Source organism: Apium graveolens, chromosome 11 (genome assembly GCF_009905375.1).
Source record: "Apium graveolens cultivar Ventura chromosome 11, ASM990537v1, whole genome shotgun sequence".
NCBI classification, from domain to species: Eukaryota; Viridiplantae; Streptophyta; class Magnoliopsida; order Apiales; family Apiaceae; genus Apium; species Apium graveolens.
Window position 1 is genome coordinate 79,419,502 of NC_133657.1, and position 72,089 is coordinate 79,491,590.

Below are 72,089 nucleotides of genomic sequence, written 5' to 3' on the forward strand. Positions count from 1 at the left end.
GATTTACCAGAGGAACTATAGACAAAACACTGTTCTACCTCAACCATGGAAAGGACTTACTTCTGGTCCAGATTTATGTTGATGATATCATTTTTGGGTCTACAAATGACAGACTGTGCAAGAAGTTTGCCAAACTGATGCAGTCAAGGTATCAGATGAGTATGATGGGGGAACTTAGCTATTTTCTGGGCCTTCAAGTCAAGCAGAATGAAGAAGGCACTTTTATTTGTCAAACTAAGTACACCAGAAACTTGCTGAAGAAATTTGGAATGCAAGATTGTTCAAGTGCATCCACTCTCATGGCCACTGCAACAAAACTGGACAAGGATACTGGTAAATCAGTAGATATTACTGATTACAGAGGTATGATTGGCTCTCTACTCTACCTAACTGCTAGTAGACCTGATATCATGTATGCTACCTGTCTTTGTGCAAGATTTCAAGCAGATCCAAGAGAACCTCATTTAACAGCTGTAAAAAGAATATTCAAGTATCTTAAGGGAACAGCTGATCTGGGATTGTGGTATCCCGGAGAATCAGATTTTAAACTAATAGGTTACTCATATGCAGATTTTGCAGGTTGCAAAATTGACAGGAAAAGCACAAGTGGAAGCTGCCAATTTCTTGAAGGCAGATTGGTTTCTTGGTTTAGCAAGAAACAAAAGTCAATTTCCACATCAACTGCAGAAGCAGAGTACATTACTGCAGGAAGCTGTTGTGCACAGATTCTTTGGATGAAGAATCAGTTACTGGATTATGGGTTAACATATTTCAAAATCCCTATTTACTATGATAATCAAAGTGCTATTGCTATGACAGGTAATCCAGTTCAACACTCAATGACAAAGCACATCAGCATCAGGTACCACTTCATAAGGGAACATGTGGATGAAGGTACAGTGGAATTGCACTTTGTTCCAACAGATCAACAACTAGCAGATATCTTCACCAAACCATTGTGTGAAGCTACTTTTACAAGATTGGTAAATGAACTTGGAATGGTTTTAGGTTCTTTTTCTAAATCTGCTTAGTTTTGTTCTGATGCATCAGACTTTATGATCAGTATTTACAGAAATTACTCTCTTTGTGTAATCTGTGCTTAATTGTAAACTTGCTTAAGTACTGACTGTTTTCTGATGTAACTTTCTAAACTCTGATAGTGATATGTCTGTTTAGGTAACTATTCAATCCTATGAGGTACCTGTGCTAGATGTTGACCTAGTAATCTTCAATATACTAATGATCCCATGTTAGAAGTAATTATTTCTGTGGAAATCTATTGACACCAGCAAATTCTGATATTAAGCTTAGTTGAATTTACTTTGTCTATCTTATTACTAAGTCACAAACTAGAATAATGCTACTCATCTGTTGAGTTCTGATGCTAGTAAATCTGTTTGGATGTACTAAGTGCTGATAAACCTCACTTATCAAAAGAAATAGAAAAAGAAACAAGGATTAAAATTCAGGTACTCCTTTGAGATCTAGAGAAAAAATGTGGAAGGGAAGACCCGAGTGCATTGCTGGTATTAAGTAATATACATCAGAAAAGCAAATAAAATATTTTCTTGGTGACTTTTCACACTCTATGATTACTGGAGAAATACTCTGATAATAGCATAAATTCTGATAAGCAGTCGTGACTCACTTACACTGAGAAGCCACTGTAAAATGGAATTTAAAAAGATGCACAAAATTAGCACAAAATAGTTGAGGTGGACTCAAGCATGAATTCATTCAATAATAGGTTTCAGAATAATGACAGGTTTTTAGTAAAATTTTAGTTATGCCTTATTTCTAAGATGTACTGAAGTGAATTAGACTTTACTCTTTGTCTGATATTTAGCTTAATGCACACATTAAACACTCCATATGAATGATAAAAATAACTGTGGTGATCTATGTTATTTTAGATGAACAGTTTCTGTGTCACATTGCACAAATTCTGAGGACAAGTTCTGATTGCATGTTCTGATGATTAAGTTCTGAAGAATCTAAATCAGAATTTGTGTGAGGACTTACTAATATAGGCATTCATTTTTCGAGTTAAGAAATTATGTTCTGATGACCGTTAAGTTCTGATATAAGTCTAAGTTCTGATATTAAATTCTGATTCTTTACTTGACTTATTTGTGGATAAAATTTAAAAATAGTCTCAGTTTAAACCAGAATATGTTGAAGTGGAAGATTAACAGTCACTATATTTAGGGATAGTGGTACTCGTACATGCACGGTCAATTTTTTGCTACTTGTGCGCATTAAACAATGTTTTACCTTTCCAATGACTGTTTTTCTTTTTCCAAGTCTAGGGAGACGAGGTAGGATTAATTCTACCTGTCAGCATTAAATTTCTTTGCGTCTCCTGGCATTCTCTTGCCTATATAAATCACCACTTCACATCAGCCTTCACATCAAATCTTTTATCACAAACTCACCTTCATAATCTTTATATCAAATACACCATGGTCAATTACAATATGTTTTTGAACTATGAAACATTTAACATGGAGCTAAGTTGTGAAGCCTGGCAGCAGGAATGACACGTCACTGCCATTCCTGATGAGATATGGGACTCAGTTCCCCAGGAGGTACTCACCCACCTCCTGTTCTTCTACATGGACTACCATCGCCATCTGGAGCGATTGGAGGAGGAAAGGCTGGAAGCTCTCCGCCAGCAAGAGCGAATCATACGACTCGCTATTCTATTTGTCGAGAGTAGGAAGAAGAAATGATTTATTTTCTTCTTTCTATTTTTCTTCATCGTCAGCCTTGCCCTGCTTCTTGAGCTAGGACAAAGGCTGTTAACGTTAGGTTTAGCAGCTTAGGACAATCTTGTAAAAGTTCTGATGTACTTTAAATTTCATGAATGTATTCTCTCAATATATTAATGAATTTTTTTTTTTTGCAAGTTCTTGTCTCTGAGATGTTCTGAAATGTATTAATAAATCCTGATAAATATTCATATTCTGATGACCATTATAATCTAAATTTAACTTAAGTTCTGATTTTACATTATCAGTACTTGTTCCCTTGATTCATTTTGGTCATTCTCACTCGAATTTTATTTTCAGAATATTGGTGTTGCAGTGTAAAATAATTGAATAAGAGGAAACAATTTCAATTTTGAATTAAACCTGACTTGCCTTGATTAATGGAATTACTGGGTCAGTGGAACGGTTTTTCCTTGAAAAACTGCAAGTGGGTAAGTAATGATTACTTTTTTCCCGTGCCCATTAATTATTCGTTATTACTGCATGTCTGACAGGTGTCCAAAGGTTACATTTTTTTTTTCAAAGTATAAGTAAGACGGAGAGAGGATTTTTCAATCTTTTATTCACTTTTATACTTTATCTCTCTATACGCTTTTACTATCTTTCTTCTTCTAACGTTGGTTTTTCATATAGACATTCTATCAAACACCTAACAGGCACTTATAAATCTCGATTACTTTCATGGCACCTAAGGATTTAATCATTGATGAAGCTAAATTTATTCCAAACAACTATGCTGCAATTCTTGATAATGATGAAGCTCCGTCTGAGTTGCATTTTGTGCAAGATCTTCTTGCACACAGTGAAATCGGGTATGCATTGACCCAACCTTCAGTCTTCTCAAGCCAACAAGTTCTGACATTTTGGAGGACTGGAAACTTTGATAATGGTGGTCAAAATGGTACTCCTAGTATTGTTTTCGAAGTGGGTGATTCTACATATGTAGTCACTCCTGGTACAATACGCAAGGCTCTACATCTACCAGAAGGATGTACTTTTTCAACTCCAGAGGAATCAGCTCTTCAGGAGTTAATGGCCAGTTTGGGGTATGAGTAGAGTTTGGCAAAGCTTGGGCAGTTGAAACGGGCTCATATCAGGAGGGAATGGAGTTTCTTCTTCGACTGTATCACTAAAGCTTTTGGGAACAAGTGTTCAAATTTTGATGTCATCCCTATAATGAGTCAGCACATCGGGTATGCTATCATTAACCAAACTCATTTTGATTTTGCAACTGCTGTGATAGGTTTTATTGGGGATAGGATGACAGAGGATAGGAATGTTGTCTACTTTGCTAGATTCTGTCAGCTTATATATACTTTTTGTACTGATGATCCTCAGTTAGCCAGTACCTTAACTCCATCTTTCAAAGTTGCAAAACGTTACTTTAATGACCTGGTAAATGCTGACACTAAGAAACAAGTGGTTAGACCTTTACAGATTCCTCAGTCTGTAAAACAGATCTTGGTAAATGCTGATCCTGAATCCTATAGATCTGTTTATCCCAATGTCCAACCAACCACCACATCTCAAACACCACAACAACCATCAGAACATGCCACTCATACTACTCAACCTACCCTCAGGCAATATCTCAAATCATATCTCACCACTTCACAAAAAGTTCAGTCTTCATCCTCAGGACCTACTGTGAAGCCCTCAACCTCTAAGCCAAAGAGGACAAAGACTGTTCCTCAAACACCTCAGAAGAGAAGGAGGATTGCTTTGAGAGACGAGTCAGACAGTGAGGAACAGGTTTCTACATCAGAACCTGTTATCAAAGAAGCTGAGAAAGTTTCTTCTCAGAAGGATTCTGGAATTGGGGGATCTAAGCTTCTCAAACGGCTTAGAAAAATGACTGTTGCTGCAACTCCCAAGGAATCCATATCTTCAAAGAGATACAAGAAACAGAGAGCAAAAAGGCCAGTTTCAGATGATGAAGAAGCAGCAGCTAAGGAAGGAGATCAGGAATCTCCGATCTCACAAAAAAAGGAATCTGCTACAGTCACTACTTCTCCATCAATTCCAACTCAGGAAGCTGTTACTGAAACGGCCAACACACCATCTGTGTCTCCTATTCAAAAGACTGTATCTCCTGTTAATACAGGCACAAGTGCTGATACTGATATCCAGACCTTGGTTGTGCCTGAAGTAATTTGCTTAGAAACTCTAACAGCAACTAATCCATCAACAACACCTATTACTGATGCTGCTCAAACTCCAGAATTATCTACTACACCTTCTCTGCATCTAGATGCTGATGATCAGAATATAGGTGAGCATCAGGACATGGCTGTTGATCAGAACTTGGAACCAGATCAGCAATTAGAGGATGCTGCTGAAGCCTCCATTGCCACTCATACTGTTGTTTTATCAGAAGATACTGATTCTGTAAGTTCTGATGCTGCAAATGCTGGAGATACTGGTGATGCTGCTCCAAATGCAGATGCTGCTGAAGCAGGTCCTTCAGGACATGCCCCTCAACAAACTATTCTTAAATCTGAACTTGTTAAGAAGTTTGTTACAAGAGAAGCACCAGTGCCTTGGAGTGAAACTCCTGCAGGACAGGAGTGGACTAAGGAATGGAACTCAGTCACCTGTGCTCCATCTGCACAGAATCTGGCTGAGCACTTGACAAAAGCTGATGAACTGTTAAATACTGATAATTTCAAAACACAGCTTAGAGTCACTGCATTGAGTACTAAACATTTACAAGGTCTCCATTCAACTACTCATGCAGAGTTACATCTCTTAAGGGAAGAACTCATGAAGCAAGAACAAGTTCAAAAGATTGATAAGAAAAAGTTCTTCCAACCTACCTTTGACAGGGTTGCTTATATTGAGAAGACCCAAGAGACCCAACAAGCTCAGATTGATGATATTCTGAAAAATCAAGCTTCTCAGCAATCTCAACTTGATGAAATCCAAGCCACAGTGGAATTGCTTGTCTCTCTTCTATTACCTGCTGATGCCAAAAAGGGGGAGAAAGTAATTAAGTCTAAATGCAAAACTGATAAGACACTGAAAGGGAAGGATGATGCAAATGATGATCAAGGAAACTCTGGAATGGGTAGAGGTCATAGTCAAGGTAGAGGTTTCTCATCAAGAAAAACTGAAATCACAAGTCACAGGACAAGTTCTGATACTGGGAAAAGAATTAGTTCTACTACTGGTAAAAGGAAAAGTTCTGATGAACTTTTAGATCTTGATGAAGAAATGTCAAGACAGTTATTTCTTCAGGAAAATCCAGGAATGGACTTGGAGAGTTTAATGGAAGAAGAAGCCAGACTTAAATCAGAGAAAGTCACATCTAAATCTGAAGCTTCTGGTAAAAAGACACTTCCAAAACTCAAAGGTATTGTGATAAAAGAAAGGACAAATACTGAAGCAACATTGGCTAAATCACAACCGCAGATAGATCTAAGATCCAAGGGTAAAGAAAAGGTTGGTGAACCTATCAAGGTTTATGTGCCTCCTGAGAATGAAGAAATCACTGATGAAAAGGATGATCTTGCTCTGACTTCAAGAAAAGTTCTTAAGACAACCTCTGACATGGCTCAAGTTGTTCAGAGTCAAGAGACAGTAAGTTCTGATATTTCAAAGAAACAAGTAACCTCTGACATAGCTCAAGTTAACTTGATATCAGAAGATAGATCAAAGACACTCCTACCAGGATTCACTAAAGCAAAACAGACTCAACCTTTGAAGACTGCTGCAAGTGGTTTTGAAGCAAGAGTAGTAACTGGAAAGGAAGCAAGAGATAAAACTGGATTGGGAAGTTCTGATGAAAGAAGAATACAGAACACTACCAATGATCCAACTTCCTTGAGTGAACCAGGTATTGGAGCAACTCTTGAGAGATTGAATCAACCGGAATCTGTACAAATGGTTTACCATACCTACTTGAAAGAACACATCTTGTTGTACTTCATGACATATGGTAGGGTTTATCATATAAGGCAAAATGCCATTCTATTGAAGTATTTTGAAGAATTGGTGCATGTACTATTCTTACTTCAAGTGAATGACAGATTGACAGGAAGTGCTGCAAACTATTTGAAGGATCAGATTCAGAGACAGAAAAGGCTTTATTCTGTTAAGTCTGACAGCATATATGTTCCAAAGTACAGAGATCACAAGGGTGATATAGTTGAAATGAAACCCAACACTGCTAAGATTATAACTACATTTCTGGGTTACAGGGCTGTGGAATTCAATCTTGAGTCTGATAAGGCATATTTGATCAGACTGGATCAGGATATAAGAAAAGCTAAGATTAATGATCTCAGGGCTGCAATCTTTCAAATTGGTGAAGATACTGCAGAGCTTAAAGATGCTAAAAGGAGGATGATTGATGAACTTAGATATGCTGAGAAATGTTTGTTAAAGAACTATCTCAGAACAACTCCTGACATCAGAGAGATCAGAAGATGAAGCCAAGTCAAGATCTACAACTGATTAAATTTTGATATTTGTACAGACTGAAGCTGTTATCAGAAGTTAAATATTGGTAAAGCTTTAAGGACTGTAAGTTGTAGTTATCTAGTCTAATTCTCATGCATTTGTACTTAATATTTTTGACATCATCAAATATCTATTAAACTTGTATATTATGCTAATTTACAAGTTGGGGGAGATTGTTAGATATATTTGATAATGTCATGGCTAATATGATTTATGTTTAGTTTTCAGATCTTACTTAAACAGGATAAATCAGTACTTACTGGAAGTCAGGACTTAAGGATATCAGTACTTATATTATCAGGAGATAATCATCAGAAGATGGATATCAGAACTTAAGTACTGAAGGATGTTCAGAAAAGGACCGCAGCTGATTAAAGGAAAGAAGATCGAGATAAATATAAGAAGAGATATGCAAGAAGAAGGAGTTCTATGAAGAATAGAATGCTTGGAAGAAAAGATATCTGATTGATATATTTTAAGAAACAGAATTATATTCCATATCAATTAGTGATTATCTTGTAACTGTGTAGTATATAAACACAGACATAGGGTTTACACTATAAGTGTTAATATATTCGAGAAGATTATTCATATAACTCTAGCAGCTCTCGTGATATTTGTTCATCACTGAGAGGTAACAGTTCCATACTGTAACAGAGTTCATTGTTTCAATAAAGTTTGTTTCCTGTTACTTGAGTTATTAGAGTTCGATTTGATTGTACTTTACATTGTATTCACCCCCTCTACAGTGTGTGTGACCTAACAACATAAGCTACTCTTTCAACGGATGACAACGTAAGAATATCCGTTGAAAGCTACAAATACACTTAATTTAATCTACTAAGGTGTTTTGGTAAAATATCATCAAGCCTATAACATATTTCTAACAATCTCCCCTAATTTATGTCTATTAGAATTTTAGGCATAAATTTAGGAGGACTTGATGATAACAAAAGACCTTATAGAAAATGATCATTCAATAGTAGATAAAAATGATAAGTGCTGTAAATTTTATTGAAAATTGATAGAAGAAAGTTCACAGAAATCTTACAAGCCTTGTTCAAGGTGCTCCTCTAAACGGAGCAAATTAATTCTTTTTCCATGAGTATCTAGTCTTCTTTCCCAGTTTTTCATTGTTCTATTCTATTTGGTGTTGGAGTTGTCTGTTGAACTCAGATTTATCTTCATTAGATAGATCCAGTATCTCCTGCATTTCCTTAAGAGTCTCATTGCTTGATATATTTAGCTGATCTTCTAGTATGAAAAATTTTCTGGTATTTCTTTCATCCTTGAACTCCATCAACCAATATGGTCCCAAGTGCACTCTACTTACAGTATAAGGAATAGTTAGGATTCTTGGTAGTGCACTTGGGTCTCTCCAACTTTGTCTTATTTGTTGAATTTTGTTGAGTATCTCTGTTTTGGCCACCTTGGTGAATCCAAAATCCTTTTTGATTGTAGAAAATACTTTAACTAGGATAGTGTAACCTTCATTGAGAATCTTATGAAGAGGTCATGTGAATTCCTTTCCACCACTGTACCTGAACACTAATCTTTCTGGAAGTCTGTTGCGAGCATCAATTGCTCTCACTTCATCTAGCTCATCCAAGTAAATATTAATGTCTCCTTTATGTCACAGATAAAGAGTTGATCTCCTTTTTTGAATGTTGGCTTGGGTTTGGATAAGGTTTTGGATTGAAATGGGATAGATTTGACTAGATTTCTTACTGTATTCTTTCTTCTTTTTGAAGTAGTTTCAGAAAGAAAGGGCAAGTGGGCCAACAAATTATCAATAAAATGATGCTCACTTGCTTTAGCTTTTGGCTCCTCCATGAGTTTTAAAGATGGAGAATCAGGAATTGATGTGTTTATCATATCCACATCCAGTGAGTTTATGGGAGAATTATGTGTGTGAGGTGTTTCAGTTGTGAGAGAATTTGGTTATTATTCCATATTGATTGGATCCACATCAACCTGAGTTTGAAATGGTGCAGTAACTTAGTCTTTAACTGCAGTTGGCACTGTGTGTGTATACCGACTCGTGTATTTTTGTATTATTTAAATGCATAATTATGGAACTATTAAATAAATAAAATATGTGTATGGGTCTTGTCAGCAGTGTGTTGTTTTATTATTAGTTATGTGTGGTTAGTGGTTTACGAGGATTATTTGTATAATTGTTGTTGAGCAGTATTGTCTCATTATTACTTTTAAAAGTTGTTTTATGGCAGATTTATTTGCATAAATATTTGGATTGTCCCTAAAATTGTTTTTATGATTTTATAATTTCACTAATTATTTTTGTGATTTTATAAAATTTAGAAATCAATATTTCATCAATTATGATTTTCTGATTGTATTTATTTGAAAAATCCGTATTTAATTCCAAAAAATTCTTCAAAAATTACGAAACTCATATTTATGGAAGTTTGGAATATTCCGAGAATTTTAAAATTATTTTGGGAATTTTGGGGAATTATTTCACCCGCGCATTGATTCGTTTAATTGTTAAATGCGGGTATAAGTTGCGCTCCAAAAATGGTTTGAAAATTATGGAATTTGTGTTTTATAAGTTTCGGGATATTTAGAAAATTTTAAGACTATTTTGATATTATTTCAATTAAAAATGATTCGCAGCTATGTACCGTTAACTAGATTAAAACCGATACAAAATTAGGCTTGCCGTCAATGAGGGATACGTGTCCTGTTTTCGTGAATTGGCAGACACGTGGTTTAGTTATGCAATTCTGAGTTTTTCTTTTTTTCCCAGTAAAGTCAATCCCTCACAGTTTCAATCTCCTATTTCTCGGTTAATCTTTAATCTCCTTCTCTCTCTACTCTCTTCCTCGTTTTAATCTCCAATCTCTCTTGTCTCTCCCTCTCCCTCTTTTCTTCTTCATTTTTTTTCTTCTTCCCCGGTTCCGTCGGTTTTCAGTAAGTGCGTCGGCTCTTCTCCTCTTTTCCGGCCATGATTCCTCTTCTCAGTTTGGATATGTGGGTTCTGCGATGTTCGATTGTTACTGATTATATACATATACACTCGTATGTGCATATATCTACTTCAGCTTTGTTGATTATGTGTTGTCGCCTCTCGGATTTTTTCGAGAGGTATGGCGGCATTTACAGCGCGTGTGACGCGTGGGTTTTGCATTCTGTGTAGCTCATATTCGGTTACGTGGGTCTGTGATTTTTGGGTGTAATTCTAATTACTTATTTATTAATTTATTCATTTAGTTTCTGCGAGAAATTATTTGAGTAAATTATAAAAATAAATATTTTCCGTGCAGTAAATTAAATCGGTAAAATCTCATGTGGAAACTCAAATTTTATCGTATACCGATGAATTTTTTCCGCCGTCGGCGATGAGCCTCGGGGAGCCGATGGTGGACCGTGATGACATATTCTGAGTCCTAAATTGATATAAATAATAATTAGTTTATAAAATTATTTTTCAGTACAACGAATAGTTATTTTAAATTGAAGTAGGGCTCATAATTTGGATTGTGAATGGTGACTGTTGAATTGATTGCCAAGTTGATTGGGTGGATTGTAGTTGTTAATTTATTTGGGTTGTCGTCGAATTGTTTCGACGGGTAGGCCGATAAACAAAGGAGTTGCTGCCCGAATTTTTGAGGAATTAAATTCAAAAATATGAGAACATGTCCTGTGATTATCGAGATTACTAGTTGAATATATATATACGTATATAATTATAAATAAGTATTTTGCAGGACCTACTGGTATGTTGTGATAGAATATTTTGCAAAGTATATGACAACCCTATTTTTGAACGTTGGTCATATGTATTTTCTGAAAATGATCGTTGAACCAAGTTTTGAATATAGAACCGAATCTTGAATGCGTGAATCCTAATTGTTGCGTGTATTATTATAATACAAATAATTACGAGTCGGGATTGTTATCGTTTGGGTAGGATTGGTATCGAGGATATGTCAAGCATAACTGGGTGTCTAACATAGAGTAGTTCGACTCTGTAGGTGCTAGTCGAAAGATTCGAGAATTGACGATGGACTAAAGCTAACCTAGTGATCAGTCGACAAACTCAGTAAGGTTCCAAGCGAAGGACCTGAGCGTAAAAGTCGGATCCAGGATAGTCTGATAGTCTGAATCGATCCAAAATCAGTCAATAATAGTTATATGCTCTGCAAGGAAAGTACCCCTGAACAATCTTTTACAGTTCAGTATATATGAATAATTGTTGATTTAATTTACGTACTGGAACAGAACTTTTTAAGTTATGTATCCCCCGTGTTTAAATATGTTTTATTAACTTACGTTTTGGGGGAAAAGTGACTTCTAAAAATGCCTATCTCTAGATTGTGATTAAAACTAGAAAGATTTTAGAAAGTGTGTTATGGTGTAACTATTTAAAAGAGATAGGTATAATTGATTTTGGAAACTGGATAAAAACGGATCAGATATTGGTTGGTTGCGTAAGAGGCCCGTAACGGCCCACCGGGTTTGCGTAAGTGTCTAAGTCGGTTGCGCACCCTATTTAAACCGCTTAGTCCAGCGTGACAGAGACCTAGCTAGTCTCTAAGTTTTGGAACAGGTTTGTGGTGGGATGGACTGATCAGCTGTCCCTAGGATTTGTCCAATTACATATCTAATTTTGGTTTAATAGTTCCCGTAACGGAACAAATGGTTTTGTGGTCCCCGTAACGGGACAGATGATTTATGGTTCCTGTAATGGGATAGTGGTTTTGGAAAGTAAAATAGCATGCTAAAATTGGACTATGGTATTTATGCACAGTACACAAATGATGATATTATTTTATAGAGCATGCTAGTTTTGACATCCAGTTTATACATGTTTTACTTATTTTCTAACAAGTTATGAATTATGTTCATATAACTGTTTTATTGTAAATCGTTTTACTTGTTATTCATATAGTGGTACTGCTGAGCAATTGATTGCTCACCGTTGCAGAATGTTTTATATATGTATTGCAGATGCATAGGAGATTCTTCCGTGGTAGTCAGGGCAGCGTTCCAGTTCCTTCCGTGTCAGGCTCCTCTGAGGTAGTTGTGTCAGACCAATGATGGTCTGTTGAGTTGCTGTAATAAGATAGTATTGTCAGGAATGTTCATGATAGGTTGGTTTATAGTAATTGTAACCTAAATTATACTTAAACCTGGAAAAGATCTTGGTAAAGGGGTCGTGGTTATGTATAATTAATGATTTGAATTATATTATGTTTATTATTATTGTTGTTGGTGACGCCAACTCCTGACCCCGGGGTTGAGGCCGTCACAGTTGGTATCAGAGCTACAGGTTTGAGTCCCTGATTTAGGTTAGGAGTAGGGTCAAAAGAGTACAGGAAGGTATATATATATATGTGAGTCAGCAAATCTATCAGAGGAGCGAGTCTATGAGTTTAGTCAAGGGTTTCGGAGGCGTAACCCTGACGTCTATTGAGGATTGGCTGGAACTGCCCTAACCTAGAGTATTTTTCCTTTGTATATGTATTATTAGTAATGTCTTATAGAGATTTCTAGTTTTCCTCTCGAGAATACGAGTCTGATTGAGAGAATTCAGCTTCTGAGCGGACCCTTGATGTGTCAGCTGAAGAGACACCAACGTTATTCCTAAATATCACATTTTTTATGTTAAGGAATGTTGCTGGAACAAGTGTGCAATCTCGGTGAGTTCAGATGGAATGATAATAGTCAGTGGCTGCTATGACAGCCAAGTTTCATAATGAATGTGGATCAGTATTGTGGGTTGTATCTTTGAACCCTTATATTTCTTTCTTGAGACGTATTTTGTTTCCAGAATAATTGTTACTATCTCATAAGTTGCTTATTTTTCCTGTGAGAAAGTGAAGAATGTGAAGTAAGCAACTTATGGTCCCGTTGATCTCATTATAAATCAGATTCTTCCCTCCTTATTTGTGAATTTTCTACCTAAACATTGTTTCTCTCCTCAGTGATTCTTTCGGTTGATTGGGGCAAACAATGCATATAATTTGACTATTTGTCTGTGTGACAAAGGGTATGGTGGGACGCCACTGAATTATGTGTTGTAAGCTATGCGATACTAAGACTGGCCATCTTATGTACTTGTATGGTCGCTCTCAGTCATACCTACATTTTCTTCATTGTTCCTTCTTACTTGATTTCTTTGATTTCAAAATTTCATGACAATGAATTCGTCGGTAATCTTTGTAGTAGACAGTCGTGATTATTGGGAGTAAATGAAAGTTGACTATCAGGAAGAATAAAAGTCCTATATCAGGATATTATTTAAAAGTAATTGTAACAGCGAGGGTTCTGGATCTGATGAGGGAGTTATAGCCTCACGGAAAAGCAATTCAGTGGTTGGTGGTTCACGTGTAAGTGATAAGAAATCATCTTTAAAGGGATTGTTAGTTGAAATATGGACTACGGTGCTTAGTAGAGTCTGTGTTCCTTAAGTTGACTTGATTTACCAGTTTGTTCTATGTAATTGGGAGTTGATATAGCCAGCCAAGTCTCGTAGTATATCAGATTGGTGTTGATGTGGTAATTGAGTAGTGATGGGAAGTTAGTCAGTTACTGTTGTAGTAAGGAGCCATGCTACGGTGATTAGTTTCTTTATAATTCAGTTTTCCTTTACTGTTATTGATTCTGCTACTATCGTCGTTGCTATTATTGCTAGTGCTGTTAATCTAGATCTCTTTATAAATGGACCCCGATATTAAAGACATGGGTATTGTGATTGGGCAGCATTTTCCTGATACAGGTACACCGTTTAAACGGTGATATCTTCTGTCAATCATTCTTGTTATGTTTTGAATAAACTCATCTCTGTATTTCAAGAAGATGCCACCCAAGAAAGCTACCCAGTCTAAAGAAAATAGTAGTAGTTTTGCGGAGGTTCCAGCTATAAATGAAATTCTAGACTTGTTATGCCAGCAGCAGCAACAATTGTTGCAGCTAATCCAACAGGTTCATCAGCAGCAACTACTGTTGCAGCAACAACAACAAGGAGTGAACCAAAGTGTTAATTTCAAATCCTTTCAGAATGTTAACCCTCCTGAATTTAAGAGTGAACCTAATCCAGTAGCTGTTGCAGCATGGTTAAAAGAGATGGAGAAAGCTTTCAACCTTGTCCAAGTAAGTGATGATCTTAAGACTGATTATGCAAGTTATTTCTTGAAAAATGAAGCAAATTACTGGTGGGAGTCAACCAGAGCGTTAGAAGGAGAAGGCCATGTTCTATGGGCTAGGTTTACTGAGTTGTTTTTGGAAAAGTATTTCCCTGACTGTGTGCGGAATCAAATGGAAATTGAGTTCCTAGAGTTGAAGCAAGGTGAAAGAAGTGTAGCTGAGTATGAGGATAAGTTCACAGAGTTGGCTAGGTTTGTACCAGATTATGTGTGCTCTGAAGCTCAGATTGTAATGAGGTTTCAATAAGGATTAAAGCCTGAAATTTGCAGTGGAGTGGTGGCATTGCAACTCAAGACGTATCCTTCCGTAGTTCAGGCCGCCTTAGTAATTGATATTGATCTGAAGTTAGCCGCTAGGGAAAAAGAAGATAATAAGTGAAAGATAGATGATGCGGAAGAAATATCAGGTCAAGACGGATCTAGACAAAAGTCTCAGAAAAAGGGTGGAAGGAATAAGAATAAAGAATTTGGAGGGCAGAGTTTTTCTTTAAATAGGATTAATAACACCTCAGTCAACTCCAATCAAGCCAAGTTGGTTAAGTCACCTATATCGAAGTGTAAGCAATGTGGGAAGCGGCACAGTGGAGTGTGTAAAGCAAATACTGAATGTTTCAGGTATGGACAGAAAGGACATTATGCGTCTGAGTGTAAAGTAAAGAATCCGGGAGTTATATGTTGCAATTGTGGCAAGGTGGGCCATATTGTCAAGAACTGTAGAAGTGCTTCCCGAGATAGCATGGTAGGTAGTGCATCAAAAGGTCTGACATCCAGTACACCCAAGGCTAAGACTTATAATATGATTAAAAGATCAGCTGATCAAAACCCTGATAAAGAACCAAGGCAATGATTGATTACCAGAAGAAGTAAATAGTAATATTTACGGAAGCTAATATTAGGATGAGTATCTGAGGGCATAAGCAAGAGTGTAAGGAATAACTAGTGCACACCGTGGATATCAAGAAGGAAGCACCTAAGTTGGAAGAGGTGCAGATAGAAAGTGAAGCCCTAAAGGATTTTACTGGATGACTTACCAGGATTACCTCGGAGCATGAGATAGGATCTCTCATCGGTTACTGTACAGAGTCGGGCTGGTGTCAAAAGCCCTGAATCGTATGGCCCAGTAGGAATCAAGTAATTAGTTAATGAAACTTCAGGATTATGGGATGAAAGAATAATGAGATAAGGTGTATTCCGTTTTGTTCACTGATGTGGTTTATAATAAAGAAGAATGGATGTATGAAGTACGTGCTGATTATCAGAAGTTGAAAAATTGATAAACATGAATAAGTAACCCTTGCATGGAACAGATTATTTATATGACTCAAATAGAAGAGCGTGTTGGTTCTTGAAGGTTGACGCAGAGCAGATTACCGTCAGTTGAAGGTTAAGCCCGAGGTCATACTAAAGACCCTGTTTAGAACAAGATATAGATATTACAAGTTTTTGGTGATGTTAATTGGATTGATAAATGCACCAGTCACCTATAAAGATTAAATGGACACGGTGTATGAGGAGTGCACCGGTAAGTTGTAATTGTATTTATTGATAACATCCTCGTCCCTTCAGGACTAGGGAAGATCAAATTAAACACCTGAAGATTTCCCTACAAAAAGGTTGGAAAAGAAGCAATGGTATGTTGAGTTCCAAGGTATGAATTCTAAATTGAAAATTGATGAAGGATTACAATTGTTCTATTAATTACATCCAGGAAAAGCCAATATAATGTCAGATGCTTTCAGTAGAAAAGAAAATTGAATATTATTAAGATTATTGAAGAGTTAGCAGAAGAATGGGAGAAGTTAGAAATTGAAAATTAAGTACCTGGAGGTAATAAGGAGTAATTGTGTGAGATCACTTTTCAGTCAGAACGAATGGGAGGAATCAAGAAGTGTTAAGAAGAAGTTATGAATCAAGAATTGGATAGTTTAAATGGAAAGGAAAGTTACACCCAAAAGGACAGTAGAAGTATGTTTGGATTTTTTCGCTAGAGCATAAATTTTAATGTGACTAAGTTGAAGAGTAAAATATAAAGAGAAGCCCAAAATTCTTGGATTCTATTCACCTGGAATCACTCGGGCGTATCAAGATATGACAGAGAACTTTTGGGTAATTGTTGATAAGTTGATAAAGTCTGCATGTTTCCTTCCAATTAATGAAAGATACCCTTGGATAAGCTAGAGAAGTTGTATTTGAATAAAATTATGACAAAGCATGGAGTCCCTGTAATAATTGTGACTGATTGAGACCCGAGGTTTAGCTTGAAGTTTTGGACGAAGTTCCAGGAATGCTTCAGGATTTAGAGAAATATGAGTACCAATTACCATCCCCAGACAAATGGTAAAGGTGTGAGGATGATTCAGATAAGGGAAGTTATTATGCTAGTGTAGGAATGATACCCTACGAAGCTTTGTTTGGACATAAGCATAGAACCCCGCTTTACTGAAGTAAGGTAAGAGAAAAGAAGTTGGTAAGTCTTAAGTTAGTGTCGCAAACTGAAGACGCGGTGGTGTTGATTCAGACAAAGAACGCGGACTTGTATCGAAAGAGTCTGAAGGATAGAAATAGGATCGATGGTATTATTAAAGGTGTTACCTTGAAAAGGTTTGATTAGGTTCGAACCAAAGGGCAGCTGAGTCCTAGATATAGTGGACCGTTTAAGATACTGAGAAAATCAGGTAAAGTCATCTATGAGCTAGCGTTGTTGCCATAGATGCAGCATACTCCTAGTGTGTTTTGCGTCTTTGTGTCGAAGGAGTATATCCTCGATTTGAATCAAGATAGTGTGTACGAATTGATCTAGAACCTAGATCGAAACCTCAAAAATGAGTTTATATCTATAGTAAGTATGCTTTGTGTAAATCCGTGAGTAGAAGAGTCAACTTGAGAGTTAGAGTCAGATATACTTGACAAATATCCTCACTTATTTAGTTAAATCAGATTCTGAGGACATAATCTTTTTAAGGGAGAAGGATATAACAACCCGCGTATTTTCGTATTATTTAAATACGTAATTATGGAACTATTAAATAAATAAAATATGTGTGGTTAGTGGTTTACGAGGATTATTTGTTTAATTGTTGTTGAGCTGTATTATCTCGTTATTACTTTTAAAAGTGGTTTTATGGCAGATTTATTTGCATATATATTTGGATTGTCTCTAAAATTGTTTTTATTATTTTATAATTTCAATAATTATTTTTGGGATTTTATAAAATTTAGAATTCAATATTTCATCAATTATTTAGCCCTGTATGATTTTCTGATTGCATTTATTTAAAAAATCCGTATTTAATTCCAGAATTCTTCAAAAATTATAAAACTCATATTTATTGAAGTTTGGCATATTCCGAGAATTTTAAAATTATTTTGGGAATTTTTGGGATTAATTTCACCCGCGCGCTGATTCATTTAATTGTTAAATGCGGGTATAAGTTGCGCTCCAAAATGGTTTGAAAATTATGTAATTTGTGTTTTATAAGTTTCGGGATATTTAGAAAATTTTAAGACTATTTTGATATTATTTTAATTAAAAAAAATTTGCAGCTATGTACCGTTAACTAGATTAAAAACGATACGAAATTAGGTTTGCCGTCAATGAGGGATACGTGTCCTATTTTCGTGAATTGGCAGACACATGGTTTAGTTATGTAATTTTGAGTTTTTCTTTTTTTCCCAGTAAAGTCAATCCCTCACAGTTTCAATCTCCTATCTCTCGGTTAATCTTTAATCTCCTGCTCTCTCTCTACTCTCTTCCTCTCTTTAATCTCCAATCTCTCTCGTCTCTCCCTCTCCCTCTTTTCTTCTTCATTTTTTTTCTTCTTCCCCGGTTCCGTCGATTTCCGGTAGGTGCGTCGGCTCTTCTTCTCTTTTCCGGCCATGATTCCGCTTCTCAGTTTGGATATGTGGGTTCTGTGATGTTCGATTGTTACTGATTATATACATATACACTCGTATGTGCATATATCTTCTTCAGCTTTGTTGATTATGTGTTGCCGCCTCTCGGATTTTTCCAAGAGGTATGGCGGCATTTGCAGTGCGTGTGACGCGTGGGTTTTGCATTCTGTGTAGCTCCTGTTCGGTTACGTGGGTCTGTGATTTTTGGTTGTAATTCTAATTACTTATTTATTAATTTATTCATTTAATTTCTGTGAGAAATTATTTGAGTAAATTATGAAAAATAAATATTTTTTGTGCAGTAAATTAAATCGGTAAAATCTCGTGTGGAAACCCGAAATTTATCGGGTACCGAAGAATTTTTTCCGCCGTTGGCGATGAGCCTCGGTGAGCCGATGGTGGACCGTGATGAAATATTCTGAGTCCTAAATCGATATAAATAATAATTAGTTTATAAAATTATTTTTCGGTACAACGAATAGTTATTTTAAATTGAAGTAGGGCACATAATTTGGATTGTGAATGGTGACTGTTGAATTGATTGCCTAGTTGATTGGTTGGATTGTGGTTGTTAATTTATTTGGGTTGACGTCGAATTGTTTCGACGGGTAGGCCGATAAACAGAGGAGGTGCTGCCCGAATATTTGGGGAATCAAATTCAAAAATACGAGAACATATTCAGTGATTATCGGGATTACTAGTTGAATATATATATACGTATATAATTATAAATAAGTATTTTGCAGGACCTACTGGTGTATTGTGATAGAATATTTTACAAAGTATATGACAACCCTATTTTCGAACGTTGGTCATATGTATTTTCTGAAAATGATCGTTGAACCAAGTTTTAAATATAGAACCGAATCTTGAATGAGTGAATCCTAATTGTTGCGTGTGTTATTATAATACGAATAATTACGAGTCGGGATTGTTATCGTTTGGGTAGGATTGGTATCGAGGATATGTCAAGCATAACTGGGTGTCTAACATAGAGTAGTTCGACTCTGTAGGTGCTAGTCGAAGGATTCGAGAATTGACGATGGACTAAAGCTAACCTAGTAATCAGTCGACAAGCTCAGCAAGGTTCCAAGCGAAGGACCTGAGCGTCAAAGTCGGATCCAGGATAGTCTGACAGTAAGGCGATAAAGTCGAGTGTCCGAGTTGATCCAAAATTAGTCAGTGATAGTTATAAGCTCTGCAAGGCAAGTACCCCTAAATAATCTTTTACAGTTCAGTAAATATAGATAATTGTTGATTTAATTTACGTACTAGAACTGAATTTTTTAAGTTACATATCCCTTGTGTTTAAATATGTTTTATTAACTTACATTTTGGGGAAAAGTGACTTCTGAAAATGCCTATCTCTAGATTGTGATTAAAACTGGAAAGATTTTGGAAAGTGTGTTGTGGTGTAACTGTTTAAAAGATATCGGTATAATTAATTTTGGAAACTGGATAAAAAAGGATCAGATATTGAATGGTTGCATAAGAGGCCCGTAACGGCCCGGTGAGTTTGCGTAAGTGGCTAAGTCGGTTGCGCGCCCTATTTAAATCATTTAGTCCAGCGTGATAGAGACCTAGCTAGTCTCTGAGTTCCGGAACAGGTTTGTGGTGGGATGGACTGATCAGTTATCCCTAGAATTCGTCCAAATACATATCTGATTTTGGTTTAATAGTTCCCGTAACGGAATAAATGGTTTTGTGGTCCCCGTAACGGGACAGATGATTTATGGTTCCTGTAATGGGACAATGATTTTGGAAAGGAAAATAGCATGCTAAAATTGGACTCTGGTATTTATGCACTGCACACAACTGATGATATTATTTTACAGAGCATGCTAGTTTTGATATCCAGTTTATACATGTTTTACTTTTATTCTAACAAGTTATGAATTTTGTTCCTATAACTATTTTATTGTAAATCGTTTTACTTGTTATTCATATAGTGGTACTGCTGAGCAATTAATTGATCACCCTTGCAGAATGTTTTTTATATGTATTGTAGATGCCTAGGAGATTCTTCCGTGGTAGTCAGGGCAGCGTTCCAGTTCCTACCGTGTCAGGCTCCTTTGAGGTAGTTGTGTCAGGCCAAAGATGGTCTGTTGAATTGCTGTAATAAGATAGTATTGTCAGGAATGTTCATGATAGGTTGGTTTGTAGTAATTGTAACCTAAATCATACTTAAACCTGGAAAAGATCTTGGTAAAGGGGTCGTGGTTATGTATAATTAATGATTTGGATTATATTATGTTTATTATTATTGTTGTTGGTGACGTCAACTCCTGACCCCGGGGTTGAGGCCGTCACAGTGTGCACCCTGTGACTCCCCCAAAGTTTTGGATTTCTTCTTTCTGACATAGGTTTGAGTTTGGTATGTGGTGTCCCTACCCATTTTGTTCTGTTCTCTTGGAGATGAGCTATTTTCAATAGTTACATCCTTTTGGGAGGATGCAGCTAGCAATGTGCTAATTTCCTTATTAATCACCACAGGCTATTAGGAGACTGTGGTGTGGCTAGGATGGGATACACTAACCTCTCTCACCTTATCCTTAGGAATTCTTTGAAGTTCACCCTGTCCTTCACCTTTCTTACCACCCTTCACACTCCCCTCTTGTGTTGTGGTAGTTTTTACAACTAGTTTCTTTTGAGAGGAACTAGAGTGGTGTTTCTTAAATTTGGTTAAAATTTTAGGTTTTGTGGCTTGGGTAGGCATATATTTGGTCACAGTCACAGATGTCATAGCCACAGTTATATGCAAAGAAACTGGAGGTTGGGAAAGAGTAGTGACAGAAACAGTTACCTCACTTACCTGAGGTGCCTCCATGATTGGCAGATAGTTGAGAGGCACATCACTGTGGAGATTATTCCTGTTCAAATCAGCAAGTACCCTCTTTTTTTGGACCCAATAATCAAGCTTATTTGTTGGGTTCTCAATCAAGAGGTCCTTAGAAACATGGTTTCTAGCATCATAAGAAAACTAGCATAATATATATTCTTGGACCTTTTCTTGATATCTCCTAATTTATACCCTAACTCTTTCATGACATAGTTACTAAAATTGAAGTACTTGTCATTCAAAATCAGATTAACCATAGAGTAAGTAACTGCATCAAAGTTTCTAATTTTACCATAAAATGCTTTATAAAAGAATCACAGAGAAAGCTCCACTCTTTTCTAGGGCCCATTCTCTTAACCTCACCTAGTTTGGCAGGATTTGGAGAATAACCCATAGACACAAGTATGGTGCTCACATATGTAATATCTGGGATATATCGTGTAATTATTTATGCTAATAAATAATTATTATGTATGTTCAGTATTTATTCTGTGAATTATTTGTTAAGTGTTAAATGTGTTTGGATGTTTAAAAATAATATTAATTGAGTATTTTAATTTTTATATGTCCAAAATAAAATATAAATAATTGTCATATCTTCCTATTTATTTTTGTGTTGATTTATGATTTTATAGGAAATATATGGATTTTATAAAATCTTTTTCCGGGTATTTAAAAACTATTTTATACAATCGGGAACCAACCGACGTCATCCGTTTTTACGTTTTTATAACCCGAAACTCTTCCGAGAACTCCTTCCTAATCTAATTGCAATATTTTGAGCATTTTCCATGTTTCGACTATTTCGATCCGGCGTACGGTTTGTCCTGTGCGGGTCTCGGCGCAACATTTTCGATACATTATTCGTTTCGGTAAATCAATAAAACTCGTATTTTGAATAAACAGGATCTTTTTATTAAACTATCACAATTATCACATCGTAATACGTGTAACCAGGCGCTGAGATCAAGACCACAATACAAATTGTATTGATTTGGATAATTATCCCGAAAACCGGTACCGTTTGGATCAGTTTTTATAAATAAACGTATCATTTTGTATCTGGAATGATCCAACGGGATACTAATTTTCCGTAATTATAAATAGCCTTTACCGTATTTTATTTCGTATTAGAAATCATTTGCAAACAGTATTTACAGAGAAAATACTATAATTATAAACTGTTTTTCGTAATCAAACACAAATTCGGAGGCGTTATCGATATCGGATTAAGGCGTGCATATACTCGAATCGAAACTTGAAAAATTTCCTATCTGATTCTGCCATCAATTTCAACCCAGAATCAAAGGGTAATTTCCTATAAACTGATTTATATTCGAATTATTAAGAATTATGATTTTTTGTTCGAGCTATTGTTTGGATGATTTGATGCTTGCATGTTTTAGATCTTTTCTTCCTGATCATTTTGGCATGTCATATGATCGATTTGGAGTTCAATAACATGTTCAAATTAGGGTTTGATTCTCGAATTGTATAATTGGGGTTTATATTCGTTTGAATGTTCTTGATTGAATTTGGGGGTTTCTTATTTTGGGATTATTAGATGTTCTAAAGGGGTGGGTTTTGTTCCCCTTGAAATTTGCAATCTATTCATATATAGCACGTTATCAGACGATTCATGGATCGAACGGAGTTGTCGTTTGAAGTTTCGCCGGATTTTATATAAACTCGCCGGCGGCGAGTTTTCCTCGGGTTATTACGATCGATTTATAGCTTGTTTGATGGAATAAATTACATGAATAAGTTCATAAGGTTGTAATCTACGTTTCCCCGTTTGTTTGGTCGTGTTTGGGACTGTTATTAGACTCGCCGGAAAGCTTTGAGTCACCGGCAATGGCTGCGCCGGCGACGTGGTGAAGGGGATGGCAAAAATGCAGAAAGGTCCATGACTTTTCTGTGTTATTGCAAAGTAGTCCCTCTGTTTTAAAAAGTTTTTAAAAACAAGATTTCTGTTTACAAAACTGGTAAAAATAGTATTTATGTTTTATTAATTTTCAGAAATAGGATTTCTTTTATAAAAATCATTTTAAAAATTGTTTTTAATTTCCAAAAATTCTGAATATGATTATTTCAATTCCAAAAATTATTATTTTAATTTCAAAAATTATTTTTTATTCAAAAATAAATCTGAATTAGTTATTTAATTAATTTCAGTTAATATTTAATTGATTAATTGGTCAATTAATTCGAAAATTAATTGATTAATTGATTTAATTAATTATTAATTGATTTTAATTAATTATTTAATTAGATTTAAATATTTCAAAATGATTTAAAAATTCCGAAAAATAGTTTCGAGTTTTAAAATATTATTTTAAATTGGTTTCAAGGCTCAATAATTATTATAAAATTGTTTTGAAGCCCGAATTGCCCTATCGTACCCTGTTTATTACTTTAAAATTGATCCAACGACCCGTTTTAATTCCGAAAAATGTTTTAAAAATCGTTTTAAATACCCGAAAGCTTGTTTGTGACCCGAGACTCCTTTATGAATGATATGTCATTGATTATTTGACGTGTTATGTGTTATATGTGACTTGTTGTTTGATTGTCGATCTATATGTTCGATGTTTACTTTTCTATAGCGTAACTTTCAATCCGTTAATCGGATTTGGGTGAAACGAAGGGTAGATAGAAGTGTGTATCGAATAGAATCGTATAAGTTGAGTATTAATAGATGCTTATGATATGTGAGCAGAAGAGGCAAGGCGTAGGAAAGGGAAACAGATAGTCGAGGAGTAGACGGTTGTGATTGGAAGTTAGTGCAATATAGCAAGCTAGTACCAGGCAAGTGTTCTGAACTTTTTCGAGATATATTGTAGTTGATTGATAGTCCTGTTTTATATTGCAAGTGCTTTGAAGCACTGAACCCAAAACCCTGATTCAAGTTATTGATCTTGAGCCGTAAACCTTATTCTTTCTAAACCATTGATTGTTGTACACCCAAATACGAACCACAAATATACGATACTACTCCACAAATACATACAAACTAAATACCAAACACTGTATCGAATTACTTACATACTTAAACCATTGTACCTTATGCTTTAAAAGACCAATTCCTGGAAACCCTGAAATATTGATTCCTTTGTTATCCAGTTCTTTCATTACCTAACAGTCAAGCTTTGAAATTGCCATACTGATCCCTTGTAAAGATTGAAACCATTTCCTTATCGAACATTCAATATTGTTTATGATTTTGTTTATTGTTTTACATTGTTTATTCTATTATTATAAAATTGGATTTTTTTTATAAAATTGTGGACCAGATTCGTGGTCAGACCATATTAATGGTCAAGTTAGGCCAATGTGTGCCTTGGATCCAGTAGTTAGAGTAGTGCTGTGTGCTTTGCTCGGGGTTAGTGCGTGACTGATCAGCAGCCTAACCTTGGTTTTTAAAATGAAAATATAATATCCAATTCTAAATCATAATTCATTGTTCACTTGATATTATAACCCTTTTCACTTGATGATCATTATTCTCAGTTTTGTCATTGTGACTTGCTGAGCTAGTTAGCTCATTTGTGCGATGTTATTTATGTTCTTTTCCAGTTAAGAAGGAACCAGTTGGTAGCGAGGATCCCCAGTCCAGCGCGAGAGCTAGGGGTTCAGGTTGATCGAGTTAAGCTAGTAGGCATCTTTTGAGATAATTTAAGTTTGTAAAAGTTTGTAATAATGTTTAATACTCAGTTTTAAGTTTGAATAGTTGGGATTTGGACGGTTTGTAATATAAGTGTGTGTTTGGCTTGTATGCATACTTTAACCTGTTGCGGTCCGTGGTAGTTGGTAAGTAGGGTCACTGCATATTATTATTATTATCTTTATTATTGTTATAAGCAGGTTATAAATAAGGTGTGTGTGTGTGTGTGTGGACCCCAAACTTCTGACCCGGGTTTGGAGAGCGCCACAACATCTGTGTTTATGTGTGGAACATTAGTGTTATTTTCAGGCAAATGGAAGCAAGTTTGTTTTTCATCACAATTAATACAATAATCATTACCTTTCAGAGAGAATGCAATGGTTTTATCTTTGGAGTTGTACACAGTCGTGGTCCAGATCTACTCCACAACTTCACATTAGATAATTTGAGACTCAAGCATAGCATTGCTTAGTTTGCAATTGCGAATGAAGTCCATCATCTTGTGATAGTCCTCAGAAGCAGCAATGTTCTTGTCCACCAGTGCCAAAAAAAATTTCTTCTCATAGACAAATCCAGACTGAGACATAATCTTGACTACAGGTATCATTTTTATGATTGAAAGCAGTTACAGAGAAAGAGGGGTTTTTGGAGACGAAGAGAGTAAAACTTGCTTTGGTATTAATGAGAAATATAAAAGTAAAAAAAAAATTGAGAGGGGCTTTTATACTTTCTCATAAATTAATAAGTAAAAATTTAAAAATACGATAAAGTACCCAATGAAAATTGCCAAAAATAACTATTTAAAAATGAAATCAGCTGTAAAAATTCTAAAGATTATCCATTGGCATATACATACATACTGTATGTAAATTCGACGAATAAGGTATAGAATTAACGGATATGATTAAAGCAATTCAACGGATATAAATTAAACAAATATCCTTCGAGATATAAAGTACCCAGAAAAATATTTGATTTTCAACAGATAATGAAATTCAACGGATATTCACTTTCAATGGATAATGAACATCCGTCGAGATAAATTTTGACTTAGCCAAAATTTCATATCTTTAGGAAAAATCAAATTTATTTCTGGATGCATTACAAATTGCTTAGACATCAAAATAACTTAGGAATAATTAGCATACCTAACTCACTTACCAAGCTAGTGAAAGTTGACTTATCATATGGTTTTGCGGATGTGCAATCCATTAAGTCAAACTTCTTTAAAAGATCATGTATATTTGGTTTGACTAATGAATATTCCATCACTAACTTGCTTAACTTGGAGACCAAGAAAGTAAGTTATTTCTCCCATCATGCTCATTTCATATTTACTTTGCATTAGTTTGGAAAACTTTTTACAATTTTTTTTATCTGTAGTGCTAAATATAATATCATCTACATAAATTTGAACAAGTATACTAGAGACATTAACATTCAAATAGGTGATCTCTAGTCCATTTCCTTTGTTATGGTAGATTAGCTCTAGATGAAGAGGTCTCAAAGTTGTCTTGATGTGTGACTGAGTTTTGATTAAAAGAAACTTCTCCTGAGTTTGTGGATCTTTGGCCTGAGGTTGGGGACCTTTCTGTGTGTAATCTAAAATGACTTTCAACTTATATTGATGGCTCAACGGATGTTGAATTTTTCCTTTCGACGGATGATGCACTTTGTCTTTCAACGGATGATGCACCATCTCTTTCGACGGATGTTGCACTTTATCTTTCGACGGATGTAGAATCATGTGCTTCATTTATTGTTGACTTTTCTGCATTTTCCTTAGAAATTATTTCTTGATCACTTTCATCATCACTATCATCACAGTTCATCTCAATATTGTCAAAATTAAGGCTTTCATGGAAAACTTCATCTTGTAGTCCTTCAATCTTCTTATCATCAAACACAACATGTACAGATTCCGTAACAATGTTGGTTCTAAGATTGTAGACTCTATATGCTTTGCCCACAGCATATCCAACAAATATACCTTCATCAGTTTTGGCAGTAAACTTTCCATGTTGCTCAGTTTGATTCCTTAGAATGTGGCATTTATATTCAAAGACACGAAAAAATTTAAGTTTTGGTTTCCTATTCTTGAATAATTGATAAAAAGTCATGCATTTTGCTTGATTGACCAAAGAAATATTATGAGTGTAGCATGCAGTATTTACAGCTCCTGTCCAAAAATAAGTTGGTAACTTTGATTCTTCTAGCATCGTTCTTGCAGCTTCAATAAGAGATCTATTCTTTTTTTCCACAACTCCATTTTGTTGTGGAGTCCTTACTGCTGAAAACTCATACATGGTCGTATTTTCTTCACAAAATAACCTTATTGCAGAGTTCTTGAACTCATTTCCATTGTCACTCCTGATTCTTCTAACTTTGAGATCAGGATGATTGTTGACTTGCCTTATATGATTGATAATAATTTCACTAGCTTCATCTTTAGATTTGAGGAAATATGTCCAAGTGAACTTTGAGAAACCATCCACAATTACTAGGAAATATATTTTATTTGAAATTGACAACACATTGACTGGTCCAAATAAGTCCAAGTGCAATAGTTGTAGTGATTCTTCAATTGTAGATTCAAGCTTCTTCTTGAATGATGTCTTGATTTGCTTTCCCTTTTGACAGGCATCACACAATCCATTTTTTGAGAACTCAACTTGAGGAATGCCTCTTACTAGGTCTTTCTTGACTAGTTCATTCATAGTCTTGAAGTTCAGATGAGACAGCTTCTTGTGCCATAGCCAACTTTCATCTTGACTTACTTTGCTGAAAAGACAAGTAATAGAATTTGTATTGGATGAGTTGAAGTCAGCTAGATACACATTTTCTTTTCTCACTCCTGTGAGAACCACTTTGTTGTTCTTATTTTTGTAATCTACCTTGACCTCAATTTTCTCTAATCTGTCATTCAGTTGCTTCATTGACAGATGCCCCGCATTAACTCTTTTGTTCTCTTTGACTTGACTTGATTCTCCTGTAATAAAGTTCTTGGAAACTGATCCATATTTTTCATTGAGTTTAGGTAGCTTGGCTTTGCTAATTGGCTTATGTTCTTTCAACAGATGGGCATCCTTGTTTTTCAACGAATAATTACTTTTATCTTTCAACGGATAAACTTCATCATCCGTTGATTCCAAGTTCGTCGATAATCCTTCTACCGAACTCAGAATCCAGTTCCTCTTTGCTCTTTTTCCAGACTTCTTCACATAATAATTTTATACCTTGAACCTTAGCAATTTGGGCATTTACATTTCTTGATGATTTCCAAGCCTTGATTACCTCTTTCTCTCGTTCAAACTGCTTTCTTAAAATTTCCTCTTTCTTCAAGGATTCAGTCAATTCATCATTTGCAATCTTAAACTCTATCTTCAGTTTCTCAAACTCAACAAATTGAGTTTCTAACACAGTATTCCTCTCACTTAAAAACAAATTATTTTCTTTAATTTTGTATTTTATTTAGTGAGTGATTTAAGTGTAACACGCAAATGATATAATTTTGTTGAAATGTCATTTATAGCATCATTAGACTCATCTTTAGAAAGGTGTGCTAGATTAGTAGTGATTACCTGATTGCTTGAAAAACTGACTTCTGCTTCATCTGATTTGGCCATTAGGGCTAAATTGACATAGCTTGTTTCTTCATCCTCAGCTACCCCATCAGCTGCCCAGTCATTTTCTTGAGTCAGAAAGGCCCTTTCCTTTTGTTTGAGCAGTTCAAAATACTTCTTTTTGTAATCCACAGGCTCACACTTCTTTTTTTCAGAATCAGGTTTTCTGCATTCATTGGCAAAATGACCATTCAATCCACATTTGAAATACTTGAATTTAGATGTATCCACCATGTTTCGATTTGGCTTGGTTGCTCCAAAATTATTTTTGAATTTGAGCTCGGCAAATCTTCATGATAGGAAAGCCAGATGTTCATCTATGTCCTCCATTTCATCCTGACTAAGATGGTCCTCATGCTCAGCCATTAGCCCATTTCCTTTGCCTTCACAAACCCTTGAGTTTGGTGCAGATTCCACATCTTCAACCTTCATCTCTTTCACTCTCTCTTGTTTAGCTACCAAAGTAATAGATCCCCCCTTCTTACTTCCTTTCTCTAACTCCTCATCTTGTTCCAACTCAAACTCATAATTTTTAGAATGCCATACAGTCTCTCCAAAGTAAATTCCTTATAATCTTGAGAGTTTCTAAGAGAGACAGTCATAGGCTTCCAGTCTTTTGGTAGAGATCTAAGGAATTTCAGGTTTGAATCTTTTGTCTGGTAGATTCTTCCATGCAGCTTCAGTGCATTTAGTAGTTTTGAAACCTACTAAAAATGGCACTTAAGGACTCACGTTCTTCATAATGAAAGTGCTCATACTGTTGTATTAGAAATTGTATCTTGTTTTCCCTCACTTGTTCAATGCCATCACATATGATTTGAATTGTATCCCAGATATCCTTAGCAGATTTACACTTGATAACATTGTCAAACGTATCAATATCAAGACCATTGAACAAAATGTTCATAGCCTTTTTATCTTTGTTCACTTGCTCAATGTCTACATCTATCCATTCTGATTGTGGCTTTGGAATGCTTTGCTCATTGCCTATAACTCCTTCAACATCTGTAGAAGTTCTTCGAAGAACATGAGGACCTTTCTCAATGCAATCAACATACCTTTCATCTTGAGAGAGAAGATGCAGGTGCATTTTCACCTTCCAGTGGTGATAGTTGTCTTTATCCAGAAAAAGGATCTTTACTCCAACATCCTTCATACTCTTGTTGTTAGTTCTTTTGATCTTTAAACTCTTAGTGTGTCAAGAGCTTGCTCTGATACCAATTGTTATTCCCAAATAATCTAACAATAGAATTGCAGAGGGGGGGGGTTGAATGTAATTCTTGATTTCTTTTGAAAATTAAGAAAATTCTTTACCAAAGTATATCAGTGTTTGAATATGCAAGTGTGCGGAATGAAATATTAAAGGTATTCAAAATATAAAGTAATTAAACACAAAGATTTAAAAACTTTTTGGTGGATCGATCTATCCACCAGAGATATATATTGATTGAGAATTTTATGATGCAAGAATGCACACAGCTACTTACAAGTAAAATTACAAAGTAAGAACAGACAAAATTCTTAACAGATTATGCCTTTTCTATTTATCAGTTCTCTCGATCAATAAATTATCTACTTGCTACTCTTGGTTTATACATCACCAAGTTACATATGAAAAAACAAACAAATAAAACATAATATCTAAGTCTGATCACATGTTTCTTCATTTCTCTATCCAGCATTCTTGTATTTCTTCAAGTAGGCATGGAAAGAAAATGCTTCTTTGTTCTCAAAATCGTGCTAATAGGCTGCCACAATCCTTTTATATACAATCAACTCATGTGACTGTCAAGTCACTATCAACTCCTATTTGAATTTGTTATCCGTCGAGACTTTGTAGATTATCCATGTAGATTATCCATTGAGTCTCAATTGGATCACCTGTTGAGAGTAACTTGGGTCATCCGTCGAAACCTTGTAGAATCATCCGTTGAAAGTATTTCCATAGCAGTTGACTCAATTTTATTTATGCAAAATTACAAGGCATCTAATATTTACAATTAGCCAACCTATTTTGTATATCATTCTAGTAGTCAACATGACTTAGAATATCCTACAACCTCTAATTCTCTAAGACATTACAGTGTACAGGAATGTGCTATAAAAACTTAGTTAAACATAAGCTACTCTTTCAATGGATGACAAAGTAAGATTATCCGTTAAAAACTACAAATACACTTAATTAAATCTACTAAGGTATTTTGGTAAAATATCATCAAGCCTACAATATATTCCTAATAGGGAGGTAGCTGCATCTATGCCAACGAAGCAAGGAAAGCTTCAACCAAACTGAGAAGGGGCTTACAAGGTGATAGAGGTCGTTCGCCCAGGAAACTACAAGTTGGAAACACTGGCTGGAGAAGTGAACAAAAATATTTGGCATGCCAATCGCCTTCGGAAATTCTACCGGTAAGAAAACTACTTGTGCTTTCTTATTGTACTTTCCTATTGTATTCATTCCTAAAATCACAAGTGTAATAGACGAATGAAATGCGCTCCTTTCGTACTACTTTTTACTTAAGAATTATCATAACACATCGAACGAACGTACGAGTGTTATCTGTGGACAATCCCGAAGAAGATAAACCCTTCGTCCGCTCACGTTTAATTGTTTACATTGAGAGCCGATGATTATTATCTAGGGGCAATCCTATCACGCATAATGTCCTTCGCCTTAATAATATTGTCCTTAGTCCTACTGTAAATTTACTTTGCATAAATCTTTTAGATAACAGAAAGAAACGAACGAAAAATATCTAGGGGATATCCCGAAGAAGATATTATCCTTCGCTCTCTGCTTAACTAATATTTTACAAGTGATTTATTTGAACCGGAGGAACGAATGATGCCTTATCAAGGGGCGATTCTAATTAAGATAAGCCCTTCATCCCACAAAATAAAAAGAGGAGCGAACACCTTTTCAAAGACAATCCCGAAGAAGAAAATTCCTTCGCTCACCCCAAGGGAATGCCCGTTTACGATGGTTTTTCAAGTTTTGAAGTCACAAGTCGTACCTTTCGAAATAAGGCGAACTAAGCCCATGTTCTTCTGAAGAAAAGGTCCTTGTCCCCTCAACACTTGGTGCATGAGTACAATAAAATGCTAAGGCAAAAAATGAATCCAAAGATGCAATATACAAATCAAAGATGCAATAAAATTGCTAAAATAAATAAATATGAATGAAAATAAATCAACGACACGAAAGCCACCAAATGTTGTGCCCGAAGGCAGTTAAAGTCCGAAGGCAACAGTATATATGTGCAAAGAAAAACAAATTACAACTCCAAATCTAGGACTGAAGCTCAGAATCCGAGAGGTCTTTGTCTTTGCCAGAAGAGACTACTAGGGGCTCCGCAGCGTCAGTTCGGCCGATGGGATCTTCAAGGGACTCATCCAAGAGTTGCATGTAGTCCCGTCCAAGCTCATGTGCCTTCTTCAACACATGGTCGGCACCAAACTGGAAGCATCGCTCTTCTGTCAGATCATCTTCTGCTTCTTTCGAAGCTCCTTTCGAGCCTTCTTCAACTGGGAATTCCTTCCTTCGATGCGCTTGTTGCCTTCGTTAAATCCACCTCCAGCCGCTGCTTTTTTTCGATAAGCACCTTTGTCTGCCCATCCAGGGTCTCGTTCTGCAACTTGAACCTTTGGAACTCCTCCTCGGTCGCAGTAGTTCTTCGCTCCAGTTCTTCCACCCTGGTCATTCGGCCCTGCATATCTCGTACCTTGTCCGCGACAGCAGCAGCCAAAGGGGTAGCCTGAAATAAAATAAATAAGGGAAAGGTCAAAATGAATGATAAGGAAGGTTCAGAAGAAATGAAGGCGAACAAAGACACATAAAATTAAATACTTACCAGGGAGAGAAAAGACATCACTTTCGTGCAAGCTTCAATCGGTATTGGCCGCAACAAAGAGCAAACGATCAGCTGGGCACCTCCTTTGTCGCCACCATCGCCGAATAAACAATATGGTCACTTGTCAGCATGCCCCAGCCGGAGACGTACGTCTGAATGACCCCATCTCGGCCCCCCTGTCGCTTGTTCCCTTGCTCAAAACATCCTGGCCGCCCTAGCCCTCTCCATCAACCTCGGCCGAAGCAGGAGGCTCTTGTCGGCTGGCTTCCGCTTCCTTCCCCACTCTTTCTCCCTCTTCCGAGGGATCGCCCTCCTATTGCTTGGTAGCTTTCTCGGCAGTCTTCTTCGCCGCCGTCTTCATCTTTTTTCTCTTTATCAGAGCCTCCGAAGATACTGAAAGAAAATGGGGAAATAGTTATACAAGGCAAATAAAGAAGACGAAGAAAGACAAGTGTGAACACATAAAACATATACATCAAAGAAAGAAGATCGAATGAAAGGAATTAGTGACCACCCCACAAACCGAGCAACCAGTCCTTGTCACGGTAATCGTCCGAGGTGAGCTTGCCTACCCAGCGTTCACCAAGGCCGCATAGAGGTCCCTCTCCTCCTCGGTCAGATTGGGCATAAGAAGCTTGGAGGGGTCAACTTCTTTCCACACCAAAAATTGGGCCAACTTTGAGCAACTAATGAAGCACCAGTGTGTGTGAATCGTCTTGTTGCTCGAATTAGTGGTCGTCCAGTCGGCTCGGCCAGCCCTTCGAGTGATAGTGTAAAACCCCGGGCTCTTGGGTTCTTTCGGAAGTCATAATAAAACCAGAAGAGTCGCGTGAGAGGCTTTATCCCCGCTTGCAGGCAACGGTTTTGGAAACAATTTATGTAGATGACTCTGTTTGGATCCATCAGCTCCAGAACGATACACATTTGCTGAAACAGGTGCTTCAGGATCTTCAGCAGAGGCACCCGAAAACCACACTTGAAGATGGCTTCGGAAATGCCGACCGCACGATCTCCATATTCTTCGGGCGCGCTGGGAGTATCATAGATCCTCTCATCATCATCCGCGTTATATATCCAGAAATAGCCGCGAGGAACCGAGTATTCGTCGTACATATCCTCCACATTCACCTTTGGCAGCTCCGAAGGGTTATTGGCAAGTGACTGAACTGAAAAGCCTTCGCCCCGTCCGTTTGGGCCGCGAGGTGGAAGTTGCTACAAGAGTATTCGATATATGTATTCGAAAATAAATAGACCGATTAGTCCATGTACTCGAATGAATTACAAAAAGTAAAAATAAGGGGAAGGAAAAGCCGAGTATATGTCCCTGGACCGAACGAACGACTCTTAAGACGGAAAACCAAAAAGCGCCAGGGGTCGGTTACCGAAGGATATTCCAAGGCAAGGATATCCCGAAGGAAGTTCTTGCCCAAAAAACACCTCGCACACCATCTTTAAACCCAGAAGGCGTAGATAAAAGACTAAAAGGTGCCCAGAGTCGGCTCCCGAAGAATGTTCTAATGCAAGAAGCCCCCGAAGGAAGTTCTTGCCCATGAACACCTCGAATGCCATCTTTAAACTCAACTGGCAACAGAAAGGAAAAAAGAAGAGAAATGAAAGCCCAGAAAAGCACCCCATGAGCAAAGGGGAAAACAAAGACCAAAAGTAAAAATACCAAACTCAAAAACTGAAACAAGCATGCAATGCAAAAAATAATTTCAAAGAGAAAAATTGAAAACATCACTTATTAATTTCGAGGTGTTGTTTAAGTGTTTGTTGTTTGTGAGGCCCAATGAACGAAGGCCCATCGTCCTTTAGGACCATTGGACCGAAGGCTCACACAGATTTCAATCAGCCGTTGGAAAATACATAATCAAAACAGTTGCCCCCATTTCTCTTCAACATTTGTCCGCATTCTCCACATGATGGACAAACATTAACGGCAGGTCTGAGTATAAGTACCCCAAGTGATATAAGAAACATGACAATTCTCTACACACTCAAACTCTATAATTTTTGTATTCTCATGTAACCTATTCGTACACTCAGATTACTGATTCACATACCGGAAGTGAATCGGAGAAACAAACTCTCGCATTCTCTACATTTTCATGTCACAACGGAAAGATGTTCTTGAAGGCCGAAGGGTGTCCTTGAACCGCAGAAATATGGGTTGTAACACAGTACTTCTTATTTACAAACATTACTATGCAGCTATGCTATTTTCTTTCTTTTTTATAAAAACCAAAGGGGACATGCTGAACATTGCCTTTTGTTACTTCTGGATTGCACAATGTGCTTATTCACCTACATGCTTGTAAAATGTTTCACAATAAAAGGGGTGCCGCAAGAGATTCGAAACCTACTACAGATGAACCCGATAAAAGTTAGACGCCTGTATATTTTGTACATTTGTAATTGTTCCTCATTGTATTCACCCGTGACTTATTGAAGGAGCACAAAAATGTCACTACTTTTTTCCGTAGCTTTCACTTGTCATTCGACCCCACTTTAATTAACACAAAATAAGCCTCGGCCAATATTTCAACTTTAACCATGTTAGATGCTTCAGTTTTGACATCTTATCACCTGGACACTACAAACATCTGGAGCAAAGAAGACCTATTTCTCTAATCGCTATCTGCTTATATAATCTACTACCAATAGAAAAGGAATAAACTTTTTAAAGCAATCAAGGAGAGACCATTACATCCAAAGTGTACAGACCAACCGCTTAACCGCATCCAACCGCTCAACCGCTCGCAACCGAACCGCATTTTTGGATAATCGCGAAACGCGGGTTGGTTGTGGATTTGAATTTTAAAAACCGCTCATTCGCGGTTTTGATGCGGTTTTAAATTTTTGAAAATCGCAAAATCGCAACCGCAACTCGCAACATATATTTATAATAAAATATATTTCCAAAAATGTAGTTGATATCATATAAATTTATAAGTATACACATTTATTAACTGATCTTAGTTTAATGTTAAGACTTCGTTCATAAGATTCATAATCATTATAAGATATATAACCAAACAAATGAAAAATGTAATCAACATTTAATTTTTTTTATCATTTTCTTTTTTATTTTCTCTCGCCTCCACATTTTTGTATGTTTTTAATATCATTACTCCACACGGAGCATTAGTTTATATTTTATTTTTGAATATAATTTATCAAGTAACTTAAACTTCAATTTATTAATATTCTGAATTTATTTTTTTGCAAATTATTAATTATTTTAAAATAAGTGGGTGAACCGCAAACCGATCCGCAATAACCGCAAATTCGCAACCGCAAATGACGCGGTTAACCGCAACCGCATTTGCGGTTGTGGATGACAATTTTTTAAAACCGCTCTTCGCGGTTTGGTTCGACTTTTACCCCAAAACCGATCCGATCCGAACCGCGTACACCCCTAGCAGAATATACAACTAAGAAATTGCCTACACTAAAGAGAAAGACAACATAGTCAATAATCAGTTAGTTTTGTTTTGGCTTTCCTTTACGATTATGTTAGGATTTGGGGAGGTCATGGAATGAGGGATGGGAAAGTGTGGATTTTGTATATGCACGAAGACCATTTTAAATAGAGTTTAACCATGAAGAATACAATGAGAACTACAGATTTAGTTCCACCTTATAAAACATAACCACTATGATGACCGGTTTCTTCTGTGTCCAACTCTTTTTAGAATGCCAAGACGCAGGCGTTGGCCTAAGGCTTCCAATTTTTCATGTCTGGATCTCTTAGCTGTTGGAACCTTCTTTTGCTTCAGCTTCATTTTATCATTCTGTGGTTCAAACAATGTTGGTTGACTGTTCCGCAGAGGTGTTGCAAGCACCTTCAAAGTCATCTAGAGCCAGAAAAGTTGTAAGTAATTCACCAGTAAAATTTGAACTAACAAAACGTAGTGATATATTCCCAAGGCTGGTTAGTGAATAAAATAGACCAATTAGTATAGTTAACATTAATTTGACTTGCTATTTCCTCTTGAACATTTGGAGTGACCAGAATGTTTAAGATCTCCTTCGTAGGTAGGCACTTCTTTAATAAAGCTTGTTAAAAAAACCATTAATAATTCCTGCTTACGTAAAGATCAAAGCTTGTTGCGGAAAAATAAACAAACAACTTTGTGTCGACTAGATAATAACACTTGAGCCATATATTAACTAAACACTAACTACTTCTAATAAACTTAGATGTCCAGGAGTTTTGTTTTGTTGGTATAAGGATCTCAAATTCCATTATCTCCAAATAATATGATATAGATAGAGACTACGAATTCCACTACTGTTGTAATTATAGAAAACATATGCTTTTGTGTTATATAACAAATTGAAATTAAAATTGTTTTATTAAAACTTGCAACCTGACACTAACTATACCTTGAAAATTTCACATCAGTCTGATACGAAAAAATCGGGTGTACTTTATCGTTTTAAATTTATAAATATCATTTGTAATAGCAGTATATTGCACTGAACATTGGGTTCCGCGTGAATTTGATTAATAATTAAATTAGTTTCGTAATTTCAAACTAAGTTTGGAGTTGCATTAATACTAGAAGTCTCTTTATGGGAGTAACCCAGGAGCTCTTTCAGTTTCAGTATTAGATCATTTGTAGCTTAGCATATATGTGCAATTCTATTAAGTAGTTTTGTCTATTAAGTAGTTTTGTGACCATTCAAAAACTGATTTCTATCCTCTAATAAGGGGTAGTTATGACTATTTCTGGGGTTAGTATTATTCGGTATATGATATCTGCCCATATTAATATGATTTTCTAGTTATTATGAGTTTAGACAAGTCAGTTGGGACCTTCTTTGGTATATCAAAGCAAACCAGAAGGATATATAGTAGCGTGTGAAACCAAGATAGATTAATATATAGAAAACATAGAAAACCCCTGGGTTTGTAGGTGAACAAGATAATCAACAGCAACACAAACATTAACCTCTCAATATGTACGATTAGAAGTTACAGCCATACACTTAAAACTCATAGTGGATCGATGATCCTAAGATTCAAGACATGGAGGCACTAGTGTTCATTGTCTAAGTTTTGGAATTGATTGACAATTAAGAGTTTGGATCATTTCCTAACATGTCAGTTATGTGTCATTCTGAAGCTTGATAAAAAAGAACATGTAAATTTAACGGAACTTAATTCTAATACACAAGTCATTTTGGGTCATGTTCGGGTCGCCGAGTCGTGCCGTACCATTTTCATTATCTCTGTAAAATATCGTCCAAGGACATTAACCAATATCTTATAGCAGATGAGCCTTTGCATATAGACACAATCATTTAACTCTCTGCAAAACAGCTGAGCCATTGCATATATCAATATGCCTCCTAAGTCTCGTCCTTGTCATTATTATCACAACAGACTTAACTCTTGCCAGCAACGGAAGAAACTAGCTTCTTCTTTGGTGTATATACTACCAGAAGTTTGACGAGCTGACTGATCCAAGGGACTGAAGGCTGAGAATAACCTAACAATAACTCTAATGACTGTGCTAACACGTGCTTCGTGAAGAAAGAATAACAGAACATGTTCAGCGGGTAATTTACAAGAAATCTAATCATCCAAAATCTTTTTAAAAATTGTCTGTAGTTATATCCCTAGACACGGCCTTAGACATATCTCAATCTCGATGATCCGGTTACATTGCGTTCTTAGATCAAATCTTGACAGCCTAGAATAACAGGTTACATCCTTAAGGCAATACCCTGTCAATAAATTTACTCCTTACAGCTTGAAAGGACTGATCCCAGGCAAGATATAACCAGCAAAGGTGGAAAAAAGCACAGTGAAAAGATAAATGGTAGATCTAAAATAGTATAAGAAATCGCAGGGCCAATATCAGCAAGGTCCAATCAGCATAACCCAATAATAATTAATAACCGTAGTCTGCTAGGTCATTTATAGATTTTACTAAATTCAAAAAATTCTACAACTGACCTTTCCAGGTCAAGACTATATGACTTACAAGGGCAACAGCCAAAAAAGAATACAAAAGGTCCAGGAACTTGTAGAGGTGTATCAGTATGTGCATGTGTTAATCCCAAACGGCCATTTTCATGCATTCGTTTACGATTCTAACAAACTGGTATCTTTAGATCTTGATATAATTAAATGCAATATTTAAGATGGTTTGCCAATTTAGGCTTGGATTTCTATCTTGAAGTCTGTCTTCTATAATTATTCCATTTACTTTTTTAATCACTCTCACCATTTTTGATAATTTCAGAATCAAAAGAGATTATGTGGATCAGATTGTGTGGCTCTAGAACACTTATATTTGTTTGTAAAAGTAATAGCCAAAGAGGATAAAATACATCTTAGATCTCCAATGTTACGAAAACAGCCATCTACATGTCCGAATTTAAATGAAAATTTTACATATCTAGACTTAAGTTAGTGTTTTACCATTTGCATCTATGTGGTCAATATATCAATCAAATATATACAAACTCATAAACATATAAAAATTTATATATATACACACACATATATAGAAAGAGAAAGACCTGATGGTTGTCGTCCGAAGTGGTGCAATCAGCTGTAGGTTCATCAACACTGCCCAATGAAGAGCATCTACCCCAACTCTCTCTATTTGAGCTTGTATACGAGGAACATTCCTCATTTGACTTATCCTGTATTTTGAACTTCAAGGTTAAGAACGATTGAATTTGAGAAGGGGCCCCATGATGAGTAGTGCAAATGTGGATACCACATGTAAGACTACACACAGTAAGACGACTATCTTTAAACCAAAACAGAAACAGAAGCCCAAATGAAGTTTTTATAGCTTTAGTTGTTGGCTAAACTATATAAGAATTATTCCACTTCAAAGAGTTGACCGTAGGTTTGCATTAAAAATAAAAATATTACTTTGGTTCACACAACAGCATGGTAGATGATGCTATGATACATATATATAGGTGATTTTTTAGAAGCTCACCTGCAACTGTGATGGATTGTTTCCATTAAGTAAGATGTCTTCATTCATCATAGTTTTCTGCTGTAATAAATATATAATGAAATATTATGACAGGGATCATATATAAGAAAGTTACTGTAATTAAAGCAGGAAGAGATGAATATGCATTTACGCTTGCAACTTGAGCAATGTCAGAAAGCGAATCGCCAACGGTTTTTGCTGCTGAAACACTGGGTGGGGCAGATGAAGAGCTTTCCGCGTCATTACCCATAGTTCGGATGCCGGATATTATCTCATACAACAGACTCTACAGACAAAAAACTTAAGGTTTAAATCTTTGTTTGCAAAATCAGGCATTGAAAGACTGGACATAATCGATTTGGAATTAAAAAGAGCGGTCACAATATTGTTTTGAAGACTTCGAAAGTACACTCTGACGTATAAACCGTACTAATTTTCCATCATTGTATTCATTCAATATATTCTTCTCTTGTGTCAATTTATATCTTTAATGTGTAAAAATGGAAGATTAATGCATCTGAAACTAATGCACCGACTAGAAAAGGAGAAAACCTGCATAAAATATTACGGACCTAAAGAATATTATTTGAAATTAATGCAATAAAATGCATAGTACACTTCACCGAGACGGACAAAAGGGAACAGAAAGTGTAACTTTTTAATGAGATTGAGTCCAGTATCCTTGTTAAAGGTTTGAGTCTAAAATTTTTGTATCTTTTCATGTCATAAAACCAACACTGGAGCATAAATAGCTTGGGAGCAAGATGTTGCCACAAGGCTTTTATATCACGTAAAATGCACATTGTGTACCTGTAGTTTTGACTTGGTGTTTTAAAATAGCAGTTTGTGTAGTTTGAATTTCCAAATCCTTGTACCATGTGTACTACCGTTAAAAAAACGCTAAACACCGTAAAATATTACAAGAATAAATGTTTTTTATTTGATATTTATAATTAAAAACCCATCTTGATGAGCAGATATTACCTCATCCATACCAGCACCAAATTTCAGGTCCCCTAAATCATAATATTTCTCAACTTTCTTCGAATAAGGAGCTGTCGGTCGGGGAGGATGAAGAACATTGTAGAAGAATATGGATACTGAATCATAATAAAACTGTGGCCGGGAGGAGTTGTGATCACCGTCAAATTTTATGATATTTTTGTCACCCTTTAGAAAGAGAGAAAACATGTCAAAAACTCGTGTGTTTCAATTTGGAATATAGCCTTAAGATCTTAGGAAGAAGCTTAATACCGCATAGGATTCAAAGATGAGGTCAGAGTGGCTGGGTTTAATAAACTTGTCATCATTAGCATGTCCAAATAAAGCGGGAATAAATGTTTTTGGCGCAACCTGCAGTATCCAAACAGTTGAAATAATGTGATTATGTAAAAAGAAAATTTGGTAGACACATGCTACTGATAAGACATCAAGAAAATTATATTATTCTACCTGCAGCATTACTTACAAGATTAAATAATCAAGCTGTAAGCACTTAAAAACAGTATTTTTTTTTTTTTAGTAATACTTGCTTACCAGAAAGAGAGTTATGTTAAGAAAAATTGTTCAGTGGCTAATTAGCATTTGTAGTGTGATAGAGCCCCAATCAGATACACGTATTCGAGGCGCAATAAAAGGGGTGGCTAGACTGTCTAATTGATATTACTAAATCAATTAGAAGATATATAATATATATATATATATATTCTATTATTAATTAATATGAATCTGGGAGAATAATTAGTATCTTCTATACTTGGAAAGTACTGATTGTGATAGAATATATTGTCAAGAGAGGAGTTGAGAGAGACATGCAGAAAATTGATTTGTATTGAGCTACTTATGCTCTAGGGAGAGTACCAGGTCTCTCGAATACCTGGGTATCTATCTTTCTGATATTATAGTCAATAAAACACTCTTGAATCTCTGATATTCCTAGGCTATTGTTGATTTTTGTTGCTGACATATATCAAGGGTTCTATCATTTGGCATCAGAGCGAGGTTATGAAAAACACTCGAATGGATACGCGGGTGGAGTCAATGGAAAGTGAATTGAAAATCTTGAAGGAAGACATGATACGGTTGCCTGTAGTGGAACAAGGGATTGCAACCTTAGTGGACCAATTTCAGCAAACGTGCACAAGAGGAACTTATGAAAGAACTGACAGGCAATGCCAAGTTGCTTGGAGAAAAAGGGTCGAACTCAACAGAAACACCATCTTTTAACCAGGGAATGGCCTGGAGAAGGGATCTTAGGAGAGACCTGATTTTAGGGCTCGAAAAATTGAGTTGCCTATTTTTGAGGGTGAAGATCCAGATTCATGGACTTATAGGGCTGAACGTTTTTTTACTCTAAATCGTCTCAATAACGCTGAGAAATTGGAAGCAGCTGTTGTGTGTTTGGAGGGTGATGCTCTTAATTGGTTCAGATGGGAAGATAAGCGTAGGAAGATAACAAACTTGGAAGAATTGAAGTCTTTGTTACTGAGAAGGTTTCGTAACAACCAAGAAGGCTCTATGTATGACAAATTTCTTGGCCTAAAACAAGAAACTACGGTGAAGGAATACAGGAAGCAATTTGAGATGTTGGCTGCCTCGTTGGAGCAGATATCAGGACCTATTCTGGAGTCTACATTTGTAAAGGGGCTAAAATCAGATATTAAGGGAGAATTAAGGATACTGGAGCCCAGTGGATTAGAAAAGACAGTGGACCTGGCCCAAAAGGTTGAGGACAAAATTAAATTTCACACAGAAGAGAGGACTGGGTTTATTTAGGAATAACGGGCTAAATCCCAATAACCTCGCCGGGGATGTTCCCAAGACCAATGAACGTGGGACTGTTGTAGGAGAGCGTTGTGGTGGATACCGACGTTTGACAGATGCGGAGCTACAAGCCAAACGTGCTAAAGGGTTATGTTACCTTTGTGATGAAAAGTACTCTATCGACGATCGATGTAAGAAACCTGAGTTACAAGTGTTAGTGAAGCAAGAAGGAAAGTTAGAGGATAATGAAGAAATTAAAGAGATAAAAATCAAGGCCCGCAATGTACAAACTGAAGCACAAACAGTGGAAGTATCCCAAAATTCAGTGGTTGGGCTAACTCCACCAAAAACTATGAAAATTACCGGCAACATTTATGGCTTTTATTGTCGTGGTTCTTGTGGATAGTGGTGTTTCACACAACTTTATTACGAAGGAGGTGGTCCAGAAATTGAATATGTCCATTACTCCAACAGAAGCTTACGGGATACAAATGGGATCTGGACAAGCAATTCCAAGCGAAGGTGTCTGCAAAGGAGTGATGATTTCTTTACAGGGTATAGAGATTGTTGACGATTTCCTTCCGTTGGAGTTGGGAAGCACAGATGTAATCTTAGGAGTACAATGGCTTCAAACTCTGGGTAACACATATCATAACTGGACAACACATACCATGAAGTTTACTATCGAAAGAAAAACTATCACGTTAAAAAGAGACCTGACTTTACAAAAAATGCGAATATCTCCAAGGGCTATGTTACGAACTTTGAAACAAGAGGGAACAGGTGTAATGGTGGAACTAGGAAGCTCGATTATTATGACTATCGAGGATGATGCATCAATTTATTTGGCAATTATGGAGGTGTTGCAAAAGTTTGAAAAGGTTTTTCACATGCAGGCAACTCTGCCCCCAAGTAGAGGCCACGAGCACGCTATCATTTTACGACACGGAGTGCCTCCAGTTAGTGTACGACCTTATCGTTACCCTCAAATTCAGAAGGATGAGATTGAGAAGTTGGTGAAAGAAATGCTGGCAGCAGGGATTATACAACCAAGCAACAGCCCCTTTTCGAGTCCAGTTCTATTGGTGAAGAAAAAAGACGGGAGTTGGCGTTTTTGCATAGACTATCGTGCTTTGAATAAAGAAAATGTGCCTGATAAATTTTCAATTCCAGTGATTGATAAATTGCTTGATGAGTTACATGGGGCTAATGTGCTTTCATAATTGGATCTTAAATCTGGATACCATCAAATTCGCGTGGGAGAGGAGGATGTGCATAAGACAGCTTTTCGAACTCATGAGGGACATTATAAATTTCTTGTCATGCCTTTTGGACTTACTAATGCTCCAGCAACCTTCCAATCCTTGATGAACGAAGTGTTCAAACCATACCTCCATCATTTTGTGCTTGTATTTTTTGATGATATCTTGGTTGCACCCATGGAAGCCCACGCACAACACTATGCTACGGTATTAGAAATTCTGGATAGTCATGAATTACAGGCTAATACGAAAAAGTGCACTTTTTCCAGACAAAGAATTGAGTATTTGGGTCATATAATTTCGGGTGATGGAGTGGCGGTGGATCCATCCAAGATACAAGTCATGGTTAACTGGCCGATTCCTAAAACTCTTAAAGAGTTGCGTGGTTTCCTGAGACTCACCGGATATTATCGCAAGTTTGTGGAAGGTTATGGTAGTATAGCACGACCACTAACGGATCAGCTGCGAAAGGATCGATTTGGGTGGACATCGGAAGCTACAATAGTATTTGAAAAGCTTAAAATGGCAATGGTTTCTGTTCCGGTTCTTGCCTAGCCTGATTTTAATAAACAATTTGTGGTGGAAATTGACGCATCTGGATATGGGTTAGGAGCCGTGTTAATGCAGGATCAACGTCCTTTAGCTTATTATAGTCAAGTTCTTAATTCTCGATCCCAACTGAAGTCTATATACAAGAAAGAACTTATGGGAATTGTCCTCGCAGTGCAGAAATGGAGACCTTATTTGTTAGGAAGACAATTTATTGTTCGAACTGACCAGCAGAGTCTTAAGTACCTTTCGGAGCAGCGTTTGGTGAGCAATGAGTACCAAAAGTGGCTGATAAAATTGTTAGGGTGTGATTTTATCATTCAGTATAGGCCAGATGTTGGAAATTGTGTTGCTGATGCTTTGTCTCGCAAACCCGTGGGGGCTAATTGTTTCGAATTACCATATACCAGCTATGCAGATTGGAACGTACTTAAAAAAGAGGTTGAAAATGATAAATTTCTATCTCATGTGGTAGCTGATTTAAAGTTGGGAGAGAGGGTTCTTGAATTTAGTTTGGAACGAGGTAAATTGTTGTATAAAGGTCGACTGGTCTTGGCAAGGACCTCATCCTTGATACCAATATTTTTGAGCGAGTATCATTGCTCTCCTATTGGGGGTCACACAGGAGAGGTGAAAACTTACCAGAGGTTAGCTGCTGATATTTATTGGGTGGGTATGAAGAAGACCGTATGTGAATTTGTGAAAAGTTGTGACGCTTGTCAGCGCAACAAACACCTAGCAATGTCACCTGCTGGTCTCCTACAGCCTCTTACATTACCAAGTTAAGTGTGGGAAGATCTAAGGATGGCTTTCATCGAAGGGCTGCCAAAATCTGAAGGACTGGACACAATTTTAGTTTTCATGGATCGTTTGAGTAGGTACGGTCATTTTTATTACTCTCAAACACCCTTTCAATACTAAGAATGTGGCTGAAGCATTTTTGAAATATGTTGTTAAGCTACATTTTGTGCCGCGTACTATTGTGTCTAATCGTGATAGAGTGTTTCTAAGCAATTTTTGGACAGAGTAGTTTCGGTTGCAAGGTACTGACCTCCGCCATAGCACGACTAACATTCCACAAACGGATGGCCAATCTGAGGTGGTAAATCGTAGTTTAGAAACTTATCTCCGATGTTTTCCTTCTGGTCAGCCTTGTAAATGGGCAAAGTGGATTTCTTGGGCTGAGCATTTGTACAATACTAGCTTTCACAGCTCTCTAGGTTGTACTCCATTCAAGGTTCTTAATGGTCGAGATCCCCCTCCGCTGATTCGTTATATAGAAGGTTCAACTGCAGTAATTGAGGTAGAATCTATGTTAGAAGAACGGGATGCATTCCTTGATGATTTAAAAATGAATCTTCTTCGTGCACAACAAAAGATGAAACACTTAGCTGACACAAATCGTAGGGACGTCGAATATCAAGTTGGAGATGAAGTATATGTGAAAATTCGACCCTACCGACAACGCTCTTTGGCTGGACGCAAGAACGAGAAGCTAGTTGCCCGTTACTATGGTCCATTTAAAGTTCTACAACATGGGGGTCCAGTGGTGTATAAACTTAGTTTACCTCCTACTACAGTTGGGTATAGATCTGCGCTATATCCTGACTGATCAGCAGGTTATAGTGCATATGTTGGTTCTAGTGTCCAGTCTAATTTATTGTTGATTGCCATTAACGGCATCCCTTCTTGAAAAGATTATGATTACAAAAACAAACAAAGATTGGATTCAAAGAGATGAATCAGTGAAATGTTCACTGTTCTTTTACAGAGACATGTGATTTTTGATTAAAGGCCAATGAGGGCTGATGTTTTCATTCGCTCAACTATTTTAAATAAATAAAAGTATTTTGAAATCATTTAAAGATTGTTTCGGGAAGTTTCTTTGATCTAATACCTGGAAACCAATTATGATACTTGCTGGGCATTTTTAGCTCACTCTTGTTTTGTCAATTCTTATTTCTTTCAGTATCAAATGAGGACAAGAGTGATTAACTCTTAATAGACAGCAAAAATGGAGAGTTTCCAGCTGAAGGAATTTGAAGGTATCGGAGTGAACAATACGAGGAATTAGTAAAGAGGTAATGAAATTGCATTTAGATATTGAAATTTTAGAAGGTTAGATTCTTGTTTCATACCATAACCTGTAAGCGATCCGGAATAATGAGGGGTTATCTGTATATTTGTTTTAATATACAAGATTATATTGTTTAAAGTTGTTTAGTGACACTCAATCTTGACCCCGGATTTGGGGATGCTACAAAGGTCGCCTCCCAAACCACCACCATATCATTCTCATGTAACCTTTTATGTAACCTTTTATAGGAAAGAGTTTGTGGAAGGAAGAGCCTGATACCATTACACAAGTAACCATATTCAATTAAAAAGTCACCTACCAGGCTATTTGGTAGAAAGCTTCTCCCAACTTTCATAAAAATCCTCCTTTATAGTGATTGATCGAAATAAAAAAGGATCTAAATTCTCGTTACATTGATTCTAATTGATGACTTAAGACAGGTGATCTCATCTAATCCCAGAGATCTCATTATTCTGCTACTTATTATAACCGAAATAATCTAAGAGAAGTAAAAAGTTTCCTTGTTTAGAACTTTTTCTCGCACTCTTGTTCTCTTCGCTATATTCTTCGCATAAATTTAAACACGGATCTATAGAAAGGTGAGTATAGTTCCCTCAATCGTACGATAACGAGACATTTAAAAAAAGACAACAAAGAATAAACAAAAATATAATTAAACGGGGGGTGGGAGGACTCGAACCCAAATATGTTTGTTGGATGCTTGCTTCTAATGAGTGAATGGAAGAGAACTATTGTTAATGGCAGCATCACATGCCTTATCGCGCTGTTTTTAGTTCTTTGAATAATAAAAAAATTTTGACTCTGGTTTTCGTTTGAACTGATTTAGATTTGTAAATCCCTTGAGTAATTTATGGTTCTTTTTAGTTACATGGATATTACCTACCTCCCTACATTATGTTGGGGACAGGCTGTGCTCACAGCCATTTATTCGTAAATCATTTGCCTTAAGTGTTACAATATATTGCTCCTCTCTCGACTCTTCTCCAAACTTATCCAGATGCACATATTGTTTATAATCTTCCATTAAAAAGATTTGGTTGCGTATCTTATGTTCATGTTTTAAGTCTCAGTTACTCAAAATATAATCCCCGTGCTATGAAGTGTGTATTTTTGGGTTATTCTTCTACAAAAAAATGCTATCACCCGTCAATAAGAGATCTACTCGTATGTATGTTCCGTACGATGTTACCTTTGATGAAGCCTTCTACTCCACCACTCCAATTCAGGGAGGGACACTCAAAACAAGTTTCTAGCGGTAGGAATCTCCTACTATGAAAACTTCAATTGTTGTGGCAAGTGATTTAACAAAATGGTATAATACTATGATGGTGAAGCAAACCTAGTGATATCACATAGTACCTTTTTTGTGCAAGGTCAATTACAGAAATATTAATAATCACACATGTGTCTTCACTGAGGCTTGAACGCTTGACCACTTCTTACCAAGAAAGGGATTTCACATTGTTGGTACTATGAAAATAATTAAAACAAGAGTTAACCAAAGAGAGCCGAAGATCCATATCTCATGATTTTTGTAAAAGATAGTGTACATTTTTACCAAATATATGCAAAAGAATATTCAACCAACAAAGATCATTAAATAAATAGTACCCAGTTCCAAATAAAGAGGGTGCAGAAACCCTACATTAATACAATCAATGAATTCTATAGAACAGCATATACCTGTACACACTTCAGGTCCATGATATCAAATTTGGCCCTCTTCTGTATTACTCGCCGCATGTATTGTACCGCTACCTTCACCTGAATGAGGGAGTTCTATTAATTACATTTGGGGAACATAGCTCTATCATTGAAGCTGCATAACCTTTACAAACTGTGTCTTAAGAAAAATCCTGAAAGATTTGATATACTTATAAAAGTATGATAGTCAATATGCATAATATTCATTTTGGATAAAAAAAATGATTAATTTTAACCGGTACTAAAAAATTTATGTTGTCCTCTTCACTATAAATTAAACACACGAACAACATACAAATAATTGGAGGGAGAGAAAAGATTGAAGGAGAACACATCGCCAATAACAATTGGAGGGACAGAAAAGATTGATGAATAATTGGACTGGAAGATGTAATATACAGAAAATGTAAACCATGAGCTTAAGTAATTAGTCAACATACATGTGTTTTTAGAAATGATCAATTAAAAAAGAAAAAAAAAATTATTAACTAGTTGACACTCAATGCGCAATAGATCAAAAAGTTAATGTCTTCACGTGTGATTAATTGTTTGTACAATCAGCGCTTGTGAAGAAGGCCAATATGTCAAAAAACAAACTGAATTACTTTATTGTATTTAGCAATAATTGGGGGCCAAATCCGTCAGTGAACATCGCAACAATAGTCATGCACTAGAAAAGGGAAAGGACGAGCTTGTAACGCATGGGTAAGCCTTGTACTTGACACAATTTGATGATGTGACCTCCCTTATTATGTTGGACACTTGTATAATACATTGGACACCTGGAGTACCTATCAATGGAATTTTTTTCTGTTTGTATTTAAAATATATAAAACCAATACCGTAAATTTAGGAAGCCTGATTTTGTACACATCCACCAGTTCCATCATCAGGTCAAACAAATTCGAGAAGGCACTGTCTAACACCATTCCAGCTATAGAAGGATCTTCTGCTCCATAAAGTAGGCTGCAATCAAGAAGCAAAGATTAATTTAATAATTTGTAAGGATAATACAGTTCTTTAATGTTTTAAAGAGACTGATTCCTTACAAAATTATAAATAAGGTAATAATCATTCAAACCTTTAATTACAAACTAATCAGTCTCTTAGTCCGTGGACTCTTTCCATAGTTATAACTTATAAGTAGCTTTTGTCCACTTATTAGTTGATGAAGTTTTTTGAGGACGAATTAAATCGTTTAATTTATTTCATTTTCCAATTCTATGCTTGGTAGGTTTATAAATGTGCTATAAATATGAAGATCACTCAGATATACAAATAAAATTAAGCATTTTGTACTAAAGGAATATAATGACTCCAACAAGGAAAGTTGTGATGTGCAAGAATAGAAATAATGCAATTCTGCAACGGAAGAAAGTCCTGCTAATTGAGAGCAAAATGCTATTTAGAATAACTGTCATGCAAATTCTATTCACTTGACTTTTTGTAATTCATTCAATATAAAGAGGAGACACTTCAATTTCTAGAAAAATTAAGATTATCTCGGTTATATTCAGTTTTTTCATCGCTTTCCCTTGTGTACTCGAAGCTTTTCAAAAATATCAAGTTATTCCATTTTATTTTCTGTATCGACTACAACATAAGAACATTGTTTTAGTTGAGTACTATCCCAATCCCTCTAAACTCTACGGGGTGGATGTGGTTGGGTAAATGTTTACCTCTTCTTCAATCTGCATGATGTTGAGTGTAGATGAGTAGTACATAATTGTCACACACACATAACACGACCAATCAACTACTTCTAAAAATAATACATAAAACCAAGTAAAGTTGGGACATTGTATAGCTAGGAGTTCATTAAATCGTTTATATTTCAAGTAACTGTATAAATTTATAAAAATAATTTTTACATAATCTGATCCAAATTTTCGGATGCTTATAGTCATAATTATTAATCTTGTTTTAAATTTAAACTTAGTAGAATTGTCGAACATTGACATACATAATGATATTTTCTCTATAATCACTTTCTATTATTTATTATTCACGTATTATTACTCAGTTACATTAGTTCATTTGTTTTGAATAGACAAACAACACACTTGTCGTATCTAATACTTATGAATCTATTTCTCAACAATAGTTTTAAAAAAAAATGACTTAACAAATTCTACTATGTCAAAAAGAAACTTTATATAATCAACATTTTCGGTTCAATCTGATGATATATACCAAGAGTCCTAAATAAACTACATAAATATGCTTATTCCCATTAAAATTCTCGTTTGACCTATTAACTATGTGTGATGCGGAGCACATATAGTTGTCAGTGGAATTTACGAAAAGCACGAGAACACATTCTAAACGAGGAATCTTTGACTTTTCTTTATTTATGCAATCTTCATAATTTTAATAGTAACAAAATAATGTGATATTAGGATTTGTCAAGATCGCCGAATCTTCATAGATTATTTACCGTCAAAATAATCCGATTTTTGGAACAGCTATTAAAGGGTCACTTGCCTTATTTTCATGATTAGTATAAATAAATGAAAATCAAAGATCCTTTCCTATTTTTGATCACCCACTATTAAAGGGTATTAACTGCGAATTAAGGCACCAAGATATACTATACTTCTCTATATCAGTTTTCAATTATTTTTCGTCTTTGTATAAGCTGTTCTTATATATAAACCAATATGCCAGAGAGATCAATCACATATATATACAAGCCAGATCTGATCATTATTTGGTCAGAAGAAGGCAACAAAGAGACGCAAACTATGTCAACTGAAGCATTTTGCATCTCCAATCAAAGCAACCGACCGGATTCATTCAATACAACAGTAAAACAATTCTAGCCGAAACACGATGTTCAGGTAAACTAACCAATTTCGAAAATCAAAGGAAAAAAACATCTATGGCAAGTTAAGCCTTATTCTTGGTGTACATCCTCATTGAGTTGTTAGTTTTTGTTTATCAATTTGCATATTTCACAATGACGTCGAATAGAGCTTTAAGATGTTAAACACTTGATCTACAAATACCGAATTTCTATTAAGTAGACATCTAGAAGCACGTATAGGTTGCTGCATTAGCAAGGTGAGAGAAATGAGGAAGACCAGAACATAGAGGTTATCAATTTCTAGGTCACTCTTCAGTCTTTTAATCTGACACCTGTGTTACTATAACTCTTAGATTTCGCACGCCTTTCCCATATGAGAAAAAAGAATATGAAGTGGCACATATTGACCAACTACAACACCACATATGAGATGAACTTAGGATGCCAAAATATAAAGGACAAGATATAAGAAAAAAGAAGACGAATGGCCTCGATATTACTGTAATGACATGCATGTATAACAAAAATCCAATGTACTATGCTTAGAAAAAACATTATCCGTATTTTTTACAAAACAGTGCTGAACTTGAGTGTATATATGTTTAACTTTTCCTACAATATCATACATAATATATTTTCTTTTTCAATAAATATGAAGTTCCCCTTGTACCCGCTTCCAGAGCAAGTCAAGGTCCCTATGTTGCAAATTCTTAAAATTTTGGGGTCAGATTTGTGAATTTCGTCTGACACGTGACACTTGAACAAGGATACGAGTTCATGATACTGTAGTCTTCATTTTAGTATTCAAAACTGGCGAAACTGAGTGGTTTCGAGTGCAGGTCACTAACTGGAGACTTCATTTATGTTCTCATAATTTGGCAACTGATTATAGCACTTTTTTTTTAACCTATTAGGTCAATGTTAAGAGATGTTATGTAATTAGGATACTTAATCGGTAAGGGTCTTCTTCATTATAATTGATAATATTGAAATCTTTTAATGTTTGAGGAAAATTGAAGTAATAAATTCAACAAAGGGGCATATTTTTAGGCATGAAAAACAAGTAAAATATGAATATACGAGAACTTATTTAAAAAGTTCCTAGTTAAATGACTGATCCATAATTTAAAGACGTACCTGGTTACAGCTCCCATTGACCTTCCCCAAAGACCTATGCATGATATTTGGTTGTTGCTTCTCAAATAAGACACTGCAACCTTAAGGTCATCTTTCTGTCATTGAAAAAAAAATTACTTAACAGTTAACACTTACCGCCTAGAACAGAACTATTGAAAATCACGAGGAAAGAATACCTCGTGCCAACCAAGACTAACATAATCTCCATCTGATAAGCCAGAACCAGAAAAATCAAGTGTAAACACAGTAATGTTAAATGGAAGAAGTATTACAGCAGCCTCATTTGCGTCTGCCCTACATCCACTGCATTGTCAATATTAAAAAATTTACGGGTTAAATGTGTGCCGAACTGATGTAAAAAAAAAAGGCACGAAAGTTATAAAGTAAAAGGCTCGGGTGGTTAAATTGCAACCCGATCACAACCCCCAAGTAACCTCCAACTGTCAAAGGAACACAGCACTCGTGTATGCATATATATATATATATGCGTGTGTGTGACTGAATGTATAATATCATTGGATATATATATATGCGTGTGCGTGACTGAATGTATAATATCATTGGTTTATACCTGTCAACCCAATTACAAAAAAAGAAGATAGTATATCTACCGGGAGAAGGCCCCTAGAGAAGTAGACCCTATATGGCTATATATATATAAATATAATTTACCCAATATTCTCTACACTATGTGTGTGTGTGTATAAACTAATTAATGTCATACGCTGATATTTTCCTTGCTTGGAAACTTTCGTTCTCCCATCATAAATAAAAAATGCTAAGGAAAGGGCCAAAAATTTCTCTCCATATAAAGAACAAAGACAACTTTTGAATGGGAACATGCAAGATACCAGTAGGTAACACAGCTACAGTGAAGAACCAGCTTTCTACAAATATGGTAGACAAGAGAACCATGTGGTACCTGTTTCCATGGCAGTAAATCACACAGGGAAGGGAAGTTTCATTAGGAAACGTAGAAGGAACATAGTGACTGCACTGCAGGACATGGCCTCTTGAATTTCGTAACTGCAAAATTGTTGTACAGTCCACATATTTAGAAAATAATAATTAAATATAGTTCAGAAAAGCACATTGGATGTGTAAATTTTTAAAGAATTAGGAGCTTTAGTGACCACAATCCCATACTTGCCTCTAGGTCTTGTCTTTTGTACTCTTTGCCTGCTGACTTAAACTCTTTTTCCCATAAAAACTGATCTGGATCATATTCTGCCCTGTGTATCAAGCATAAAGATTTTGCATCATAGCAAGCTGTTAGGTTTCCATGTTTCCCTGGTCATATCTGGCCTCTTTCAATTATTTATGAAATTAAGGACATTTTTTGGCAACAATTTTCATTACTCTAAGTCACAGTAGTAATTTCTTCAGGCATACAAATTAGCAATTATTATGTCATGATACCTTAGTTATATTATGGTGGAGTTTAGGGTCATGGGCTGCCTTTTTTCGTAGTGCCAAAGAACTTAAAGTAGAGCTCTACATTCTTCTAAATCATAAAATCCATCTAGAACATTAGTAGTCCAATGGACCAAAGTTTTGCTAAACAGGGGCCAAAAAATGGGTATCAAATTTAAAAACAGGTATATTCAATGTACAAAAAAATCAAAGACAAGTATAATGCTCAAAGAAAGTATCTATATCATAAGATTTAGTAATATTACATAAACGTAACATGTTACAATATATGGTGTGGGCAGGTAGGGTTGTACACAGACCCGGCATTTTCTTAACCATGAGATTGAGATTCTAGGAAAAAATTAAAAGAGTTATAATAATGATGACAAACACTTCAATACCTCTGTATCACATTCGCAATTCAAACATAAACCAAAACGCAATTAATAGTTCTCCATCGCTACACAGCATGCAAACCATCACAAACGTATATGCCAGAATCAAGTCTCTCGGGATGGCTAGAACTTGCATCATCTGTGTAACTATCAATCTATCTATCTAATATATATACACTAAATCAAAACCCTATATACATCTCCTATTAGAGATAAAGGATTTAACTTTTCCCATTTTTCTCGTGATCCTCTTTTTAAAAGTTAGACTTGCTAATGCCTAAATAGCATGTATTTACAATAAAATGAAAATGTATAAATCCATCTGAAGAATATATGATTGTAGTTACAATGAGAAGGGGAAAGATTCCACAGAGAACGGAAGGTTGTTGATTGTAATTACAAGGGAAGAGGATTGCATAAACTAATTACTCACAAAAAAAAAAGACAAATTTTGCTACAGATTCATGCTTATTCTGTTGTTGAGATATTTTGTGTTGATTCAAAAAGAATGTTGAGCGCATAACAAGATTTGTGGAGACCAAGATGGTGAGTCATGTTTAATCTTTAAAAGCAGATAGGAAACCCGTACTCTGCAAACGACAGAAGCAAATTGGTAATTTATGTGTTAACTACAAAAACTAAGTTAAAAAAATAGCACGCACAGTTGTACCCTTGTTCATTCTATGTGCTTGTATGCAAGAACAGATACCAAAAGTTAATTTACATTCATATCAAAATCTGACACTGGATTTCTACCAAACTGGGGAAACCTAATTGACCACTAATTAGGTAGTAAACGACAATAATGTGTGGCAATTAGTATTACCTACATATCTGATGCCATATGGAAAATTGAGGATTATGATTACTAAACACCAAAGATTGGTGGAAGTTTGGCAATTATTAAACTTGTGGAATTTTGGTTTGAAAATTCAAGATAATAGTGATGTTCAGTAAAATGTGGGAATGTTATTTTACATGCGACGGCAATTGACAAAATAATCCGTTATTATGAGTTTACAGCTAGAATTACTGTATTAGTGATAATGTGTAATTCCGAAAGAGCAGAAAATAAACAATTGTATGAGAGGGAGGGGGAGAGGGGGGGGGGGGAGAGCGAGAGAGAGAGAGAGCGAGCGAGCGAGAGAGAGAGAGAGAGAGAGAGAGGGGGGGAGAAAGGGAGGGAGAGAGGGAGGGAGGTACCTGGGTGGGCGAATAACGAAGTTGATAAATTGATCAATCATGTTATGTTGGGTTTGTACAAGAGCAGCTGCTGCAGCTGCTGCTGCTGCTGCTGCTGCTAGTACAAAGTATATAAGAAGTATTTGCAATTGAGGGTTAAGATTGGTGGGTACTTGTCCTTGCCCGCAGATCTCACACAGACCCCAATTGATTATTTACATCAACCGCCCCCGAAAACCATCTCCAAAATAATTATCCGACACACCAACTGGAAACCACCTATTTTACTAGTACACTCCCCCTAAGTTTGTTTATTCTTCATGCGTTGACTTTTCTCTTTACTCGCAAAAGACACGATGGATCAATCTTATTATTATTTGTAGTCCCCTGCAACTACAACCAACTTCAACTTTAATGGTAACTATAAATGACACGAGCAACAAACTGAGTGCCAGCTAACCTAAATTACCTCCGATTCACATAATTCTGAGAAAAAAAAATGACATTATTACCTTTTTTTAACTCATGCATTCGGACTTAAATTCGAAAATCCGGCATTATTCGATAAATGTACCTTTCAACAAGTAATCTCATAAAATCGGAAGTTTATCGGAGTATTAATAAAAAGTAATTTAATTTTAAATTTTCATGATATTTATAAAACTAACACCACACATAGTTCATATGTGATATATAAGTGATTTATTGTGACAACAGGGGTCAAATCCTGAGTCTTTTTCCGAAAAACCGGGTCAAGTTCCGATTTCGAGTCCGAAATAAACTGAAACTTACTGTCCCAAATGCAGCCAACTTGGGTAACGACTAGCCCACCACAGGCCCCAAAAGATCATGATTTGTTGGTGCACAGAGTAGTAGTACTTTGTCTTATAAACTGAAGAGAAGTCTCAAATCTCCTCGATGTGGGATTGGGGTGTTACAAACTCCCACACTTAAACTCCTGACGTCCTCATCAGGCCCGAATAGACAACCCATAGGACCAAGATCGTACATCTATAGCCATTGTGGAATAATACCGGCGGGCTTCGTGTCCCCACCTCCGGACCTCTTGCCATTGTGGGATAATACCACCAGTTTTTATGTCCCCACCTCTAGCAACTTGACGCATCAAGCTTTCGAGAACCTAGCTCTGATACCATATGTGACAACACGGGTCAAATCCCGAGCCTTTTCCGAAAAACCAGGTCAAGTCCCGATTCCGAGTCTGAAATAAGCTGAAGCATACTGTCCCAAATGCAGCCGACTTGGGTAACGACTAGCCCACCACAGACTCCCAAAAGATCATGATTTGTTGGTGCACATAGTAATAGTACTTTGTCTTATAAACTGAAGAGATGTCCCAAATCTCCTCGATGTGGGATTGGGGTGTTACATTTATACATATTTTTATAGGAAAAAAAATAAGTTATAGGTCTGTATTGACTTTTTATTGTCACTTAAATTTTAAAATTTCTGATTTAATTTATTTAATTAAAAAGAATTTAACGGCGTTAAAATCAGAAAATTAGAGTTTTTGATATTCATACGGATCAAAACAATTTTGAATTTGTTAATGATATACAAATTTAAAGTTCAAGTAACCAAATTAAAATTTGAGCCACCCGCAACACTTATATGACATCAATTTTCCCAAACTAGGTCCAATTCAAAAAATCTTAAATTGGACCCTAAATATTAAAGTTCTTGATCGAAATTAGGGACCTAAATTTATGAAATTTTTAATCGGACATAGTTTGTGAAAATTGGTGTCATACGAGTGTTTCCGTTGATTCATATTCTGCAAAACGTGCCTATATATAACAAAACTAAGTCATATTAACAGCCCTAAGATTAAGTTGTATGATAATCAATATTTGTATTATGTAATTGTATTACTGTAGTCTGTCAAAAATTTTAGTATAGACTAGGGGATTTTTCTGTGAACAGTTTCCAAGCTAAAGAATAAACTCTGGAAGAAGATCAAATCTTGATTATGCCTCAGAGAAAAGTGTAGCAGTTTGGAGTTGAATAATGTTGTCCTTGCAAAAATGTTTAAGTCAAGATATCGAAAAGTCACATATCAAGAAATATCGAGAAGTCAGTCGAGAAGTCTAAAATGACTTATAGAGAAGTCCCAAGAGATATCGACAAGTCATTTCTGCATGGAAAAAATCTCAGATATCGACAAGTCAAGTGAAGTGAAGATATAGAGAAATGGAGATATCGACAAGTCAATACCTATAGATCTCAGAGATATCGACAAGTCATTTCTGCATAAAGAAGACTTCAGATATCGACAAGTTAAATGAAGATATAGAGAACTGAAAATATCAACAAGTCAATACCTCATGTAGAGATCTCAGAGATATCGACAAGTCATTTCTGCATGAAGAAGATCTTAGATATTGACAAGTCAAATGAAGATATAGAAAACTGGAGATATCGACTAGTCAATACCTCATGTAGAAATCTCAGAGATATCGACAAGTCAAAAGATCCCCCAACCTACACAGAGCCTGAAAAAGAAAAGGTTGCACTGGATAGCAGTTTAAAACTCATATTGATTGAGTCTCTTGATAATGTAATGTACAATAACATTATCAATTGTGAGTCTGCTAAACAGATCTGGAAGAAAATTGAAATAATGTGTGAGGGAATATAAGAGGTTAGATATAATCAAATAAAGATCTTGGTGACACAGTATGAGGATTTTATGGCTAAACTTAAGGAAAGTGTAATTGGTGTTTTTGAAAGATTCAATAAGTTGATAAATGATTTGCAGCTTCATGACAAGTATTACGAAGTTGAAGAGCACAACCTGAAATTATTGCTCACTCTTCCTCACTATTTGGAACAAAAGATATCTGCTATTAGAGAAGGAAGAGATTTAAGCAGAATGACTCTGGAAGTTTTATATGGGATCTTGAAGATTTATAAGCTGGAAATATTGCAGAGGAAGTCATCGAGGGCTGGAAAAGGTCATGTTGTTGATGGAACTAGTGCCTTGGTTGCCAATGATAGTAAATCATCTGATGATGAACAAGAAGCTCAAACTCCAGTTGTTCAAATTATTGAGCTGAAAAACAAGGAACCACAAAAGCAAGTCGTATTGGAGGTAGAAGATGATGAATACTACACCCTTGATGAACTGGATGAGATGGACCAGTCAATGGCTTACCTTGCAAGGAAAATCTCTAACATTAGGGTTAAGAAGTCAAAGTACTTCAAGAACAAGGGTCAGATATCCAACAACAATAACAATTGGAAAGGAAAAACTCAGTTGGCAAAAGTGTCTACAAAACATGATCTGTTGACAGAACAAAGATAATGTGTTATAATTGTGCTGAGTTAGGTATAACGACTCGTATATTTTTGTATTATTTAAACGTGTAATTGTTGAATAATTAATTAAATAAAATATGTGTATTGGTCATGTCAGCTGTGTTTTGTTTTATTATTATTTATGTGTGATTATTGGTGTGTGGGGATTATTTGTATAATTAATTATTGAGTTGTATTGTTTTGTTTTCACTTTTAAAAGTGGTTTACTGCAGATTTATTTTCATAAATATTTGGATTGTCTCTAAATTTTTTTTTATGGTTTTATAATTTCAATAAGTATTTTTGAGATTTTATAAAACTTAGAAATTAATATTTCATTAATTATTTATCTTTAAATAATTTTCTGATTACATTTATTTATAAATTCAGTATTTAATTCCAGGATGCTTCAAAAATTACGAAACTCATATTTTATTAAGTTTTTAATATTTTGAGAATTTTAGAATTATTTTGGGAGTTTTTAAGATTAAATTCACCCGCACAATTGTTCGTTAAATCGTTAAATGCGGGTATGAGTTGCGTTTCAAAAATGGTTTAAAAATTATAAAATTTTATTTTATTAATTTTTGAATATTTTGAGAATTTTGGTATAAAATTTGTAATTTTTCGATGCACTCTGATGCGCGGCTGGTTCGTTATTTTAACAAAAAAAATGAACCAGAAACATTCTTAAAAATGAGTATGGGACACGTGTATACATTATGTTCATTGAGTTGGTGCGTGTCCTTGTGGTTTGATTCGTGGCAGTAGCAGAATGAGTTAAAAAATAATAAAACAGAACCCCCCACCCCTGTTCTTTGCTCTCGAGTTCATCTGCTCTCTCCCCATTACCTAGTCTCTCGATTTCTCAATCTCTCTTTCTCTCACTCCTTCTTCTCCCTTTTCTTTCCGCTCAGCCTTGCTCGGTTTTTCGGCGATTGTTTGCAGCCGCCCTGTTGTCGCCGTTTCAGGTTTACGGCAAGGTGACTGTTGTGTGAGTGTGTGCACAGTTTGTGTGCTGAATTGTGTTGTGTTCGATTCTTTCTCCAGGTTTGTTGCCTCCTGGTGGTTACTTTTTGACCACCCTGTTCTTTTCCGATTGCGCGTGTAGGCGCGTGTGTTGTGTGTATATTGTTGTTAGCAGTTGGTTCGATTATATCCTGAAATAGTTTCTATTAATTTATTTAATTTCTATAGGATAAATTTTTGATTGCTTTCGTGAAATAAATGATGTTGCGTGCGGAAAATTATTTTTATCAGTGGAATTTATTCGAAAACCCGTATTATATCGGGCACCAATAAATTCTGCCGTTGTCGACGATGAGCCTCAGCGAGTCGACGGTGGACGGTGATGATTAATTCTGAATCCTAAATTTATAAAATAAATAAAGTAATTCGTAAAATTATTTCTCGGAACGTAAATTGTGATTGTTGTGTTGTGGACGTCGATTATGTTTCGACGGTTAGTTCAATAAATAAAGGGGTCTTTGTCCAAATTTTCCAAAATTTATTTTAATTACGAGAATACGAATCGAGCTTATATATTTGTAAATAATTATTGAATAAAACCTGATTGTTACGTGTATTTTATTAATACGTATAAATATGAGTCAAGAATTGCTATCGTTCGGGTAAAGTGGTTAGCGAGGATATGTCAAGCATAACGGGTCGTCTCATATAGTATATTTCGATTCTGTAGGTTCAAGTCGAAGGACTCGAAAGTTAAAGTCGATTTTAAAGTTGAGCTAGCGTATAGTTGTAAAGCTTCGCGAGGCAAGTACCCTGAACAAATCTTTTACAGTTCAGTATATCTTCAGCAAGGCATCCTTCGCGAGGCATCCTTTGCAATCGATGAGATATCTTCAGCAGTGTAATCACTTTTCTCCTTTGGTACAGACTTTGCTGGCTGACCTGCAAGTTCCACAGAGAGTTTGGTTGGCATATGTGGTCCTTCATTAATCCTGTCGAGATATTCTGGATCTGTAGCTTCCAGAAACATAGCCATCTTCACTTTCCATATGGAATGTAACACCCCCAGATCCGGGGTCGGGGATCCGGGTCGTCACGGTCTTTCTTTTCACAATATCACTTCACTTAATTAATAATAAATAACCTTATGCTGTGACCCCACACTAACACACACCACAACCCGTTATAGTCTCAGAGATGAAATTTAAATAAGTACAAGTCTTTGAATCCACAATTTAAAAGTTATTACAACCCAAAATGATTACTTGATAAATTTACAGTTAATTGCCATTATCTGCCACAAGTTATAATTATACATAATTGATTCTCAAAAGTAGATGGTCTGATCTACAATAGATCTACCTCTGCAGCTATAGCAGCTACAACATCAACGAGAAGACGCGGGACGCTTCCCACGCGCTTGCGCTGGGTCTGCTGGAGTCTGGCCATCTTTCCTAACTGTTGTTGTGTGATGAAGAAATAAAGCAAGGGTGAGCAGCAAGCCCACCAAAATAATATGTATAATGATTTACAATATATGAGCCTACTCATAATACTCATGAAAGTCTTGGTCAAAAGAAATGAACCAAGTTTGATATCTTAATGCGATGAAGTCGCAAAATATTCAGTATATATACATATATACTTTTCAAAATATTGGAAGTCCTCTTCCATGCATAATATACACAAAGTCCCAGTGTATAACTGTATAAAAAAATATCGTTGCAAGGTGATCTCATATATCTAACCTTGTCTCAACGTTTTTCTGAAAATCTTTGTCATTCATAAGACAATTATTAATTAGATATAAGTTTAAAAGATGAGGTTACCAAATACCCCAATATACTTATATCTTTCCCAATACTACTTGAACTACCACCGTTCAAGTTATAATCAGTTTCAAAAGTTCATCACATAGATGAGACTACAAGACAAGATTTGAATAGATTCAATCTTTGAAATATTATTGAATGAAATAAAGTTACGAGATACTTTATTTAGTCCCGATATATATATATCCACATATATATATCTCTTAAACATTTCCTGGAACCTCTGTTATGTAAAGTATGAACAGAGTTTGAAACATCCAATGAATTTTGGAAAGGAAAAGAATTTTGGCATAAACCCGATATCTCGCTGATCAGGCAAAGATACCAATAAGTAACCTTTTCTACTGTAGATGGATGAATTCCTCACCGGTCATCACCCTGGCCGCATTAGGACCTCGCGCTAGACCGTACCCCGGCCCCTCACGCGTTGATGGACTGCCACCCAGCCACTTACACAATAATAGACCGTACCCCGGCCTGTCGCTTATGCCGACTCAATGAGATGGGCTTACTTCCCGAACGTTGGGCAAGTAATCAATTCATTTACCAAATCTGCAACCTCGTTGCGAATATAAAATACACCACAGAGCCGGATTCCCCAGGTTTTTGAGCGAGTATTTAAATCCCCTTAAAAGGAAGATCTTAAATATAAAAAAAAGTTTTGGGATCCGCTCTGACTTTTAAAAATCATTTTGAAGACTCGAAAACACTTTAAAGAGTGTTTGGAGTAAAGCTGATTTAATGAAGTAAATCAGTCCCCAGAATATTTAGAAAATGACTGAATATTATTATTTAAATAATATTCCCATAAAGAATAATCTTTATTAAAATAATTGAAGTAGAAGTATTAAAACTTATACTTGAAACGAGTATTAAATAACCCAAGATATACTTATATAAAAGTATTATCTTTAATTGAATAATCGAAAATAAGTTTGATTATTTACACCTTATTCTTTAATAAAATAAAGAATATATTTCAGCAAATAATCGGAGTCATAGATCCTCAAATGAATATTCAAATAATATTCAATAAATAATATAAACTGAGTCATAAACCCTCGAATGAATATTCAAATAATATTCAATAAATAATATAAAAGGAGTCATAAGCCCTCGAATGAATATTCAAATAATATTCAAATAATAAAATAAACTGAGTCATAAGCCCTCGAATGAATATTCAAATAATATTCAAATAATAAAATAAACTGAGTCATAAGCCCTCGAATGAATATTCAAATAATATTCAAATAATAGAATAAAGGTATCGAATAAACCTTATTCGATCCATAGTTTTAAAAACTATATCCATATATATATATATATAAATATATATATATAATATACTCGGGAACATCGACTCCCGGTTTAGAAATATGTTCACCTTTTATCCCCTATACTAAGGGTATAGGCAACTACTTGCTTATTTCTAGCATAGGTATTATGCAACTATAAGCATTGAAATCAACAGATAGATAACCAGATTACGAAACAGACATGCATATATCCCATATTAGCATGCTCCAATATATCGCAAAATTTGCTAATAACAATCATGCAATATCACAAGATAATGCATATACATATATTTACATCACAACAACAGTATAACGGGTAGAAAACTTGCCTGAGCGACTGGGGTTACGAATGGCTCGGGACGAGTCTGGTAACCTATAAACAACAAGTAAGTTGGAATTAAACCAAAGTCACTTGTAAATCTATACTTTAACTAACTTAGACTCTAACGCTTGTTTTGCGCTCACTGATTCGCTTAAGTCACTCGGGTACCCGCGGCTCCACCATTTTTAATAATTTAACCTTTACGAGTTTTAAGGCGATTCCTTCGCGAGTGTCTTACTAACTGCCTAGCACACTTACCATAAATGTTTCATACATTAATTAACCCTTTTTGGTCTTTAACCTATGTTTCAAAGTAAGGCGAGGGAAAAAGTTTCGTTCGCGAAACGCCGTTACTTGAAACGGTCGTTTCTCCTAAACCGTGCATCGGAATCGAACGAACTACATATCAAAACGAAGCTCGTAACATGAGCTATCTAAACATGGCAGTGGTCATAATCTAGCAGGGGGTTCTCGGGTCCTAATGCTATGCACAAAAACAGTCCAAAGAAAATCGGACGTTACGACGGCTATGTTTACGCGATTACCAATATTTATACCACTCCAATTCTTTACCAATTCACTACAAACCACCCAACCATCATCAATACCTCAAACACAACTTATATCAAGGCAAAGTCAGTCCATAATCTCAAGGTTTTCCAACTTATTCAACCACAAACATGATCTACTAACCATAACTTAAGATTCATTAACCATTAACCAAGATTCATATCCAAAATCACCACAAATCCAACCAAACTATCTAACATACATGGATCTTGCTATACATACATGGATATTTCTATATATACATTAATCCATCCATGAACTCATCAAAACTCAAAGTTCAAACTATAAGTTAAAGGTGAAAGTTGTTTATACCTCCTTGAAGCTTCCTAACACAACCCAAGAGCTTTGAATGCCTAAAAGAACCTTGATCCTTGCTTGTATAACCTTAATCTTTCATAAAAATTCAAGAAAACTAAAGTTATTTCTTGAAGGTTACTATTCACCATCTTCTTCCTTGATTTATAGAAAAAGATTGGCTTGGAATTAGAAGCTTAAACTTATAGGAAGTATGTAACTATCCATGGGGAAGCTTAGATAATTACCTTGCTAAATAGTAAGTGGTGGAGCTTGGATCTTCAAATTTTAAGAAAACCACCCGAGAGCTTCATGAACAAAGCCTTGGTTGCTTTTGATTTTTGATGAAAATGATTTTTGCTTGGCTTGGTTGCTTGGTTTTTGTGCTTGCTTTAGTCAATTACCTTCTTGCCCTTGAATTTGTGTGGTTCTCATTCAACCACACCTCCTTCCTTCCCATGTCATGCTTATATCATCCTCATGATGTCATTCTCCCTTCCTTGTCCTCTTTCTATTGGTTGGATGACATCATTCCCACTAATCCCTTTGATTAACTTCCTAATCGTTTGCCTAATGACCGCTGATCTGTTATACGGTTCGCTTAACTTTCGTTCTCGTTTATCGTTTGAAGGATCATACCCGGGATCTTATTACTTAGGTTCCCTTAACCTTTCTCAATACATTATATTCCTTTTTATGATCCTCTATTATAATCCTTTAATTTAAATCCTTTTTATCCTGTTACCTTATACTCAATTCTCTCCGTATCTTGTGGATTTCCGGGAAAAACCATAGTGTTCGGAATTGGATTCTGACGATCTTTACATACACTTATATACTTCATAGAGTACTAATAATATCCCATAAGATCAATAACAGAACCCCTACATAGCGTGGCATGAAAAGTTTTCTCGTTCAGCAAAAACACTATTCATAAGGGTTTCAAAATTTCTCAAAAATTGGGGTTATTACAGTCTCCCCTCCTTAAAAGGATTCCGTCCCGGAATCAGATAGAAAACAAATGGGGATACTTTCTTAGCATTGTGCCTTCTAACTCTCTAGTCAATTTTCCCACATTGTGGTTCTACCATCAAACTCTGACTAGTTTGATAACCCTTCTCCTAAGCACTTGTCCCTTTTCGATCTATAACCCTTTCTAGTTGCTCCATATAGGTTACGTCGGGTTGCATATCTATGCGCTCATATGCCTCTATTTATCTGGCATCTGAATTACACTTCCTTAACATTGATACATGAAACACGTTACGACCTGCTACATGTTCGGGGTTAGGGCTAGCTCATATGCTAACTTCCCAAATGTCTTAATATATCCAAGGGTCCAACAAATTGTAGACTTAGCTTTCCTTTCTTTCCGAACCTCATCAATCCTTTCCAAGGGATACCTATATCATTACTAGGTCCCCTATTTCATACTCTTTATCCTTTCGTGTCAAATCAACATACTTATCATGTCCATCTTGGGCTACTACCAGCCGTCCTCTGATTAGATCTATCATATCCTTGGTCCTTTGGACTACTGCGGGTCCGAGCATCTTACGCTCTACAACTTCATCCTAACATAAGGGAGATCGACATTATCTTCCCTCAAGAATCTCATAAGGCGACATCTCGATAATGACATATGATCTATTGTCGTAAGATAACTCAATCCGAATTAAGTGATCATTCCAAATTCTTTCAAGTCTATTGCACAGACTCTCATTATAGCTTTTATCATTAGAGCTTCTGCTTCTCAATACCCATTCTTTTCCAGTTCGTAATCGCTACTACCTTCCGTTCCTAATATTATACTGGTTATACTTTTGCTCGTTAGCGTTCTATAACCTTTTAATAACCACGTCAACCTTAGTATCACGAATGTGTTCCCATTCCGCATACTACCACCACTTTATTACTCCTTTTTCAGTTGTTTCTATTTTCCAAAATTTGATCAATCAAATAGAAGTAAAGGAATTTGTTGAGAGATCACTATGATCATGAACACTTGTTATATCGCATAGTTAGTACAGAAGGTGGCCAGCCTTTAGTACTTGACAAGCAATTAAACAACATGTGGTATCCTACTAGGCTTCTATCACAAAGATAGATAGTCATTCGGCAATACCTCCCCTTCTGGAAGGGTTGTTCTTCTCAGCTTACATGAAATGAAAAGAAGAGAAAAGAACGAACTGAAGAGAATTGTATATATGAAAAAAAAATATATACTGCCACAAAATATCTGGCTTGGAATCTACCTCTGAACTATAGAGGTTTGTCATAGGAGAACAAAACATATACGTATTTATATCAGCATCGAGCATTATAGCCTCGCATTTTGCATGCTTAAATATTTTCGCTATCCCGTCCATCATTCTATGGACCCACACTCTTCCTCGAGCTTATACATAATCACCTTTGAAACTCCCTCGACATCGAAAATCGAATCTGGGATCTCATTCTATACATCATCGTTACTAGAATTCTATGCTTGCACCGCATCCTTCCTCGTATAATAATACGACTCTCTATTGATAAGAAAGAATAATTATTCACTAGGTAGATACTCTACTTAATTAGTCTATCAATGATAACTTATACACTACCACGACCCGATTAGTGGTACTCAATCTCAACACCCATTCCAATACAACTCTCACGGTTGTAATCAGCTCATTACTCGCAGAATCATTGCTGCCTTACTATGGTCCACCACTGACCCACTGTAGTCATTCATTTTCCATGAAGTCTTAATAGCTAACCATACGGAGTCTATCCATGTCGTATCAAATCCTTCTAAGGAGGTAACATAATCACCATTCCTGATTCATGAAGAACACTCCTGATCCTGACATACATACATGACATGAAGCATATAAAATTGCAGAAGAGTTTCAATCAAAGCACCGATAGCAGGTTAATACCATTCTTAATCATATGCCTTCAATAGAAGACTTAACTCAAAGGTTTGTTTGGTCCTTTTTGAAACATGGTCCTGGCTTATCTCAAGATAGGACCTTCTAAGATAGATAGCCCGTTCATGGCGATTACACAATTTAAACCTTTACCAACTACTATTACGGTTGGGTATTGCACAGTCATCAGAAGGAATGTCAATCTTTCAAACCATAATTCAACCTTCACATTTTTAACCATCATCACTGTATTCTTTTGGCACACGCGCCTATAATTTTTCCTTTTACCGTTAAAGTGTCGGCCACCTCTTTGGCCTTTCCTGATAGTAATAGTTCCTTACAGTCAATGTCATTTTAACCACCTCCAAATAAATTTTCTACCTTATTTCAATCACAGCTTATGTGAAGATGTTTTCCTTAACATCTGATAAGAAAAAAAAAATCACCATTTTCCCATAAGTTATTGCCTCAGTCTTTAGAGGTTAATCACTGTCACGACTGACTCTCAATCATACTTAGAACATCTTTTATCTTAAGTCTTAATTGCCCTGAACAATTTCGACCATTACTGGTTCGATCCATACTTTCTCGTGGTTTAGCACGTGCCTCACTTGGCAACATTATAATTATGTCATATTTCCTTTATCAACATTTTATTCTTGAGAACTTTCGAATATTTACCTTTCTCCTTGTAAATCCTCTAAGGTTATCCTTGAATCGTTCCTCCTGTATTCCCTAGATACAGGGCATATCAAAATACCATTTAACAATACTAGAACCATTGTCTATATACTTCTGAAAAAATTTTCCACTGATCCTTAAAGGTTATTATTACCTTAATCCTTTCCCAATCATACTGTCAAAACTCATACTATCCCTATCAAGGGTGAAATGCCAACCTTTATGCATTCCCCTAGGATTCGTTTTAAGTTACCGATGTTCTATCCTTAATTCCACCTTTAAAAAGGTACAAGCATCCTTCCATGGATAAATAAAGTCATATATCCCTGATATGGGTATCTTATTCAATCATTCCCACCTCGATAGTAAATGCCTAATTTCACAATAACATCTGTATACAAAATGAGGTTAATCAAAATGGCCTCCAAAAGATAACAACGGTTATCCGCTTTTCTTGCCTAATCTGGTAACGATAACATGGATGTTCTGGAAGATATTGGTCATGTTCAACGTGAACTTCTTCTTAATAATTCCTTATTTACTTTTGTTGTTTATCTCAACAGTCACCTCAATGTTGGGATATCTTTCATATCTGGCGTCTCCCTTTCTGGGTATCATGCCACCGGTCTTACACTTCACCTTCTTGAAGGTCACTTCCTTCATCCAATTTTCTTAATTTCTTACTTTCTTATCCCCTTAGTCTATCCGCGTCTCATTATTTATCCTTCGAATTATCTCAAGGTTTCCTCGAATCCTCCCAACTTACAGGGGATAAACTATATGCATCTCTTATGCCTTCAACCGTCAACTTTAACTCATGGTGAATCACCCTCATCCTGACGATCATATACTTTTCTATTTCTATTAATAGGAGTCTTTAGGGTTTCCTCATACCCAACTCCCTTATCATTCCTCAAACTCTGTTGCCTTTTTATTCCTTTCCACTTCAATTCCTTTTTATTTTCCTTTCTCTTATCATTATTTCATGAACCAACACAACATAAGCATTGATTTCAAATATCCCGTCATTCTGGATTCGCGTCTTCAGAACGAATCTTAACAACTTTTATAGCTTAGATTCATAATTCATCATACTCGTCTGCCTTTGTTCTGGCTCTAAAGCTTTTACACTATTCCATAACCTTGGGAATTACGATCCCGAAAACAATTGGCTGAACTTTAATCAGTTTATTATAATCTCTTGCTCCGTGCCTTCCTTGGCCTTTCACCAGCGGGTGGTCTCTCTCTTGGGAGGGTAAGTGACAAAACAGTCTTTTGTGGTTCGTCAATCATTTAGAATCTCAAATGATTCATCTATTTCCTTTAGCCAGGCTCTTGCCTCGACTGGGTCAGCTTGTTCCTTGGAACTCTGAGAGCTTAGCGACTTAAAGGTCATGAAAGAATTTCCCACCGCACTGTCTCCTCAGAGTGGTGGTTGGGGATAATAGTCTAAGTTCTGTCTAGACAGGTCCATGAATTGCCGTATAGGAGTACCGTCTCGGGTCTCCTTTCCTTACTCGACTTTCTGTTTCCTTATTATGAAATGTTTCATCCTACTCCCCATAATTGGGGTCATCTTTTAATTTAAAATCCTCATTTTCCACTCCATTATGTCATGGGTTCCTTCTATCTTGATGGCGACCTCCCTGACTATCGCGTTCAGGGTTTGCTCTAAATCTTATTCCTCAACTATGGCTCTCATCTAAGTTCTCATCCTTACACTCTTGAACTTTCGGAACCCAAATTCTATAGGAATACCTCATTATTCCCTTATCATCTTTCTCGATATTAATCTTTTATCTAATTGTTGGCTCTCTGCCTTCATTCATAACTTTTTCTGGCACAATATGATCTTTTCCAATAATTCGGGCTGTATTGCAATCTCAAACAGCTTTTCGGTACCGGCTCCGGTTACCTTCACTTCTATTTCCATTTTCTCAAAATCTCTTATAAACTCTCCAAAAGGCATTATCATCTTGAGTCTCTCCTTTTTACTAAGGGCATCAGCCACCATATTGGCTTTCCCCGAATGATAAAGAATCTCCCAATCATTATTCTTGGTTAGCTCTAACTGCCTCTTCTGGCATATGTTGAGCTCTTTCTACGTGAAAATGTACTAGAGCACTTATGGCTTAGGTAATTCTCGCACTTCTCTCCATACAAGTAGTGCATCCAATCTTTAGGGTAAAACTATTGCAACGAGCCTAAGCTCATGGGCGGGGATATCGAATTTCATATTACCTTAATTGTCTTGACGTAGACGCGATTATCTTGCTGCGCTAAGAAGCACCCTAATTCCTTATGCGAAGCGTCACTTACAAATCACAAAATCTCCTTTTTCCATCCGGCAACGCCAACATAGGGGCCGTCACCAACCTTTGCTTCAGTTCTTAAAAGCTGTTCTCGCATTTCTCTGTCTATTCGAACTTCTCAGTCTTATGAGTAAGCCGCGTTAAAGGGGGCTACTATCTTTACAAATTTGAACGAACCTCCGGTAGTGATCGACCAATCCTACCTCTGGTAGTTAACCTAACCATGGTCATCAATTCATCAGTGGTCCTTTATCCATTCTTGTCAGGATCCTCCATGGGATCCTCCTCAGCAACTATCCCTTCTAGGACAACATCCTTAATATCAACATCATCCGGTCCTGCATTAGGACACTCTATCGGATCCACAATCCGATCTCCAATTAGTAATAAAATATCATCGCGCTGTTGCCCCTCAACCTCAGGGTTCGGAGTCCCGCTACTCTATACGATAACGAACTACGCTTCTATCGCTACATTTATAAGGGTTCCCATAAGGGTTTTAACTGTCAGTACTACGTTAGGTAGTCCGACTATGAACTTGGCAAGAGTTCTTATTATCTTAGTGAACTTATTATCTTAACGTCCCATCATCTCTGAGGTTTATAACGCTTAGCTCTGATACCATTTCTGTAACACCCCCAGATCCGGGGTCGGGGATCCGGGTCGTCACGGTCTTTCTTTCCACAATATCACTTCACTTAATTAATAATAAATAACCTTATGCTGTGACCCCACACTAACACACACCACAACCCGTTATAGTCTCAGAGATGAAATTTAAATAAATACAAGTCTTTGAATCCACAATTTAAAAGTTATTACAACCCAAAATGATTACTTGATAAATTTACAGTTAATTGCCATTATCTGCCACAAGTTATAATTATACATAATTGATTCTCAAAAGTAGATGGTCTGATCTACAATAGATCTACCTCTGCAGCTATAGCAGCTACAACATCAACGGGAAGACGCGGGACGCTTCCCACGCGCTTGCGCTGGGTCTGCTGGAGTCTGGCCATCTTTCCTAACTGTTGTTGTGTGATGAAGAAATAAAGCAAGGGTGAGCAGCAAGCCCACCAAAATAATATGTATAATGATTTACAATATATGAGCCTACTCATAATACTCATGAAAGTCTTGGTCAAAAGAAATGAACCAAGTTTGATATCTTAATGCGATGAAGTCGCAAAATATTCAGTATATATACATATATACTTTTCAAAATATTGGAAGTCCTCTTCCATGCATAATATACACAAAGTCCCAGTGTATAACTGTATAAAAAAATATCGTTGCAAGGTGATCTCATATATCTAACCTTGTCTCAACGTTTTTCTAAAAATCTTTGTCATTCATAAGACAATTATTAATTAGATATAAGTTTAAAAGATGAGGTTACCAAATACCCCAATATACTTATATCTTTCCCAATACTACTTGAACTACCACCGTTCAAGTTATAATCAGTTTCAAAAGTTCATCACATAGATGAGACTACAAGACAAGATTTGAATAGATTCAATCTTTGAAATATTATTGAATGAAATAAAGTTACGAGATACTTTATTTAGTCCCGATATATATATATCCACATATATATATCTCTTAAACATTTCCTGGAACCTCTGTTATGTAAAGTATGAACAGAGTTTGAAACATCCAATGAATTTTGGAAAGGAAAAGAATTTTGGCATAAACCCGATATCTCGCTGATCAGGCAAAGATACCAATAAGTAACCTTTTCTACTGTAGATGGATGAATTCCTCACCGGTCATCACCCTGGCCGCATTAGGACCTCGCGCTAGACCGTACCCCGGCCCCTCACGCGTTGATGGACTGCCACCCAGCCACTTACACAATAATAGACCGTACCCCGGCCTGTCGCTTATGCCGACTCAATGAGATGGGCTTACTTCCCGAACGTTGGGCAAGTAATCAATTCATTTACCAAATCTGCAACCTCGTTGCGAATATAAAATACACCACAGAGCCGGATTCCCCAGGTTTTTGAGCGAGTATTTAAATCCCCTTAAAAGGAAGATCTTAAATATAAAAAAAAGTTTTGGGATCCGCTCTGACTTTTAAAAATCATTTTGAAGACTCGAAAACACTTTAAAGAGTGTTTGGAGTAAAGCTGATTTAATGAAGTAAATCAGTCCCCAGAATATTTAGAAAATGACTGAATATTATTATTTAAATAATATTCCCATAAAGAATAATCTTTATTAAAATAATTGAAGTAGAAGTATTAAAACTTATACTTGAAATGAGTATTAAATAACCCAAGATATACTTATATAAAAGTATTATCTTTAATTGAATAATCGAAAATAAGTTTGATTATTTACACCTTATTCTTTAATAAAATAAAGAATATATTTCAGCAAATAATCGGAGTCATAGATCCTCAAATGAATATTCAAATAATATTCAATAAATAATATAAACTGAGTCATAAACCCTCGAATGAATATTCAAATAATATTCAATAAATAATATAAAAGGAGTCATAAGCCCTCGAATGAATATTCAAATAATATTCAAATAATAAAATAAACTGAGTCATAAGCCCTCGAATGAATATTCAAATAATATTCAAATAATAAAATAAACTGAGTCATAAGCCCTCGAATGAATATTCAAATAATATTCAAATAATAGAATAAAGGTATCGAATAAACCTTATTCGATCCATAGTTTTAAAAACTATATCCATATATATATATATATAAATATATATATATAATATACTCGGGAACATTGACTCCCGGTTTAGAAATATGTTCACCTTTTATCCCCTATACTAAGGGTATACGCAACTACTTGCTTATTTCTAGCATAGGTATTATGCAACTATAAGCATTGAAATCAACAGATAGATAACCAGATTACGAAACAGACATGCATATATCCCATATTAGCATGCTCCAATATATCGCAAAATTTGCTAATAACAATCATGCAATATCACAAGATAATGCATATACATATATTTACATCACAACAACAGTATAACGGG

The 72,089-nt window shown here is 35.9% G+C and overlaps 1 protein-coding gene and 1 long non-coding RNA gene across 4 annotated transcripts; both read right to left on the bottom strand.

Moving 5' to 3' along the window:
- Nucleotides 1–31,585: 31,585 nt before the first annotated feature.
- LOC141697900 (uncharacterized) lies at nucleotides 31,586–35,147 on the bottom strand. 2 transcript variants are annotated; one of them, XR_012564878.1, is made up of 3 exons: nucleotides 32,750–35,147; nucleotides 32,276–32,668; nucleotides 31,586–32,179 (listed from the first exon to the last, which is right to left on the bottom strand). It is a non-coding gene; the product is annotated as an uncharacterized LOC141697900 (long non-coding RNA). The 2 variants fall into 2 exon arrangements; XR_012564879.1 differs by having other exon boundaries at nucleotides 32,790–35,146.
- Nucleotides 35,148–35,820: 673 nt separating this feature from the next.
- LOC141697078 (uncharacterized) lies at nucleotides 35,821–54,963 on the bottom strand. Of its 2 annotated transcripts, none has more exons than XM_074501287.1 (13): nucleotides 54,577–54,963; nucleotides 52,716–52,797; nucleotides 52,488–52,591; nucleotides 51,742–51,868; nucleotides 51,566–51,660; nucleotides 48,465–48,588; nucleotides 47,602–47,682; nucleotides 40,501–40,599; nucleotides 40,231–40,416; nucleotides 39,398–39,532; nucleotides 39,247–39,303; nucleotides 38,813–38,938; nucleotides 35,821–36,132 (listed from the first exon to the last, which is right to left on the bottom strand). In XM_074501287.1, the coding sequence occupies exons 1-13, from the start codon at nucleotides 54,615–54,617 to the stop codon at nucleotides 35,932–35,934; spliced, it is 1,458 nt and encodes a 485-aa protein (XP_074357388.1). In that variant the 5' UTR covers nucleotides 54,618–54,963; the 3' UTR covers nucleotides 35,821–35,931. The 2 variants fall into 2 exon arrangements, with proteins under 2 accessions (XP_074357388.1, XP_074357387.1); XM_074501286.1 differs by having other exon boundaries at nucleotides 39,247–39,306; nucleotides 54,577–54,961.
- Between the last annotated feature and the right edge of the window lie 17,126 nt (nucleotides 54,964–72,089).

Bases quoted from the DNA above. Each gene is read 5' to 3' on its own strand.
- LOC141697078 (XM_074501286.1), bottom strand. From the start codon at position 54,617: ATGATTGATCAATTTATCAACTTCGTTATTCGCCCACCCAG. The intron at 51,869-52,487 runs GTACCACATGGT...TTGACAATGCAG, and splicing joins ATTTACTGCCATGGAAACAG to TGGATGTAGGGCAGACGCAA. The intron at 36,133-38,812 runs GTCTTTCTCTTT...TTCTGGCTCTAG, and splicing joins CTTCGGACGACAACCATCAG to ATGACTTTGAAGGTGCTTGC.